Source organism: Dipteris shenzhenensis, chromosome 12 (genome assembly GCF_047967505.1).
Source record: "Dipteris shenzhenensis isolate YYH24624 ecotype China chromosome 12, Dip_SZ_1.0, whole genome shotgun sequence".
NCBI classification, from domain to species: Eukaryota; Viridiplantae; Streptophyta; class Polypodiopsida; order Gleicheniales; family Dipteridaceae; genus Dipteris; species Dipteris shenzhenensis.
Window position 1 is genome coordinate 14,079,862 of NC_141607.1, and position 72,089 is coordinate 14,151,950.

General features: G+C 41.0%; 3 protein-coding genes across 5 annotated transcripts; 1 reads left to right on the forward strand and 2 right to left on the reverse strand.

Annotated features, from left to right (window-relative positions):
* Positions 1-2,572: 2,572 nt before the first annotated feature.
* On the forward strand, positions 2,573-14,279 carry LOC147895851 (U-box domain-containing protein 44-like). 2 transcript variants are annotated; one of them, XM_087383076.1, is made up of 4 exons: positions 2,573-3,075; positions 3,214-3,635; positions 3,793-4,084; positions 12,727-14,279. In XM_087383076.1, the coding sequence occupies exons 1-4, from the start codon at positions 2,976-2,978 to the stop codon at positions 14,178-14,180; spliced, it is 2,268 nt and encodes a 755-aa protein (XP_087239202.1). In that variant the 5' UTR covers positions 2,573-2,975; the 3' UTR covers positions 14,181-14,279. The 2 variants fall into 2 exon arrangements, with proteins under 2 accessions (XP_087239202.1, XP_087239201.1); XM_087383075.1 differs by having other exon boundaries at positions 2,573-3,635.
* Positions 14,280-30,730: 16,451 nt separating this feature from the next.
* Positions 30,731-35,450, reverse strand: LOC147895852 (stromal 70 kDa heat shock-related protein, chloroplastic-like). Of its 2 annotated transcripts, XM_087382467.1 has the most exons (8): positions 34,825-35,450; positions 34,457-34,709; positions 34,256-34,335; positions 34,035-34,177; positions 33,674-33,772; positions 33,275-33,464; positions 32,637-33,035; positions 30,733-31,341 (listed from the first exon to the last, which is right to left on the reverse strand). In XM_087382467.1, exons 1-8 carry the CDS (start codon positions 35,356-35,358, stop codon positions 30,946-30,948), a joined length of 2,094 nt encoding a protein of 697 aa, XP_087238593.1. In that variant the 5' UTR covers positions 35,359-35,450; the 3' UTR covers positions 30,733-30,945. The 2 variants fall into 2 exon arrangements, with proteins under 2 accessions (XP_087238594.1, XP_087238593.1); XM_087382468.1 differs by lacking the exon at positions 33,674-33,772 and having other exon boundaries at positions 30,731-31,341.
* Positions 35,451-60,261: 24,811 nt separating this feature from the next.
* Positions 60,262-69,701, reverse strand: LOC147895853 (28 kDa ribonucleoprotein, chloroplastic-like). Its single transcript, XM_087382840.1, has 4 exons — positions 69,297-69,701; positions 62,397-62,495; positions 61,080-61,385; positions 60,262-60,623 (listed from the first exon to the last, which is right to left on the reverse strand). The coding sequence occupies exons 1-4, from the start codon at positions 69,663-69,665 to the stop codon at positions 60,561-60,563; spliced, it is 837 nt and encodes a 278-aa protein (XP_087238966.1). The 5' UTR covers positions 69,666-69,701; the 3' UTR covers positions 60,262-60,560.
* Positions 69,702-72,089: the final 2,388 nt, after the last annotated feature.

The window sequence follows — 72,089 nt, forward strand, 5'->3', positions numbered from 1 at the left end:
GACAATAGAGCCTATAAATTATATCCATCCATCAACACATATTATTATGCTTTTATTATTAGTGATATATGTATTTGACCTATAACTATTTGGATGCATCAATCCCTCCATAAATACTCGAAATTTTATGGTACATGTTTGATAATTGTTACTATTTTAACTTGACAATACCATCCCTATAGTTAGCTCTTTGATTTTAACTTGTCAATACCATCCCTATTTTAACTTGACAATAACATCCCTATAGTTAGCACTTTGATTTTCACTACTACGCATGTTCTTACCTGTTATCCTATTACAATGTAGAAGCTCTATTGTTTGATTTTCTTTGGTCAAAGTATTCTTATGCCATTTGTACTTGTTTCTTTGTCATTATCGTGGTGGGTAGTACTATAGTGATTATAAAGTATTTGATAGTTTATGAAGATGCCATTAATAATTCAATTGTTAATACTCTTCAACACTAGTATAGTATCACCAATACTATTATTACTATTCCTTTGCTAATCTCCCTAACTGTAATGAAAAAAAGAACAATTAATAATATTTTTATTAAATTTACCCTTGTCTTATAGCTCACATGCAATCGTTCAGTTACACTAATGTCATCAGAGTAACATTCATCTTGTCTGTAATGCTATGATTCTTATAAATGCCCACAAAATTAATATTGCTTCTTTTTTTGGGTACCATTTTGGCTTTTGTAGGTATAGCTTCTTACCACCAATGCTAACAACTAGCGTTATTGTAGTCATTGTTGTTACTACCTATATAGTACTTGCAAGATGGAGTATCTATGGAAATAATAGTGCATAAGAACTTATGGCACAAGTGTGATGATTTACTATTCTTTTTTTGGGTACCATATTTACTTTTGTAGGTATAGCTTCTTAACACTAATGCTAAAAATTAGCATTATTGTAGTCATTGTTGTTACTACCTATATAGTATTTGCAATATGGAGTATCTATGGAAATAGATACTCCATATTAGCATTATTGTTACTATATATATAGTACTTGCAATATGGAGTATCTATGGAAATAATAGTGCATAAGAACTTATGGCACAAGTGTGATGATTAACTATTCTTTTTTTGGGTACCATTTTGGCTTTTGTAGGTATAGCTTGTTAACACTAATGCTAACAATTAGCATTATTGTAGTCATTGTTGTTGGAGAATCTATGGAAATAGCAATGCATAAAAACTAATGGTACAATTGTGATGATTATGATTCTTTGTTTGTCAATAATTTTGCAATTTTAAAACTTGAATTTTACTACTAATAATGTTGTTAATACTTCTCCTTTACATTTGTATTATTATGGCCAACATACTATTGTCTAGTGGGTGTTTGTGTCCACACAGAAAGGTAGTCTATCTATTACATACACTTGTTCTTTTTCTTTTATAGTTCAAACAATTTGTTACTTGCACTTGCTCTTTTTCTATTATTATAGTTAAAGCTAGTAAGTAAAAACATAAAGAGTTCAAAACTTTACTATTAGTCCCTTATTTTTTTTCTCTATTATTTTTATATTATTTTTCTCTGAAACCTATGTATATTTTTCAATTTGCTATTGATCTATACATAGTAAATTAGTTTTTAAAAAATACGAATAGTTTTTTGTGTGTAAAGACTTATGCACTATTGTTGATACTTTATTCTTATTATCAATACAGTTAGGTATAATGTATTTTTGAAAATATTATGTTGTCATGATCTCTAACTTTACTAGATAAGTATATATCTTATGATTTAGAAGTATTATTTTTCACTTCTTAAATTTGAGGAGTACTTTTTCCTTTGTGAAGTCCTATGTTTAATCAAATCCTTGATGTAGAGTCTATTTTGAGATGCAAGCTACCACCATTCTAGGTATTTTGAGGAGTACTTTATCCTCTTTGAAGTACCATGTGCAATCAAATTATTGATGTAGAGTTCTATTCCCCGATGCAAGCTACCACCATGCCAAGGATGCATGAGTTGCCTACATCATGTAACACTAGCTAGTGCCAGATATTTAGGTTATTGGAGACCTTCTTTGAGAGGCTTTATCATATCACATTCCCCCCCAAGAAATTGTGAGCATGGACTTTCGATTTGATAACTGCAAAGGACTTTCGAGATGCACGTATGTAATTCAATTTATTGTCAACATAGAGTGTGAGATGGAGAGACTCCAAAGAGTAGACTTTATGCGCAATAAAATAGCACAATAAATATCTTCAAATTGCAATGCGAATTTTCGGACCCTAGATCATGGCAGATGCAATTCTCGTAAGGACTTGAGCGATGGCGTGCTCAACATGAGGGTGTGTGGTAAACGATGAGGCCAACGGAACACTAGGTCAAGGGAGGTGCATGCATATTCTAGTGTGTGTGTGTGGCAAACCATTGAGCGAAAAGCCAAGACGGGAGGGTCCCCTAGACAATGATGGATGAGACTTTAAAGGTAACAAATTGATGAGTAAATGAAGACCAAACGTCAACCATTAGAGGTTTGACTAATTTGTATCGTTCCTAATTTATCAGATTTCGCCTTCCTTTCTTCCTTAACCTCTTATCCTTCCAATTTTATCACATGTCTCACCTTTCGTCGCTCATAAGCCATCCACTTCCCGACTGCGAATCAGCCTCTCTTCTCCCCTTCTTCATTTCATCGATCTCCTCTTCCCTCAAGCTCCTCCATTTCATCGGTCGTCAGGCTTTTTCGATCTCCGCAAACCCTCCACGAGCTGACGCTCTCCCCCTTCTTACAGAATTCTCCCGATTTTGGAGCTCGCGTGAGTGGCCGCTTCTCTTGATATCTCTTTCAAAGCTCCTTCTTCAACTTTAGTGCACCTTTGGCGGTGGACACCTCTAGCTTCAGAAGCTCGGAGGCGCATGTTAGTACTGTGAGCCGGTCAGTCCCCTGTTGATACAGGGGACCCCGGCCACACCAGGAGAACATCTCGGAACTGCCGAGCAAAAATGGAATTCAAAGTTTATTCGCTACCTGACGAGATGACTAAAGAGACAGGAAATTTAGATCAGCTTCGTTCCGAGACCAGACAGACAGCTAAGTTCCAGGGTGAGTTCCGTATGGAACAGCCTGTATGTGACGGCACAAATCCAGGCTATTTTGCGTATCAAAAGTTAAGGAAAGTCCTCGTTTCTCCTGGTATGGCTTCGGATGAGCCTTTCAGTACCTTTTATTGTCCACTGACAGGAGATATTATGAAGGATCCAGTAATGACTTCTAGCAATCACACTTATGATCGGCACGCCATTCAGCATTGGTTCGATGAGGGGCACTTTGCCGATCCTTGTACCAACCAGACACTCGTTGATTTATCGCTGACATCAAATAGGTATCTTCAACAGACTATCAATGAATGGAGAGAGAGAAAATGTTTAGGCCAGATTTTGAAGGCAAAAGACAGAATCCAGTGTCCAGATGAGGCAGAACGACTTCAAGTCCTTCAAGAGCTTTCAAACACGTGTGAGAAGATGCCTTGTGCCAAGGATTGGATAAGCTTTGAAGGTCTAGTGCCTCAGATCATACAATGTTTGAAGTTTCGAAGCTATGATGTCAAGGAAAAAACATTTGCGTTGTTGAGAGTACTGGTCACTGATCATGAGGATAACAAGGTGAATTTTAATGCAGTTATTCTCTCACCCATCCGTCAATTTATTGATCGTTTCCACGACCTTGATAAACTAGTCTCTCCATAAGTGTTTATACAAGGTTCATTCAGGTCGTACAGGCTTTAAAAAGAAAATGTTGTTTCGTTGTCTCATGCTTCAGAAAGCTGTGACTGTGGGGGGATGCCTGGAATTGGCTACTGGCAGCTTGCTGCGTGAGCCACCTCTTCTTCAAGCAGCAGAGCTTTTGAGAGAATTAGTAAAGAGCCAGGCCGTTCGCATACAGCTAGCCCAGCAACTAGTGGCACTTGTAGCATGTGTTTTGACTGTGAAAGATGCTGCTATTAAGCAGATCGTCAAATTTATTCTTGAGCAGCTTTCAGATACTGATGAAACTGTGAAGAAGATTGCACAGGCGAATTGGTACCCTCCACTTATTGAACGCCTCTGTAAAGGTGAAGTCCTTCTTCTCAGCTGAGCCAGTTTGTTTGCTAGTGTGCGTAGTCCTACCTGCCAATCGATTTTTGCAATGCATGTTGCTCCCCCTCTGAATGCCGTGCCTTGTTTGTGCGACCGGGAAAAGTAGAAAACCAAGAGATGACGGGTGTTTCCATAATTTGATCCCAGTTAATCCTCTACTTACTCTAGTGGTCTAGCTTTTGCTTGACTAAGTATGCAATCTCAATGGTAGCTCTATATGTGAAGCCGTACAGAATAATGCCACGCTTCTATTTGTAAGCAATACTTGAAAAAAGTTGAGGTTTCTGTAATAGGACCCCTATTTGGTGCCTCGTGTAATTTTTCTTTCTTGTGTTCAACAGCAAGACTGTAGCTCTATAGAAACTTTAATCTGCTCCCTCGTGGCAGAAATAGCTAGAAAGTAACAAGCGATTGGCTGGTACCTGTGTTCAGTTTCGACAAAGCTCTTGGCAAGTGCTTGACAGCATATTGAATAGTTATCAAGAACAACATACAATTGGGTCCCGTAGTTTTTTGTTCTATATGTTAGAAGACGTATAGCTTACTCTCCATTTAAAACTACATTTTCTTAAGTTGACTTAAAATTCCATTTTGTCTCGTTCTAGACAATTCCTAATTGTCGTTCATCATGTATCCTGGATTCTTTGTTAACTTTGCTCCCCTGGTCTTTGTCTCTGGAATTTATGGAGCAGAGGTCTTTTGTGTTTATGTTCTATATCACTTCTGGCATTTATGCTTGGGCACTGATGACGACGTAAGTGTTTTTTATAAAAGTTTTTGTTTACCTCTTTTTTCATAAAAGTTTTTGTTTACCTCTTTTTCCTTCTCTTTTGTTTTCTCTTTTATTTTCTGTGTAGATTTTTGTTTCCAGATCTGGATGTGAAGTTTATACATGCTTGTGTGCATACTCTTCAGCAGGATCCAATATCAGTATGTGATCTTGTGGGCTAATATATACAATCTGCTGTGCATACTGGTTTGGGCTTGGCCTAGAAGCAAGTCCCATTTACTGTTAATCTCTAACTTGGCATGAGTCAAGGAGGTCATAACTTGGTTTCGAAGCCTAGTAGAGGGTCTACTGGTGGGTCTATATCAATGGCTACATGTAGTGCCCAGAAACGGCGTTTCTGGGCACCCGAAATGGTTCACCGTTTCCGCGCCGTTTCCGAAACCAGAAATGGCATTTCGGACAGACCTTTTTTTTTTTTGGTTTTGTTTGGGGGGGGGGGTTGCTTTTGCGGTGCCCTCTGGAATTTATCCAAGGAAACGTATATATAGAACAGCAATGTCAGAGCTTGTAGACACCAATGCTCAGCTATAGAAGCAAAAGTACCAGCGCACACACACACCTGCCTCAACCACCGAGTAAGAAGTTAGAACCCCATCTGCGGGTAGGGCAGTTTTTGCTCTCCCTCTCCAGCCTCTCCTCTTGCTCTCGTCTCATCCTACAACCCCCCTCTCAGCCCGCTGCCCCTCCTCCTTGCTCTCCTCTCTAGCATATCCTCCTTGCTCTCCTTAGCCCTTGCCCTCTCCTCTCCTCTCCTCCTTGCTCTCCTCAGCCGTTGCCCTCTTCTCCTTGCTCTCCTCAGCTCTCGCCCTCTCCTCTCCTTCTTGTTGTCCTCTCAGGCCTTGTTGTACGACATATGTATTAATAATAAGTACATATATAATATATATTTTATTAACCTTAAAAACCAAAACTCTGTTTCCACCGTTTCTTCTGGTGCCTGAAACTCCGAAACACCGTTTCCCGACTGTTTCCGTTTCCCCGTTTCCGAAAATCCTAGGAACTGGGTTCAAGAGGGAAGTGACTTCAATTCACTCTAGTGACTGTGATGGGCGTGTTTGCAGTCTGTTAAGACAGAATCTAAACTTCTGGATCATCTACACTCTGCCATCGCATTGAGCTCAACCATACCGAAAGTTCGTGATGCTGGAAAGTTGAGTCCTAGGATGTAGCACCAGTGGAGCAGCATTATGCTGTCCACATGATGTAGGCTGGAGTTCACTTTGGTTTCAATCTTGGTCCTATTTTTGGACATATCTGTCTATGTTTTGGTTGCAATACGTTCATGACTATTTCCAGATCCGTGCATGAAGTTTTGAATAGGCTTGCATGTATACTTCGAGTAAGATCCAATATCAATAATTTGTTGGCTAATATACATGTTCCACTGCACATAGTGGTCTAGACTTGGTTTGTTAACCTCTAACAAGCTGTTCTAAAGGTTTTCACGAAGGTGCCCTTTGAAATTGCCTATCTTGTTCTGTATTGAGTGAGCTGAAGGGGTATTGCTTCGAGCAAGCATTGACCCTCCTCTGAATTCTTTGGCCTCAGAATGAGCTTTTGAGGGATAACTCTGTTGATCTCAGCCCTATGCGGTGCTACATCTCTAGAGAAGGCAATCCTTGCAGGCTCCTACACTGAAGCCTCCCTGGAAAATCTTCTTGTTATTGTTGCCCAGTGCCTTAATTAGCCCACAAATGTGAGATGGTGATGGCCACCTGGTTAAACTGCCATGTTTTTTGAAAGAAAGGTGGTATGGGTCTTGCAAAAGGATGTTTGTTTGAATTCTTCTGTCAGAAAGTAAAGACAAGGGCACATAGCTAATTAATTGTCTCTCATATATGCCCTTGTCCTTATTCTTGTATATGCCCTTGTCCTTATTCTTGTATATGCCCTTGTATGAAAAGAACGCAGACCAAAACAAGAATGAAAAGAAGGCAGACTAATAAGGACAAGGGCATGTATGAGAAAGACGGGTGAAGTGTTGGACAGGCTAGGAATAGAGACATAAATGCAGATCTGTAGCAAACAAAATGATATTATAATCCAAGGAGAGGATCATTTATTATCCATGTCCCCTCTAGTGCGCCCCCCCCGCCCCCCTCCCCCCCCTTCTCTCTCTCTCTTTCATACAAAGGGCGCAGCAAAATGAAAATGGCAGAAGTAAATTTGCATGCGCTTTTTTGATGTCGCTCTCAGTTCTTAGTGTGGTTTCCCTTTGTTCTCTTCGATAACAGAGCAAGTTGCAATGGAGGATAAGACAGTATAAGGTAGATTCAAACATTGGAGGGTGAAAGATTAGGACATGGAACAGAGTGGAGAGTAATATGAATTTGTTTGATTGGATATATTCTAGTCTTACAAAGGTATATGTGTGTGTGTGTGTGTGTATACGTGTGTATATGTGTGTGTGTGTGTGTGTGTACATACATAGCTACATACACGCTACACGCGCACACACACACACACACACACACACACACACACACACACACACACACACACATAGTAAAGCAGATGACAGCATATACAAAGAGTACATTAGAAAGTGCCTTCTTCTCTCCTGAGTTGGTGGCAAAGGGATACTTTTGATGCCCTTGATGGGACATGTCCTATCGTCTTCCACTGTAGCTTTTGTGTTTGGATGTACTGGTTCCATTGCCTTAAACCGGCTCTTTTTTTGACACATGAGTAGGAATGATGAGGGACCGTTGAGGGAGTGAGGGAAGGAGGGGGGCTTAGCAAGAGTGGTAAAAGGATTGAGGCAAAAAGGGGGAGAGGGATTTGGGGAGGGGATCTTGGAAAGGGGTGGAAGAGGTAGTGAGAGGGGAGGTTGCAGAGGTGGCTGGGGGAAATAGGATGGACAGGCTGAGGTTGTTGAGGGACTGAGGGTGTCATCATGTAGGGTGGGGAAAAGAGGATGTTGCATGTTCATTCATTTAATGCGCAAAGCAGTGCTCAATGACCAGAACTCTCTCTTGTCGTCATGTTGACTGAATCAGGTTTTGACTCTTGGGTTTACTTTCATTCTTTCTTCTTTTGGTCTGCCTTCTTTTCTTGCAATTTTTTGCAAGTGACTAGGTTTCTTGTAGTAGAAACACTTCATTTTTCTTCTCATCTTGATTGTCATCATACTTTTCACCCTTGAAATCTTCTTTAGGCTTACCCTTGCTAGGATTGCCCTTGCCCTTTCCTTTTGCTAGAAAGGCCTTGTCACCACTGGTGTCATTTGGTTTTCTCCAAATATAACTAAATTGCCTAAAGTTTGGCAGCTTTTACAAAGTTGAGAAAACCTTTTTTACAGATGGAATAGCTAGGGCTGATTACTGGTGCACAGGTGCTCCTTTTTTCTGAATACTCTTCTGCAGAGGACTCCCTCTTGGTTTTGTTTGTGTTGTTCAATTGACACGTGTACACACCACACTCACAAACAATGAATCACATACACAATGGCAAAGCTGAGCTAAAAAGAGTAATCTCAATGGAAAATTAAAATTGGATATTACTTATGTGACATCAAGGCCAGAGTCATGCAGGGCTTAAAATGTTGCAAAGGTAGCTGCATTGGGGTGCTGCAAGATGGTGTGTAGCCAGTTGTCACTGCCACTTGTGCCTGGCACTGGTGCATGTGACGGCTGGGACTTCTGCTTCTGTAAGACCTGACTCCATGGGCCTCTTCTGCTGCTCTGGATGTAGTCTGTTCTGAGCTTTCTGGAGCACCAAGATCCCCAACACTGGGACTTTCATATGGGGGCTGGATGCCTTCCAAGCAGGCGGACCCTGCTGCAGACTGGCTGGCCAGTTTGTCAGCCAACCACAGACTGGGCCAACCCACTTAGCCTGCTGCGCAACCAACTTGGATCTGGGTGCCTTTTCTTGGCTTCTACCCCAGCCCTTTTGCAATCTCCAAGCCTTGCACCAAACACTGAAGTACACACATGTTGATGAAGCTTGATTTCATAGTGACACTTCCATGTGTATGGGCCCATCTATCAGTCTTCCATTGCTGGATACCCTCTGTAGGGAATTTCATTTTATAACATGGTATCAGAGCCTTGACTGAAGCTCTTGGGAACTGGAGCTTGAAGGCAAGGACCTTGTTGAAGGGCGACCTTGATTCATGTGATTGGAGGAATTAGCTTCGGTGTCTGAAGGATTGTACCCAGGCGGGAGGCTCAGGTTCAGGCAAGCATTTGAAGGATTGTACCCATGTGGGAGGCTTAGGTTCAGACGTGTACGATGCTCTAAACCCTTTTCCGCTTTCCTTGTTCATTATTATGGCCAATAGATGCCAGATCCCAAATTTTGGTGAGACAGGCAAAGCTTGAGGGGACTAATTACTCGTTGTGGAAAGTGAAGGTTCAGAGCTTGGTGTTGTGGGAGGCATAGGGGATTGCACGACGGGGATAGAGCTGATGCCTTAGCCCACCGTGACTACCTCAGCCACGGCAACTTTGGATGGAGTGAGGTCATGAGAGATTAGGGATGCAGAGACCTTGGCGATCATTGTGGGTACGACGGTGGATATGGTGCTTCGCACATACAGATGGCAAACTCTTCTTTTGAGGCCTGGACGACATTGAGGGATATGTGAGCTTGACAATAGGTGAGAATCTTGGACCTCGAGATAGAGTTGTACAGCATGAGGATGGATGAAGGGGGATCAGTCTAGGAACTCATAACGAAGATGAAGGTGGTGTGAGATCAGTTGGCAGCAATTGGTCAAAGGACGAGCTCGACCAAGATGGCAAGGCTATTGCTGGGAATGCTCCCCCATAGCTATGGCATCTTTATGACTATTGTGATTGCATGGCAGAGGACGGCGCTGGTGACTTTCGAGGAGCTGGTTCCATTGCTACTGCGAGAGGAAGCTCAGGAGAAGAAGTACAATGGTATGGATAAGGATGACAAGGCCCTGATAGCTCAAGATAGGAGTAAAGGCAAGGGCCTGGCAAAGGCAAGCCCAAATCTGACGACAGAGCGGACTCTTCAGATAAAGACAACAAGACGAAGAGAAAGAAAGAGAAGAAGTGCTTGTACTGCAATGAGCTAGGACATTTTGTGAAGGATTGCAAAAAGAAGGCGGCTGATCAAAAGAAGGGGGGTGCCAGCTCAGAGTTAGAGAATTCAGCTCCACTGGTGGTGATAGAGGAACTTTTCTTGGTGGCAACTCCAAGCGCTGCTGAGATTAGGTACATGGACCCCAGTGTTACTGTCAGAACGTCAGATATTGAGGATTGTTTAGAAGAGGAGTCAGGATCCTTTGTGAAGGATGGACAATGATGATTGCTTGGAGTCATCTGGGCACTTGGCTGGTGTTGTTGAAGCATAGGGGGATTCTTCGACAGGACCTGAGGACTTAGGGTCAGACGGAGGCGTGACTTGGAGGGGGGCTACAGTTGGAGCTTCAAGTTGTTCCTGGAATTCATTTACTCTTGGCACATCTCTCTCTCTCTCTCTCTCTCTCTCTATACACTAGTACACATTAAGGAAAGAAGTTTGGATTTGAATTTAGCACTGCGTGATTCCTGGGCATACTCTTTGTTTAACTTCCGCTTTGGGGAGTGTAAGCAGACCCCGAAAACATCATTGGGATTTGAGCCATCTCAGATAAATGCTCCTTTGTAAATTTTACTCGTGAATTCTGCACGGTGCACCACCAACAAAATTCAATGCTTGGCCAAAGTTTGCACAGTTTGTCTGAAATCTGACTTGTACCTACAAATAAAAATCCCCTTGGCATGAGGGCCAGCAAATGCACGCTAAGATTTTGATGGCAAAAGACACACCAAGATGCAAGAAAAAATGAGGCAAAGCTGAGGAGGAAGTTTCAGCCTGTGTAGCATCCAAAACCAGCAGATTTCTCCTCCAAAACAGTTCAAAACTGTTCAAGACAGCAGCAGATGTTACTTCCAGATTATGTTTGCTTTAGGAACTCCAAAACAGGAGCAGCCTGCATGAAACCCTGAAAAGAATGTCTGAAACCATAAAAACGGGTCCAAAAACACTTTAGAACAGATCTCCCTCACTAAGAACAGTTTCTCAAAAACAGCAAATGCTCCTGCAGAAATAGCTTGAACTGGTCCACAACAGCCAGAAATGACTGCAGCAGGTGGTGACTGCACCGAAAATGGCCTTATAGCTGCTGTACGGCAGTGGCTGAGGATTCGCGACTGTTCAAAACAGTTAAGGGAGCTGTAAACGAGACAAACAGCAGCAGAAACACTAGTAAATCAGCAAACATGTAGGCGATTTTCACTGATTCAGTGGCAGCCTGATGCAGAGCAGCTGTAGGAGCTCTTGCAATGCCAAAACTGAAGGCAACTGACTGAAAACGAGATCTTCAGCAGGGTTTCTTGCAACCAAATTGAGTTTTTTTGCGATAGAGGTGCTTCTTGAGGGTGAGAGAGGCACACAGGAGTGAGAGACCACTTGCTCTCATACCAATTTGTGAGAAATGGAAGCAACGAGCACAACAATGGAGGAGAAAAACTCACTGAACTGCTGTATTGAGAATGAGAGGCTGAAATGAAGTACAAGGCAACCTGCTCTGATACCAATTTGTGAGAATCTTGATGAGGTCATCCAAAGTCTCTTCATGTTTTGGATTTGGGTCTTCATGAGGCACAGGGTAGCGAGGACCACCTGATGTCATACTAATTTGTGAGAAATGGAAACAAGGAGCAAAACGCTGGTGGAGGAAAACTTGCTGAAGTACTGTATTGAGCGTGAGAGGCTGAAATGAAGTACGAGGCAACCTGCTTTATGAGAATCTTGGTGAACTCATCCAAAGCCTCTTTCATGTTTTTGTGTTGGGTCTGAACTTCTTTAGTGAGTAAATTAAGTTATTAAGTAGTTATGTTTTTATGAGTAGAACCTCACATAGTTATAGTTTTTTGGCATTTTATATCATTTAGGTGATTTCGTATTTGTATGTACACAAACTGCAACGTTCACATCCTTGGTTCAATTTCACATGGATGGTGCTAGGTTGGGTACATGTGAGTGTGGTTTGGAAATTGGTAGAACTAGGCCCCATGGGCAGACAGACGTGTCGCTTTAGGTTCGAATCCTTGCTCAGACAGTGTGAGTAATTTGGAGGCCACTTTAGTCTACACTATGGAGGCCTACTTCATGCTGTAGACTTAGTCTCTCTTGGATGCCACACAGAGTCTCATGTCATGACGTTGAAGGAATCCAACTGTAATGGCAAAACAATTTCAATCTTTGAAAATTGTATCTCTTTTTTATTGCAAGAAAAGAAGGCAATATGAATACCTGGTGACAACTTACCTAGTGCTAACTTATGACATAATAGTGTCAGCTTGCTCTCTCAAGCAAGGCAGTGACGAGCTGTGATACAAAGCTGTTTCTCACCACTGCAATATGAGAAGTGGATTCTGCAAGAAGAGTACTTGACAACTGAAAAATCTGCGATCCAGTAGATCATTGCAAGTATCATTGTCGCCCATATAAAAGCAGCAGCAGCTTATTTAATTTTGACACAGTTAATTTTCTTTCTGAATGCCACTAAAGGAGGGAGAGAACTTCAGAATGCTTTTTATTATATTATATAATCACCACTTTGGCTAATGAGCCCTCTACAAGTCTCTGTGCACAAAATTAGATAACCGCACTAATTCCAACACAAAAAGTTTCTTTTAAAAGCAATAGATAAGATTCTAACAGAAATCATTTTGATTTCGGTTTGCTGTACAACTGAATTTCTTCTGGCCCAAGTTTCTAGCAGACTTTGAAAGCTATAGCGGTGCTTTCCTCAAGTTGCATCCTATTTCTTTTAAATGATTTCTTTTTTCTTTTTGAAAGCAGGATCTGAGGAATCAAAAGTGGCGATGATGGTTGCTTTGGCAGATATGACACTGAGCAAGGAAAGTGTAGAATATCTGGTCGGCCATGGTCTGATTTCTGTTTTAGCTGGAATGGTGCAATCTGGGAACAAGAAAGTAGGTGATCCAGCCATGCGAGCACTTGAGAACCTTTCGTTGCATGAGATTGCTTTGTCTGGTATGGTTGAAGAAGGGCTGTTCCCATTTATATTAGAAAGCTTTTCTGCCAAATCATCAGATTCTTCTAAAGCTGCTGCTGCTGCAATACTTGAAAATGTCACTTTGAATCTCGGGAAGCAGTATCTTTTGCAGTTATGTGTACAGACTGGACTTTCAAAACTAGTGTATGACCTTTTCCAGCTTCTAGGAGATTTGACCTTGCGGGTAAGCACCGTGTCACTGCATGCTCCTCTGCTCAGAGTACTATATGAAATGGTCTCAGCACCAGATGCTCTTGAACTCGGGCAGTTGATCAGAGATGAACAAGGCTGCATGGAGGTCCTTCTTACACTTCTTAAGCCAAAAGTTCCTGAAGTATGTATCCGAGCTTTGAAGCTTCTTTCTGTTTTATGTGGTGGCAAAGGAGGTTCTCCAATGGCTTCTTTACTCGTCAAAAATTTAAGGCCTCTTATAGAGCTGTTGGAAGATGACATGCTAAGTTCAGAGATACATTATGCTGCTGCTGAAATTCTGGCAAAGCTTCCTGACAGTGACAGCAGAGAGAGAGATTCAGTTGTAAGTTTAAATGCCCTGTCCAATTTGGTCAAGATGGCTAGTCTTCCTAGTGAAGAGGGGAAAGCACATGCTGTGGGTGCTTTGCTAAGATACACAGAAGCAGAAGCAAAGCTTCAACAATTTCTGGTGGATCTGGACTTCCTTGCTAGCCTGGTGGATATGCTCAGTCTGTCATCTTCAGTGCTTAGAAGCAGAGCAGCGTTGGCTTTAAAGAACTTCTCTTTCACTAGTCCTCGAGTAATTAATGGCCAAAAAAGGCAATTTTGGGGTGTTCAAAATCTTAGGAAAGTTTGCCCTGTGCATAATGTGCGATGCACAGTTAAAAAAAACTTCTGTATTCTAGAAGCAGGTGCAGTTCCAAAGCTTGTGGCAATGCTGGATGATCCAAGTAGTGAAGTTGCAGAAGCTGCGCTGGATGCACTGTCAACATTTTTTCAGACACACAACATGATTGCTAGTGGAGCCTGGCTCATGCATGATTTCAAAGCTGTTGGTAAGTTGTTGCAGCTGGCTTCGGGAAGTTCGGTCATGTGTTCAGAGAAGTCCCTGGAGTTACTGAGAAAGATTTTCAGGGTGCCAGAAATAAAAATTAGATTTGCATCTGAAGCAAGGGTTGTCTTACTATCACTGACAGGGTGTCAACAAAGTCAGTCTCTTTCTCGTAAAGCTGTAGAATTATTGTCAGAGCTAGATTTGTGTTGACAGTATTTATCTATGCTTTCATTGATGTCGCAGGTGATTTTGGGTCACAATGCAAATCATCTGTATGTAGACGTAATGATCACCTTGTAAGATTATGTTCATTCTCTTTTCTCCCATTTGAATATTGGAGCGGTTTGACTTTTTTTCTGGTTGCTAGTTTTTGTTACAGGCTTATCTGAGAAGTTAATGATGCTCGTTTTTTTCAATGAAATCGAATTGAAATGTTTGTTTTTTGTAAATGTTTGCTTGATATCCAAAATATAGATTGCAGAAGGGCTAAAATGTGGAAATGCCACAAAACTCAAGGTTTTGTATGGATTTTTAAGAACTTCAATTTTATGTTCTGACGTTCCCAAATAAAAAATCATCAAAATCTCTTACTAAATTGCTTGCTAATTGAGATCTTGGAATGTGTCACCTTTGTCTAGTCCATATTTTACATGCATCTTGAAAAAATCTTTAGCAAGTAGTGTAGCTCACCAGTCCTCCTTTGATTGAACTTCTCTAGCTAGTGCACAACTATTTCAAGCTCTAGTCCATAGTGGCACGGAACAGCATTTCGCGGATGTGAAACGCAAACGGTCCAAATGCCTTTTCTGTATCCCTGTTTTTGGGGGAAACTCTAGATCGGGTTTTTGTGCCACCTATTGCCTTGTTTCGCCCCCTTATGCCTGCTACCTCTACCCGCCTGCTGCAGCCTGCTCCTCCCTCCACTACCCTCCTCTATCCTACTCTCCACTCTCCTACTCTCCTTTAGCCTCCACTCTCCTACCTCTCCTCTACCCTCTCATACTCTCCTCTACCCTCTCACTCTCCTCTACCCCCTCTTTGAGTCCTACTCATATTCTCCCCACTCCTTTCCCTATTACCTACTCCTCTCCACAATGCCCAAAGATCTGAATTAGAGCCATGCCACCTACATTGATAGTTATGCGGGAGGTGGCGGCTCCAAGAAGTGGAAATAACTATTGTGGCATAAGCAAAACGAGGTTTGTCACACTGTTGAAAAACCATTTGGCGGGTGTTCCCAATAAGGATATAGAACCTTGTAAGTTTGTGCCTCTTGATGTGCAGGATGGCCTTAAGAATGGAAGTGTAAGCGCATGGTTGGAGCCATTGCATGATGCTTCTGCTAGCACATTGGGTTCAAAGAGAAGTAGAGGGGCATCTGCAACATCGAGCATGGGTCCTAATGCTTGCCACATGGAGCAGGTAGTGTTGATGCTAGTGTGGGAAAAAGAGGCTCATTACAAAGGTCTAGCATCCAAGCATACATGCAAAAGTAGGTGGTAAAGGAAGCCACTAGTGAGCTCACAAAGCTCTTTATACAATGTGCAATACCCTTTAATGTGGTGAAGACTTGCAATGGAAGAAGGCCATGAGAGCTATAAGCCGCATTGGGTATGAATCGGAAGGGCTTACATGCGAAGCCTTGAGGACACGAAAGCTAAGAAGAGAGTGGACACGAATGGAAGCACAAATGCAGCCCTTGAAAGAGGCTTGGGTAAAGTATGGATGCACACTCCGATGTGATGGATGGTTAGATGTATGCAAGAGGAGTGTGTACAACATTCTGGTGTCTTCTTGCAAGGGGACCATGTTCTTGAGAGCCATAGATGCCTCTGTCGTAGGTACATTGATTACAAGATTGTACATTTGGAACCACATGTGTGCAGTCATCTTGGAGAAAGGTGCAGCGAATGTGGTGGAAGTAGTGACAAATAATGGCAGCAATTGTGTGGCTATAGGTGAAATGTTGGAAGATGAGTTTCCAAGGATTGCGTGGACACCATGTGCCTCACATTGCCTTGATCTTTTGATTGAGGACCTAGGAAAGATAGCTTGAATTGGTGCCATTTTCTCCATTGCCCGTAGTATCGTGAAGTTTGTCATGAAGAGACCCAAAATCCTTAGCATCTATGGGGCCTACATTTACCTCGAGCTATTGAAACCTTCAACCACGAGGTTTGCTTACATGTTCATAGTGGGAGAGGCTCGTGCGAGTGCGCCAGGGCTTGCTCCGCACGGTTGTGTCTCAGGAGTGGAATGATTGGGATGAGAAAGGCCATGCAAAAGTCCATCAAATTTGCACGCATGATCATCGATGGCATTAGTCAAAGCTGTTAATCCTATCTATAGGATGCTTCACATCATGGACACGGAGGGAACCACATAAGGGCTCTTGTACGAGTTTATGAACAAGGTTGGAGAGACCCTCAACAGAAACACTTCCCTATCACCTGACAAGTAAGACTACAATTTATAGTTTACTAAATTACTATTAAAGGCTAAAGCTCATTGCTACAATTCTTAATTTATGTGTGATTTTTGTATATTGTGTCTAATTTAGGAACCAGGACATCCGTGGAGTATGGAATTATAGGTGGAATTGGTTTTCATTCAGCTATATATTGTATGTGATGATTCGAAAAGCAATGTTCCAACTCAAATAGCGTGTTCATATAGTTCGATTACATGCATGGATTATATTACAAGAAATGAGTTTTTTCATACTTTCTACCAAATGACAAGGTCTCTGCCATCCTGTTTACAATATTTCATAGCTAAAATCCATGACGTTAATACTGGTCATACTTGTCTTCAATCACCAGCACACACTTAAAATGCTTCATGTGATTGTAGACAAAAGAAAAGAAAAGAAAATTAACACACACACTTTTTTTTTTTGGTGAAACCAGTGACTATAAAATTAACATAAAATCAATGTACATGACATTAGACTCCAAAAGAGAGCCTAATGGAAGCACTCAAAAACAGTGAGAAAACACTTCAAGGCTAGCAGCATCCAAATCCCTCACAGCATAACTATCATATAAAGATTACTTGAGGGACATATATAAAAATATAAGAGAGAGAGAGAGAGAGAGAGATTAACATCTGTAGAAGATCTCACGGGTTCATGAGACAAACGACCTAAAAGTGTACATATGTACATATATATACATACACAAATGGGTACACGTTTGTCTGTCTATTTATGTACGTATGTCTGTCTGTCTATTTATGTATGAATGTTTGTGGCAATGCAGATCTTCAGACTGCAAAGAAAGCAGTCAGAAAGTCTGAAGAGGGTCTCACACTAGTTGCCAGAAACTCAAAGGTTGCAATGTCAAAACCATGCTAACATGTAGCTCATCCAACAACTATAAAATGAGATTAAAGGGCTAGAAAACAACAAAATTGCTACATCCCCTTGGTCTCAGTATTTGATTTTGACATTTCCTCATACTAGATTTCTACTCCTTTCTGCAATTCTTCATTTTGTTCCAGTAACTTTGGTAGCTCTCCTTGTCCATCACCTACCTTGCATCTAAAGCATTGCATTCCTATAAACCAGCTCCCTCAAATTGCCTTTCCCATCCTGCTCAACTTTGCTAACAAGGTTATGCTGGAGCAAAATCTATCTCTAGTTTTGCAGATTCTCTGCCATTTCAGTTCTAAAAATTATTGCTATCTGGTCTAACAGTGTTAGTCAGTCTGTGAACCTTATAGCAGTGTTCGTCAATTCAAGCTGAATATAGGAATACACCTTGGCAGTCTGAGTGTAGGGAAGTATCAAATAGTTATGTGGATGGCTTCATGATAGAGAGTACACTCCGAGAATCGATGGAACTTGCAGTTTAAATGTCATTTTGTCAGTAGAACTGCCTTCTCTTGCACTTCGAATTGACGTAGGAGTATTGAGTATTCACCCCAAAACAATCAAGCAAAAACAATAACGAGCATCTATTAGTGGAAGAGAATGCACATGTTTTAGCCTGAGTGGTCCTATCTTCATCGTTGCCTGTTAAAATCTGTCTTCATCTTTGTATATTTGTGTGAGAGAAGGAGGAAATGGCAAAATGGAAAACTAGCTTCACGAAATCATCAACAATGATCAATGGAAGGGGTTGGTTGCAGATCTTCCAGGGTATTGTAGCTCTCTCGTAGAGCAAGATGTGTTCGCGGTTTACAACGTAATCTTGTAGAGCAGCAAGAATTCAGCGCGGTTACACACCACTCGACGTTGCCCAATTTTCACCCAGCTTCTGGGTACTCCAAAATTGTGTGGCATGGGTGCTCTCGTTACACACCAAGGGCACTTTTCCACAAAATTTGGTCCCCTCCATTGATACACTATGAAATTCCACCTATGAAATTCCACGCTCGAAACCATGAACACTTGAGAGAGAGCTGCAATGCATTGGAAGAGATGCAACCATCCCCTTACATTAATCATCGTTGATGATTTCATGAAGTTAGTTTTCCATTTGTGATTTCCTCTTTCTCTCCTACAAATACACAAAGATGAAGACCTTGGAGAAGTACAGCCATTGAGTAAAAAATACTTGCCTAAGTTGTCTCATTCCCACCTTTGGCCTAGATCACTATGCTGTAAAATATTCCCCAATTGTGCATAGAACCTACCGAACCAATATCATAATCCAACACTCAAGAAATTGTCATCTACAAAATTATAAAATGAAAGTCCTTCTGGTTAAAGTAGTCCTCCTGATGCTTACGAGGGGCAATAATTTCAAAAGAAGGCCATTTACCATAGAGATTGTGGAGTCTTAATGTGGACATTGCACAGAAAAGTCCATAACAATCTTATGGCATGAAAATGCAGAAGCGAAGAGAAGTGGCTGCAATATTTTGTGTTTGAGTGCCTGGAAGGTGGTTGGTGCATTAGTTAACCCAGAATGGGGAAAGCTGTATGAGAGGACAAAACAAGAAAATATGTTATCACAATGTTTGTATCTTTTAATATTTGGAATAAAGGTTTAAAAGTATTCATTGTTCTCTTTAAAAGTTTTCTCACATGTTGATACCTTGAGCAACAAATTACAGTCATGCTCTCTTTTAAACTATCTTGATTCATATTCCTGAATCTAGGTGACAGAAATAAAAAATGTATTCAATGCATCCTCCAAGAAGGATTCCATCTCAGATAGTTGGTCTTGAAACTCAAAGGAGAAGAAGAAGAGTTTAACATCTGCTACTATCACGGCTAGATAACACCCAATTCTTACATCGTGAGCGTGCCAGAAGAAGAACAAGTTTGAAAAGTCATAAAGGTATGCTTGCTTCGGAAATGTGTAGTTCAATGCAAGGAGAAATCGAACCTCAATATACAATCCATTCATTTATGACATTGGGTGATAAGTTGAGGGACACTAGAAGATATTGACGTTTCCATGCTAGGAAAAGAGTTGTGGCTAAAGCAAAGGCTCTTCAAACACAAAATACAACAACAAGGAATGTCTATTCCAATACATATGTTGATCAAACTTATATACATGTTGAGGTTGATCACACTGTGCATATAGAAATGCAAGATAATCAATATGGTCGTCAAGTCGGTATGAGTTTTGATGTCAGAATCGTTTCACATTATGTTTTCGATCACAATAAAGGAGGCTTATTATCAATTCTACACAAACTACCTCCTTTGGAAGGCATACATCCTTCAATGTGGCCTCTCATATATTCCAATGTCTCCATACATCTTTTGGGTTCTATGTCTTATCAGAGTCACTTTTGCCATGCTTACATTTGGAAGTGTGAGAAAAAAGATGGAACTCATGGCCAAGATATTGGAAAATTTTGTTGTAAATCAAGATGAATTTTTCTTCCTCCTTTACCTCCACCTAATGAACCATTGAGTTCCCTTTTGATAGGGGAAAATAACATCAGCAAAAAATTCCGTAGCCATATCCGTGCCTATAACATTGCCTTGGCTTTTGCATCATTGGGTGCAAAGATTGATCATTCCTTTGTTGAAAATAGGGGAGTTTACACTTTCAAAGTTCATGGCTCTATGTATCATAGGATTGGATCCTTACTACCAGATGCAGCACACAATCATAGGCCTCAATTTGCTCAGCTATATGTATATGACTCTGAGCATGAGTTACAAAATCATTTGTCCATAATTAATGACTTGGATCCAGTGATACTTGAATCTCTACAACATATGATGCACGAATTCAATCCATTTGCACAAGGTTTAAATTGTGTCAGTCAAATGGTCAATGAGAATGGAGGTGTCAAGTTGAAAATAACAATATGTTAGAGAAAGATACCATCCAAGCAGTACTCGGCTCCCTTAGCAATTGAGATTGCAGGAATCATGATTGGCCAGGGTGATGAACAAAACATTGGTTGTCGTGATATTTTACTATGTATTACACAAGGGAGTTACAAAAGAATATCCAATTTGCATAGATCTTACATGCCTGTGCTATATGTTCTTCTATTTCCAACAGGCTATGATGGATGGCATTTGAGGATTCCCTATACAAATGTTTTCCGAATGATATTCTTGAATCATCATTGATAAATAGTTAATGCATCAATCAAAGAGAGTATTATGCATATCAATTACAGATCCAACTTGACATAAACATTTGCTTGCTACGTGGAGGACGGCTACTTCAACAATACATGGTTGATGTGTATTACATTATAGAAGAATCTCGATTGCATTGGATTCGGAACAACCAAAAGGTTCTGTGTAGTGAACTTTATTCCAACTAAGTAGACATGGTCTGTGATGAGGCAAGAAATGATAACATTATGGGAAGAAGTGTAGGTAGTAGAATAGTATTACCTTCAAGTTTTACTGGGGGTCCACAACAAATGTACCAGCTTTATCAAGATGCTATGGCCATTGTTCGCTCAAAAGGTAAACTAGATCTATTTATTACCTTCACATGCAACCACAGATAGAAAGAAGTAACTGATCACTTACTCCCTGAACAAAGTGCAAATGACATACCAGACTTAACATGTAGAGTTTTCCATCATAAGCAGAGAAACATGATGAAAGAAATAATTCAAGGGAAACTTTCTGGTACAGTGATTGGCTATGTTTCAGTGATAGAGTTTCAAAAGAGAGGATTGCCCCATTGTCATACATTGCTTATATTGGATGGTCCTCACAGACCCCAAACAGTGGGCCAATATGATAGATTAGTTTTCTGCAGAATTGCCCCATGTTTCCATCTTTACATCATATCATGTCTCAATGCAATATCCATGGGCCATGTGGGGCATTCAACCTGAAGGCCATTTGCATGCAAGAAGGACAATGTACAAAGAAGTACCCACGTAAGTTTGCAAAAGATTATCGTGTATACATGAGACAAGATGATGGAAAGACTATAATTGTAAAGAACAACAAAGTTGACAATAGATGGATTGTACCCTACAATTCGTATTTATCAGTTACATACAATGCTCACATTAATGTTGAAATATGTTCCACCATTTCAGTTGTCAAATATCTACAAAGGTCATGATCGGGCAACAATAAGAATCTCAGATGTACGTAACAATGGTATTGAAACAACTAAGCAGGCTATTGATGAGATTGATTTAGATGCATGCTATGTCTTTGCCTCAGAGGCGTGTTGGAGAATCTATGAATTTGATCTGCATGATGAGAAGCCTAATGTACAAAGGTTGCAAGTGCACGTGGAAGATGGGCAAACAATTGTGTTCAGAGATCATGACAATGTTGTTGATATTGTACATGCAAAAATTTCAAAGAAAACAACTCTAACAGAATGGTTCACATGTAACAAAAATTATCTAGAAGCAAATGATACATTATATTGTGATTTACCACTAAGATGGGTATGGAATCAAGGAAAAATATGGACCAAAAGAAAAAGAGGAAACACTATAGACCGAATGTATTTTGTAGCTCCATCTACTGTTGTGGTGAAAGATTTTATCTTCGTCTGCTACTCATAATTTGCAAAGGATGCAAGTCGTTTGGTGATCTATGCATGTACAATGGTACAATATATCCTACATTCAAAGTCACTTGCATCGCTAGAGGTATATTGGAAGATGATTCAGAATGCATTTCTTGCTTAGAAGATGCTTCTCTTATATAAAATCCATTCCAAATGAGGTGCCTTTTTGTGATCTTATTACTCTTTTGTGAGCCTTCCAACCCAAGGTTTCTAAGGGATACATTTAGGGAACAAATGATAGAGGATTTTATTTATTTTTTAACAAGGATTATAGGAACATCATATACTCAAAGCATGGCAGAAACACAGGCTTTACTACACATAGAAGGGCTTTTTCATGAGAAGGGTAAAAATTTGAGTGATTTCAATGGAATGACTCAGCTTCATGAAAGAGATCTCCAAGCTATACAAGCAAATAAACTACTTTTAGAAGAGAAGGCTTTTGATCCAGTGCAACAAGCAATCATATCAAAATCCATGAAATCATCATTAATAGATAGTCAAAGAATCGCTTTTCAAACAATAATGCAAGCAGTCACGCATGATAAAGGTGGGGTTTTCTTCTTAGATGGTCCTGGTGGATCTAGAAAGACCTACTTATATAATTGCTTGCTTGCTCATATACAATATAAAGGATTTGTTGCGCTTGCCATGGCATCATCTTTGGGAATTGCTTCCTTACTACTTAGCAAATGGACGTACTGCTCATGGTAGATTTAAAATACCATTAAATCTAAACAATATTTCAACATGCAACGTTCTAGTGCATAGTCATCTCATAGAAGTATTAAGACATTGCAAGCTAATCATTTGGGATGAGGCTTCGATGTGTCATCGCCATGCCTTCAAAGCTTTAGATAGAACTTTGCAAGATGCTCAATAAACCATTTGGAGGAAAAGTGATTCTATTGGGAGGTGATTTCACACAAATTCTACCAGTTGATGTAGAGGGAAGGCATGAGGATATTATTGACTCTACGCTATGTAGATCTTCCATATGGCAAATTTTCGAGGTCTTAACATTGGTTGGCAATGTATCGATCACAACAGATCATTCAAATGACTTCACAAAATTGCTAATGAGCATTGGCAACAGAATTAGTTGTACTCAGTATAACCCAATGCAAATATTACCGACAGAGATGGTGATGCAAAACTCTACCTTGGTTGATTTGGTTCATTGGGTTTATTCTGATTTAACTATCACTCATATCGTATTCGACCTACTTCTCTAATCAAGCTATTCTTGCTCCAAGAAATAGTGAGGTTGATGATGTCAATCAATGTGCCTTGGAAACAATTCCTGGGGAGCTAAAAGAATATTTCATTGCAAATTCAGTCCTAGAGACGAAACAAAATTCATTTCTTTACTCAACTGAATTCCTTAATTCTTTGAAATGAGGAGTCGCAGTTCCACCACATCACTTGCTCTTAAAGCTTGGTGCCCCTATAATCACGCTTTGTAACATAGATCCAAAGCGTGGGCTTTGTAATGGGACAAGATTGATATGCAAAGAGTTTCACTCAAAAGTCTTAGAAGAAGAAATTATCAAAGGCAACAAGATTGGTGAAAGGGTTTTAATTCCAAGGATAAACTTCATCATCACCAACATTGAACTCCCATTTACCATGAGGAGGTGACAATTTCCAATAAGACTTGCTTTTGGAATGACAATAAATAAGGCACAAGGGCAATCTTTGGAGGTCTTGGGTTTGTACTTGATCACACCAATATCTACTCATGGTCAATTGTATGTAGCAATGTCTCACACTCGATCTCCTAATACTATAAAAGTGCTCCTACAACAAACAAAATAGAGAAGCAATGTCATCAACAATTCTTGATGGCGACATTTATACAACATCAAACATTGTATATAAAGAAAGCTTAAGGGCTTAAAGGTTAGTGATTTTCTTAAAACATTTTTTTAAACTTAAATATAAGTTTCTAAGCTACAATAGAATATATTTATGTTTATTTATCATTTAAGATTACTACATATAATGATAATAATATTAGATTTTCTTATCTAAAAACTATGATTTTTCAAGGGTAAAGAAAGCCCTTTCTTTTTGAACAACAATAGAAAGGTCTCTATCTTACAAGTGGTTTTTATCTGAATTTAGGAATAATGTTTGAAGCAACATTCTTTATGGGGGAATGCCGGTGAAAGAGATCACAGAGATTCTAGGTATATATCATTGTCATTAGTTTTTTTATATTTCTTTATTCTTATTTATATGAAATGACATAACTTCATTATTTTACAGCACCACCTTTATGGTCATCACCTAATCTGCCTTTTTTCTCGGTGCCTATAGACATGGGTAAAATTCTCCTACTTTTGACATTATTTACTCTCATAATATTTAATATCAAGATACTAAATCAAACATATTTTCCTCAATCATGTTGCAAATACATGTTTATATTTAATCTTCTCTGATTTATCGAATTCGGGCTTTTATTGCAATAAGATATGTTTATATCACATCTCTTTGAAGATTCCATAGAGATCATAGATGTATGGGATCTCTGTCCCTATCGTAGAGCGAGGTGTATATATTTTTAAAAAAGATACCACTTCATCCAGCACCGATACAGACTTAACGATGTGGATAGTTCCATATTTGGGACTATGTGTTCTAGATGGTGGAAACTGCATGATAAGACAATGTCATTTTGCACCTGGTATTGCGTTGATATATTCAAACTAGTGTCAGAAGCAACATTCACTATGGGAATGCCAAAGAGATACATCACAAACATTCTAGGTATATTAACTTTCTTATGATTTTTTAAATGTCTTTTTTATTATTTAAATAATATTGTTGGTTCATAGAGAAAGCAATGAGGCACAATGAACTAATCTTTATTCATGAGTGGTTACATATATAGGCAATTGCCTCCATGTTGGTAGATCCCAGATCCACAATCATCTCCATGATTATCTCAATCAGTCACCTCCTATGATCACTCACACATCACACCAACCTGACATACCTCTAACTGCCAAGTCACTAGAACCTTTTAGCACACCTACACTCACACACTCCTTGCACATAGGACTCCAAGCCCATAGGCACACACACACACACACATCAATTTGCCCCTTCAAATATGACTTACCTTCATGATTTACAGCACCACCTTTATGGTCATCACCTGATCAGCCTTATTTCCCTATCTTTAGGGCAGTAGATGCCTATAAATCTGGGTAAAAATTCTTTGCTTTTAAAATTATCAAATCTCATAGGCAACTCACTTCTTTTCTTTTCAATTATAATTGGTAATATCAAACAAAAAATTAAACACGTATTTATAATTTCATTAATCAAATTGCAAAAAATTGTTCTTATTTAATATTGGATTTGTTTAATTCAGGAATTTACCACAATCAAATATGTTCATTATATGTCTCTATGACGATTCGATAGAGATGTATGGGATATTTGTCCCGATTATAGAACAAGGTGTATGTATATGTATTTTGGAAAGATACAACCTTATTCCACACTAATGCGGACTTGACTACTTGGAATGTATCATATGTGGGACTATGTGTTCCAGATGGATGGATCCTACATAGTAAAACTTTCGATTGGTGTTGCTTTGATATCTTCACACTGCCCATTGAGACAACTTCTTAGACTACAAATTTCAAAATTACTATCTTGAAAATAATACATTTTTTTGAAATTATTATTGTTCCTTTAAATTAATTCAATTGAAATGTGCTATTCTAGACAAGAACTTAACATTGTACATGCTTCTTTCTAAAACTATCTCCATAGGAATATAGAAATTATGAGCAATATTTCTCCCTTTATATATACCCAAATGTTCTAAATATAAAAAATAAAATAAACTCTATTTACAATCAATGGTATTTTCGACACACGTGTCTAAATTTTACATCCATAGCAATACATGTAGTGAATACCCTTTTCTATAATGAATAGTGTTTTATATACCAATGTGTTTTACATAGCAACAACACATGTATCATGTATCATGTTTTGCCACCTCAGCAATGCGCGGGTAGCACACTAGTAAAAATAACTCCTCCTCCCTATCAACTAACGGAGTACGGGAGATGAAATCGGAAGGTGGACTTAGCAGAATCCATAATAGTTTGGTAGCTTGGAGAACTATGGCTATGATAGTGAAACTTTGAAACTAAAGTAACTTTACAACCTATATATACCCAAATGTTCTAAATATAAATAATAAAATAAACTCTATTTTTTGGGGGAAATTTGATATGAAACCAAACCATTTAAAACATCAAAATAAATTGCACCACTATGAATTGGAAGATGTCAAAATCCACAATTGTTCCATCCACATTGTTTACCATCTTCAATATTGTAGGATGGATAAAACTGGCACTATGCAGCATGGTTGCCTACCTTTCACCATTTAAGCTAAAATGGAAGATTCAGACATCATCCACCATGACCATTAGCTATTCCCGCGCATCCCTAAGAGTCCATTTTGACGTGATGGTCACATTCTTGACATCTCCTATATGAGAATCAATACATAAACTTACCCCTGTATTATCATCATTATTAGAGTCAAGGGGGAGCCAATTGCCACCTATTTTCTTCCAACGCCTATATTGGAAAGCTAAATATAACATTTGGTAGGAGATGTGGTACTTGACAACCACGTTGTTCTTACATGCATGGCATTGAAACAGATCACCCTTTTGTTCACATGACCTGCTTCCCCAATTCACCCCAACCAATTCCTAAAGGGAATTCTCATGTAGGCGTACATGGTTTTTGTTTTGTGCATCTGAATATTCTGAAAACAAGAAACAAAAATGTGCAGAGGCATAAACCGAGACAACCTTACCCATTTAGAGCCAAATGTAAACTTCATGGCCATGCCCACATCCTCTTCAATCTTATCCTTATATAATTGCACTGTTCTTGTGTCCACCATGCTTCAATCCATGTTTTCAAGTTGTGGTGGTGATGGATTGAAGATGGCCATAGCTTGATGCCGTCCTTGGAGTAATGTAATTGGCATTATACCAATAGATATTTCTCTGTTTAAAAGTAGAGGACTTCTCTCCAGCATGCATTTGCCTTCCTAAATCCTCATGAATGGCTGTAAACTTACCTAAGAAGCACTCAACTGGTTCACACTCCTCAAAGTCTGCTATGCACAAGTGCTATTCCAAAATTCAATTTCAAACTAACTCATAACACATAGAAAACTAAGGAAATTCATCTACTATGCACAAGTGCTATTTCAAATACAATTTCAAACTAATTCATTACACTTTGAAAACTTACACAAAATGCAGACTTACAATGTGATGGTATTATCGATTGATTGCTTAACGGAGCCAGCGCATGTCCTTCCCCATGTAGATGTGTTGCACCTTTGCAAGCCATCCTTTCTTCCCACGCTTGAACTTCATGATGCAGCCCTTCCACTCATGCAAAATATCACCTATCTTGCTCTTGGGAGGCTTATGTGGACCCTTGGCAAATCCTCTCATGACTATCCAATCATTCAAGCTGTAGGTGCAAGGCACCAATTCACCCAATGCATTTTGCTCTTGTGGGACATAGACAACGTGTATGTTCTCCTCACCATGCTTGTAGAGAGGTCACAATAGCCAAGAATGGACCTAAAAGTGCATCTTGGAGGGAGAGAGAGGGAGAGGGGGGTGGGTATAGAGGGTGCAACTAAAGGTGGACAGTAGCTTGAGGAGTGCTATAGCTAGGAATGGAGGGAGAAAGAGCAGAGGTGGATGAGCAGCTGTACAGGAGGTGTTGTAGCTAGGAATGGAGAGAGAAAGAATAGAGGGGGATGATCAACTGTGCTGCTGCTAGAGCAGACATTGTAGCTAGGAATGAAGGGAGAGAGAGAAGAGGGGGATGAGCTACTGCTGCAGGAGGTGTTGTAGCTAGGAATGGAGAGAGAAAGAGTTGGACTAGAGCAGAGGGGGAGGAGTAGTTGCTGCTATAAGAGGTGTTGGAGAGGGAGAAAGGCAATGAACCAGAGCAAGAGGGGGTAGAGCAGTTGCCAAATGAGTTCCCATGTTTGAAAAATGGAGGGAGAATCGAGCTGGATCAGAGAAGAGGAGGGGGTAGCCTGTAACAAATTGAGAGAGGGGGAAAATTCAACCAAAAGGGCCCACAGCCTCTTGAATGCATTTCGGAATTGTCCTGGGGGAGGTGCGCATGGGAGGAGGGGGGTTGAGGGTTGGGGGTTGGAGGGGGGGGGGGGGCAGGGGGATGGTTTGAGTGGTCCCCATTGTAAGAGGGGTAGCCAATAGGGGTTTTTTGCAAGTATGCCCACCCTCCACCTCGACATGGCATTGCCTCACAAGAATGAGCACTCTCATTGGTACACCTCAAATCCCTCACTAACCCCTTGAATTTAGGAGACACTAATTGGGGGCCCTTTGGAGACCCCAATTCTCCCCTAATGACCCACAGCTTGAAGGTTGGAGGGAAAGTGCTCCAGGAGCATTTTCTTGGGAGGGAAGCCGTGTGAAAGTGCTGGTATGCCACAAGCCACATTTTCGGACGGTTTTCTGATCAGGATGGATGGGGTGGTGGCACAGTATAGTCGTCGTGTCAACGTGGTAATTTTGGGGATGAGAAAATTTTTCTACGGGTAGCTCATGTCGCATAGGCCTCGTGCCAACACGCTGAACCTTATACCACGTCATCCATCTAAGACTAATCAACAGTGTGTGACACCATGTGACAATGCTTGGCTCGGTGTGAGTGTCGTGCCACAGGTGACTGGATCGGATGTGTCCATGTTCTTGAGTCTGTCTAGTTTGTGGTACTCACCACATGGCAAGATGAGGGACAAACTATGCAGATATATGTCACAAGGTGAGTAATGATGTGTTTGTTAGATGTGTAGTGGTAATTTAGTCGCATGTGGTTTTCAAGATGGTGGAATGCATGTGTCAAGTCTCAATGCACGTACTCTCTCCTTTTAACTATTTTGGTTGGCTTTTTACCTTCTTTTGGATCTAGAATGCGCTGTAATCCGACAGTAGAGATTTAATTTCCACAGACTGAGGCCCTTGAAGTATTTATGTAGACCCATCAACAAACAACGCTTAATTGTTGATTTAGTGCCTAGCTAAATTGCCATGTCCTTGTTGGAATACCTTTATAAGTAGTTAGCATAGAGAAAAGACAACCTTATGAAGTACTCTGCGTCGATGATGACTCATGGAAGGCTTATGATGGAAGAGTTCCTCTGGCCGACCCATGTCCTCTACCTTTCGTCAAGCTTGATGGGACAAAGGACACGTGAGCATTTCAAAAAATGATGTTGACTGGCCAATTTCAAGGTTTTTGACACCTCAGTCTTTAGGTTATGATGTGATGGGTGGTTTGGGCTATGCATGACATGTCATCCAAGATCAATTACCCACCATTTCTGGCTATGAGAGCCACTTGATCCAAAAATCTAGATCGAAAGTCTAACTTTGATGACTCATGGAAGGCATATGATGGAAGAGTTCCTTTGGCCCTTCTGTCCATTTCTGCAAGTAAGTGTCTACCTAGGCATAACTATTTTTGTACAATCAGCTTCATCGTGACTTCCGTGTGACTTTGAACCGCATACATGCCCATTGTAAAGAAAGCCTACAAATAAATAAGCTTGCACCGAATAAATAAGGTGGGGGGAAAGAGTTCTCCATGAGATGTCTGGTGGGTGTAACTGTCTCACACAACAAAGCCGGCTCTCCAAGTTATCTTTTCCTCTAGATATTGAGAGATGAAGACTAGATAGTTGATAGACCAATGAGATCGAAAACTATAGAAAGTACCTTTCCAAGTGAACTTAGATTGTCCCTCCAACGATCTGTGTGTGTGTGGACATTGGCACCAATCATGTCCCAACTAGCTACCAAAATCTAAATCACCGTTGGAGAGTCCCTCAAGATGGCACTTTCAGGATTGATGTAGCTTCTAGTAAGAAGATATATCAATAGGCCTATGCTTCGAGCCATCGAAATAAGAATCACAAGACCATCCTCATAAATCGCAAGTCTAATGTACTCCACACAAAATATCATTATAACTTTTTTAATATTGACACTCAAGCAAAAAATTAACATACCAGATTGTTGCAAGGAGTGGGAATCCCTTCATAAAAAACAAGTTACATGCACAATTTATCAGGTAGCCATGACAATATCAAAGAATTGGAAGCCAAAAGTTTTGAGGTCAATTTCCAAGGTGGCGTCATCATTGAAGTACCCTTGGGATGCAATAAATTGTTAAAGAGTCTTTCATAAAACCATCTTTTAGACAAATCCATAGAAGACCTTTTAATTTCTGTGAAATTACATATTTTATGAGCAATAACCTCGATGTTCAATACATTGCAAAGCCACAAATAAAAGGTTCACGGGAAAGGATAAGCCCCGTTGATATGATGAACCTCCTGCACAGTGGGAGCAAGCTTTCTATGCAAACGATACCACTACAATCTCAAGATGATAATCCCTATAAGGCCTTATGACATGGTGGGAGTTTTGTGGGAGAGGGAAACTTTAATGCCAAGGTGGCATGTGGTCCCCCACCTTTTTTCCCACAGAACCAGGGAGCTCTTGAGCTCAAAGTATTTGTGGGAAAAGAAAATTAGTTAGCTTTTAAAGGTTGAAAATGACATCTACTCCACATTTCCACCAAACAATACGATATTCAGCATGGGGAATTAACTTTTCCCACTAAAACCTTTTTCCCACCATGTCATAAGGGCTTAAGTAAACACTTCTTCAGAGAAAGGAACAAATACATGCTTTATTTCGTTTGATAAAATTTATAGAATTGGTGCATATTCAAATTGAAAGAACTGTCTGCTACATTACCGTGACTCTTTGTATAAAAGTAAATATTCCAAAAGCTAGCTGCAATCAGTGAAATCTGCATCAATCCCTTCAGCTCCACCCTTTGCTGTTGGACTTGGTCCTCTAGATGAACTGGATGTAGATTGCCTACTTGCTATCAGTGAAATCTGCATCAATGACTTCATCACCACTAGCTCCCGTGGAGGCAGCACCAACGTTAGGTCCTCCAGGACCCTCTCTTGCTGCAGTGGATCCTCCAGGTGAACTGTACATAGCCTGCCCTACCTGCATCATTTCCTGATTGAGTGCAGCCATACTGTCTTTGATAGCTTGTGTAGAACCTTGCACAACCGTATCTTTCAAATTCTTCAGCCTAGCCTCCACCTTTTCTTTCACGGAAGCAGGAATTTTATCCCCCAGTTCTTTCAACTGTTTTTCAGTTTGATAAATCACAGAGTCTGCTTGGTTCTTGGTATCTACAGCTTCCCGCTTTTCCTTATCTTCCTTACTAAATCTTTCTGCTTCATGTACCATTTTCTCCACCTGCACAATATGAAAACTCAGTACATCTAAAAGATCATATCCTCTCATCTGAGAAAAAGGTGACTCAACAAAACTCTACGCCATGCCTCTTATTTAAGGACATTTAAGTCAACCCACTGTAACTGTCTTTAAGACAAAATCATGCTGAGTACGAGCAGTCATTGCTCAAAAAATGATGCATGATTATTAATAAAATTAGTCAAATTCGATTTTAAAGTGTGAAGCATGTGAGGTCGCCCACTTGTCTGTTTTAAGGGAGGTGTGCATGTTTCTTTTGTACTCATCAGATATAAATGATAACCCTATACAGAAGATAAAGTAGAGCCACGTGTCAAAATCAATTTGAAGATGATAAAAATCTTTGGTGACAAGCTTCCATGCACTCGTCCTCTTTTAAAATCTTTTTCTGATCCTTCGAGATATCTGGAAACATTCACAAAAAGATAGTGAGCAGAGGCACATGACAAGAATGGGGAGGGGAAGGAGGATAAGAATTGGAGGTGACAACAGGCAGCTGAGGTAGATCAGGGAAGGAGAAGCAGAATGAAGAGGAGAAGAGGAGAGCTGGCCAGAAGCCACGTGAGCAACGGCAAAGGAGAAGAGAGGAAAGTGTTTTGGGGTTGTGTGTTTGTTCAAGTGGAGGGGAAAGCGGCAAGGGCAACGGGATAGGTAAAGAAAGTTACTAAGGAGCTGGAGCTGGCTCCAGAAGAAGAAGATTTGCGGTAAGAACTCCTCTCTATAATAGTGGCCTAAATTTTCTAGTGCTGTGTGAACCCCAATGGCGGGGAAGAAAGGAGAAAGGGAAAGGGGGTAGAGAAGAAGAGAAAGAGGGGGATAAGAACGGAGTGCTTGGAGAGACTTGAGGGGCGGGTTGCCTTCATGCTACTCTTCAGACAACGTGAGAAAGCTCCTGTTACTCCACTAGATTATTTTTTTAACCTGATGGATTAAACAACTTGCAAAAGATGTTTCTATGACGAGTCTAAGCCCAAAAATTAAAACCCTTCTAATCACACTTGAATCCTAATCTGAATTTTAATGGGACGAGATATGAAACAACCCGTTCCATGTTCAGAAAAAGGCTTGCCAGGGACTCTACAAAAAATGACTGGAGCCACTATGCATGACGTCTGGAACTTTTAATATGTGATGGAAATGAAAGACATTTTATCATCTTAAACAAAAACGATAACATTCTTTGCTGAAAATAATCTGTGAGGAAGTAGAGATATTCCTAACATGACAGACTTCATGACACTCAAAATCTCAATAGCAAATTTAGTGAAATCTCTTACCTCATCTTTTGGCAGCGTACTTGCACCAGTTATGGTAATATCTTGTTTCTTTCCAGTACCTTTGTCAATTGCAGCTACAGAAAGTATTCCATTGGCATCTATGTCAAACTTGACCTCAATTTGTGGCATACCTCGTGGTGCAGGTGGGATGCCGTCCAACCTAAAACTGCCAAGTGATTTATTATCCTTCACAAATTCACGTTCACCTTGCAAAACATTGATCTCCACACTGGTCTGCCCATCAGCAGCAGTAGAGAATACTTCTGATTTTGAGGTTGGCAAGGTCGTGTTTCTAGGAATAATTTTTGTCATCACCCCGCCCAGGGTTTCCAATCCTAATGACAATGGCGTGACATCAAGTAGCACAATATCACTTACTTCGCCTGCTAAGACCCCAGCCTGGAATCCAGATTAGACCCAATAAGTAGATTCAAACTGACCATAATGAACAAGAAACTTGCTTGCAGCCAACAAGGCCATTCAATTATTTTCAAGGAAAATTTTAAGTACTAAAGGATATTTACTATGGACGCTGCTCTATAGCTACAGTGCAATGAAACCATGCAATCAGGGAGTTTTTTTGTGGATATTGCACCGCAATGCAATAATGCAACAATGGAAGCCTATAGCATTCGCACCTGCACTGCAGCTCCCAAGGCAACAACCTCATCTGGATTGACCGTCATATTGGGCTCCTTACGAGTCAATTTCCTAACGAGTTCTTGCACAGCTGGAATCCTCGTAGACCCACCAACAAGTATGACTTCTTTTAAGTCCTTGTAGTCAAGCTTCGCATCGCTTAAGGCAACCTCTACAGGCGTACGGCAGCTGCATGTAACCCATACAATTGTGATTCGCTTGAGCCTAGTATCCAAAGCCTGTGGTCAAAGTGAGCTGAATTCAACTTCGTCATCCAAGCCATGTACAAGCAGACGGTAACTTGAAATGTCATCACATTGCACACCTCTCTTCAAATCGGTGATACTACCCTTCACTTCAAAAAGCTCAAATTATTTTACTTAGACCAAAATATATACCGGTCCAACAAATCAGAGCAGAGCTCTTCAAATTTTGCTCGAGTAAGGGAAGTATCAATATGTTTTGGCCCATCTGCAGTAGCAGTGATGAATGGCAAACTGTGCAGCACCAAAATTATACAGTTATTCACACGTAGAGGTTGCTTCGTACTAAGAAAGTGACCAAAGAAGCAAGCTACATATCCTTTTAGAGAATTCTAGAAAACGCCTGTAGAAACATGCAAATGTCTATCTTGCCAAACTGCTCATTGGGAATTCCTATGAACTCAATTACTTCTTTTCATGCATCAAGTAGTTTGCTGTGATGTGAGGTGACATTCCATGACAAGTTAGTGACCACTTTACAAAACCAGAGACCAACCTGATAGATGTCTGTGTAAGAGAAGATAGCTCTATCTTTGCCTTTTCTGCAGTTTCGGTGAGCCTTTGAAGGGCCTGCTTGTCCTTCAGCAGGTCTATTCCTTCTTCTTTTTTGAAATTAGAGGCCAGCCAATCCACAATACGCTTCAATGTCAAAAGGAAACACAGTCAGTTGTAACTTTCCCACTTTCTTACCAGCGGATAATGCTTCTCGCTCCATACCTTGTCAAAGTCATCTCCACCAAGATGGGTATCTCCCGATGTAGAAAGGACTTCAAAAACACCATCTCCAACCTCCAGGACTGCACAATCAATTTCAGCATCAAATGCATTGCTCATGAGCACACTGCGTACAATGTCAACGTGATACTGTCGTCAAATGCAAGCTCTAAAGCTCTCGTGTAGTGGGTTGCTCATGACTACCTGAAACATCGAAAGTCCCTCCACCAAGGTCAAATACGAGAATGGTTTCGTTATGTTTTTTATCGAATCCATATGCTAATGAAGCAGCCGTCGGTTCATTGATGATACGTAGAACTTCTAAACCAGCGATTCGACCAGCGTCTTTTGTCGCCGTTCGTTGCGAATCATTAAAATATGCCGGTACGGTAATCACAGTTCTATTTACTTTGTCATTAAGGAATTTCGAGGCGTCCTCCACCAATTTCCTTAGGACCTGAATGAAAGTTTCAGGGAATGTACAGTTAGCGGCAGGAAGAGCTCTAAGATGGATCTGTTGATGCGCAATTTCGTTTTTGATTGAATACATTAACTGGACGGGGGCGACACACCTGAGCTGAAATTTCCTCCGCTGCAAACATCTTACCAATAGCCGGGCAGACAAGCTTCACATTACCATTCTCATCCTTCACGACTTTGTAAGAAACTTGTTTTGCTTCCTCATTTACTTCCTCCATCTTCCTACCAATGAACCGTTTTACAGAGAAAAACGTGTTTTCAGGATTGACCACAGCCTGACGCTTTGCGATCTGCCCAACCAATCTATCGCCGGATTTGGTATAAGCAACGACTGAAGGGGTAGTTCTGTGACCTTCTGCATTGGTAATAATGGTAGGCTTACCCCCCTCCATAGCCGCAACTGCAGAATTTGTGGTTCCAAGATCAATTCCTACCACCTTTTCGTTGAACACCCTGAGTGGACCTCGGGCCTTGAAGACCTTGACCTTGTTCTTACACTGAAGGTGCAAAAGGTTTGAAGAAGAAGAGCCACGGAAGAACTCATGCTTCTGGGAGCTCAAGGGATCGTGGGCGCTGCAGCTGCAGCTGCAACGCTGTGGGAGGGGGGATGGTGCGGCAAAAAACATGTTTGTTGAAGGTGATGAAGGCAAGGATTGAGGTGCGAAATCGATTGAATCGATTGATAGATCGAACACCACTTCGATGGAGAAGATGAAGAATTTTGAAATTGATGAAGATGAAGAAGATGAACATGGAAGAGAGTTCCAGAGAAAGTGTGAGCCAAGGCGACAATGCTGACTTGGCACCATCCCATCCATCTTGTCCTTAATTTGCCTACGTGGACACGGCTGACTTGTCTCGTCCAGTCCTTTGCCTACGTGGACTCACGCATGAGGTCCATAGAAAGTGAGAGCCAAGTGGACGACCCTGACTTGGCATCACCATCCCATCGAACTGGTCCTTTTCCTAGGTGGACAAGGTTGACTCGGTCCTTTGTCTATGTGGACTCAAAGGAGGAGTCCTTCGCTTGGAAGTCCAAGTGGGCAAAGGACTCGCAAGAGTTCCAAAGAACTAGCGTTGTGAGTCCACATAGGCAAAGGACTAGATGAGACAAGTAGTTCTTTAGTAAAGTCCACCTGAGTTCTGTATTTAGTGTACTTTTCCTGATTGAAATTTTTTCGCTTGGGGTCACACATTGCCTTAAAATTTAAGGGATAAACTCTATGTGATTGTCCTTAATATTAAGGGCTTTAAAAAAAGTATTTTTGAGCACTTATTTTATAAGTTTTTTGAGAAATTGTAAGGTCCAATCCCCTTAATTTTAGAGGCCTTAAAAAACTTGAAAATCTCAAATTTTGGGAAATTTTAAGATTCAAGGGCTTTAAAAAACATATTCATTTATCTCCTTCCCTTCTTCGCTCCCTCCGCTTCCTCCTTCCTCCTTACCTCCTCTGCTCCCTCCTCCCACTCTCTCCTTCCTCCCCTCTTCCGCTCTCTCCTTCCTCCTCCCTCCTTCCTCCCTTTGCTCCCACTCTCCCCTCGTGCTCCCTCCTCCCCTTCGCCCTTCCTTCTTCCCACTCCTCTCCCCCTTCTCTTCCTCCTTGCATTGGAGAGGCCTCCACATGCCACCTTGCCTGTAGTCTATGAGCCCCCCTCTTCCTTTTATACCCACAGCAGGAACCTTTTGGAGTCAGAGACTTCTCGAAGAAGCCACGAGCGTCCTACGATTAATTGACCATCACGAGCTTACCTTAATCTACCACTAGGGGCCCCCAAACATACACAAATTAATTAATACAACAACTTTTCCTCATTGGGGGGCCCTATTTGCCCTTAATATTAAGGGCTTTAAAAAAATTTCGAGCACCCGTCCCCTTTTTCAAAGAATCACCGACACGCACACACTTAAGCCCTAATGACATGGTGGGAAAAGGGTTTTTATGGGAAATACTCATTTCCCATGTTAACATGCGCACATATGCTTCACAAAGTCTTTTACCATTGACCTCAAGAGTTCATTGGTTTTGGGGGAAAATTATTGGAAAAAATGTGAGCCACCTTGGCCTGTAACTTTGCATTTCCAACAAAACTACCACAATAGCTTGCAAGCGCCTAATGGCTCGCTCGAATTCAAAAATCTGCAACTAACAAACTATTTACATTTTTCATTTGGAATCAATTGGATCGGATTCATACATTTTTCAAGAAAATTCGTGTATCAATGGATTGCTCTGGGAGGTATCAAGAGCTTTGGGTCAAAGGCTGATCATTGAGAGGTAGACATCTCTCTCTCTCTCTCTCTCTTCTCTCTCTCTCTCTCTCTCTCTCTCTCTCTCTCTCTCTCTCTCTCTCTCTCTCTCTCTCTCTCTCTCTCTCTTGGGCGGGGTGGATCAAATCAAAGGTGGACGCAAGGCTTTATAGCATTCGAAGGGGATTTGCTCGCGAGCTATGAGGAGGCTCTATAGCATTCAAAGGTGATTCGCTCGCGAGCTATGAGGATACTTTATAGCATTCGAAGGCAGTTTGGAAGCTTTTGACGCCTCTGCATACTAAGGCAGGTTGGAAGCTTCTAGTGCCTCTATAGCCTATCTTCATTTTGCCTCTCACCTTACCTTAATTCACCTCTCAACCATCTTGCTTAATGAATAGTAATAGGTATTTTCCAACATCATGGACACCTATTAGGTGTATTATAATTTGCACTTTGTATTTTATTGCCTTGTCATTTTTCTCTGTTTTATTTCCTTATTTGCCCTTTTAAGTTACATAGTCTTGTATATATGTCCTTGGATTACATCAACACATAATACAAATATACCCCTCAAAGATCAGTCACAATGCAAATGGTTTATTCACTGTTTTTTTGTACTATTTTGGGTTTTATTGGATATCCATATCCCCATGATTTTAAGGAATGACCACTCAATACACCTAGATGTAATGAACTTGTTATAGATGATTGGGGCCAATAGCACGATAGGTGCATGGTGATTTTTTATCCTCATTAATGGATACGATTTTAAAAATTGTCAAAGAGCCTTACCACTAAATGATGCTTTACTTTTTTTTCTTGAAGTTTTGCTAGCAAAATTTCAAGATTATGTGTGATATTCTCATGTAGCATTGATGGTAGTGTGCATTAATCGCTCTTTGGCTAGGGGAAATCCCATATTTGAAGCACATAATGATATTAAGTGGAAAACTTCTCGCTAAGGTATTGAAAATGTTTGCTATGACAATAGTTGGAGTGGAGGATTCAATCTATCGTTCTTTAATAAAAATAATAAAGAAAATGCTCACCTAACCATACTATAAAGCAGAGATAGCAAAATTAATACTCTAGGTCTTGTGATCCATATTTTGAGATAATGGCATCCTCTTTGACATATTGTTGATGTGCTATTTGGCATGCAAAGCTATGCATGTACTATGGCCATGAAGAATTTTTAGCTCCTTCCAATACAATGACTAAATCGGCACCTAACTAATTTAAATTGGGATCCCATAATTTTGTGGCAAGTTTTTGTAAGGTGTCAAAAATAGGTTTGCAAGGCAGCGAACTAAGTAGCATAGTTTATGTGACACCTTCTGTGGCCTAAAAGGATATGATGATGTGGCAATTAAATACCTCAATCGAGGTATGCCTTGAACTATGTGCCCAAGTCCCATCCTAGGTGGCAAGCAAGGTGGAAATGTCTAGGTGGCATGCACACATGGACTAACTCAAGGTACCCATGTAGCAATTAGGTGTGATGTGGCATGCACATGTGTCCAATACCTAGATTAAGGTCTCTAGGTGGCAATTGATTATAATGTGGCATGCACATGTGGAGCACAATACCTAGATCAAGGTATTTAGGTGGCATACACACGTGGACTATCTCAAGGTACCCATGTGGCACTTGAGTGTGATGTGGCATGCACATGTGGCCAATACCTAGATCAAGGTCTCTAGGTGGTACTTGATTATGATGTGGCATGCACATGTGGAGCCCAATACCTAGATCAAGGTATCTAGGTGGCATGCACAAGTGGACTAGCTCAAGGTACCCATGTGGCACTTGAGTATTACATGTCATGCACATGAGGACACCTAGCCGTTTGGAGCATGGTTGAAGGCCTTAAAAGAGGGGGCAAGCATGTCATTACCACATGAGAATGGGGATGTCATGTGCATATAATGCATGGGTCATGAGGCAATGAGGTATGGATATCCTACCATGGCTCATTGTACCCATAAATAAAGAGTATTATAGAGGGCCCTAATCCCTTAAGGTTTCATTTTTAGAGTTTGAAACTTTTTCTAACCCCACGCTGTTGTTGTGAAGCCCTTGTACCTTTCCCACCCCCAACATTAATTGGTTGCCTTGTGAGCCCCTCCTAATCTTTCGCACTTTATGCTTTCTTCCTCCCCACCCCTGTAGCATTTCTCCTAGCCTCATGGACTTTATTCTTTCCTCCCCCCATGCCCTAGAATTTCCTCCTTGCCTTCGCCTAGCATTTCCTCCTTGGCTTGTGCATTTTATGCTTGCCTCCCCCCGCCCACCTCGCCTTAGCATTTCCTCTTAGTCTCCTAGTTAGCAAGTCTTAAGCATGTTGCTAGATCAATAGGGGATTCCAGTTGGTAGAAAATCGTATTAGAGTTGAGGAAGGAGGGGAAGGGTGGTATGGAGGGAGGCGATGCATGTGATGCGTGGCCATGCAGGGAGGCCATGCATGCGATGCCATGTGTCATGTGCTTATAACACAGTGAGGCTGTGAACATGGTTGGAGAGCCGCATGATGATTTGTCTAGATTTTTCCATCATGCACATTAACACACTGAGCACTGCAAGGAGGAGGCAGGATGAGGAGGGAATGATCACCATGCACAGCAGATGATGGTGCAAAGGGGAGGTTTTGTGTGTGGAGTTTAACGCCGCGATCCGTGAAGTTGGCAATGTAGAGGATGACGAGTGTCCACGAAGCACTGCATATAAGAGATGAGGAGGAAGAAGATGTAGACAGAGACCGTGTAGGAGTAGGAGAGGTGGATGTAGATACGAGGAAGTGGGACAGTATGTAGGGGATTTTGTTTGTTGTTTGCAATTATTTGGTGTTCTTTGATGCTCTTTGTGAGTTGCAGGATGAAGAAGAAGTGGGGGAAGCCTCCAAAGAATGGAGCCAAGAAGAGCCAAAGTCCAAAAGGTGTTGGAGCTAAGTGTGACTATAGAAGTGGGAGGTGGGGATGTAGACGTGGAGTCAATGCTTCCTAAAATGCATAAGCTCTTGGAGGAGGCACGCACGTATGGTTTCTGCGCTATAGAAAGGGGAAGTGCACTATACCACTTGCACTTTCAAATGGTGGTACGGACTACTGATCGTAACATACACACTATGAACATATTGATACAAAAATACATTGGATGGGCTATGAACCCCAGCCACTCAATGGCGTGATAATTTGCCGTGCTCTCAAGCAAAGGAATATGCTGAGAGTAGAGGAATATGCATACTTACCAAGCTATGTTGGGGTACTATATGAAGGATTTTGGGTAGCCACATTTCAAGAGCATCTCCAAAACCATGACAAAATATGGCTTGCAAGCTAGAATCGAGCAGTATGTGTGTTATGGTGCAGACAAAATGAAGAACCATGTGTGTTTGACGAGTGCAAATGTATATGATCACTCATTCATGTTCTGGAAATTCAAGTTGGGGTGCAGATATGCCACCACGCTCAACAAATTTCTTCAGCAAATGTCTTCTGAAAATGTTCCATGGTGGAAGCTACTATCCCTTAGCATCTGGGTTATTCTGTACCAAGGCAAATAAGTGGATGGTACAGTAGTGGAATGCTTATGGAAGGCCATGGTTTTGCCATATGCAGTGATTCCAAATGATGTTAGTAATATATCTTTTTGCTGTGATGCAAGAACGACCTTACTGAAAGCTGATGAGCATATAAAAGGTAAGATAGATTTTGGTTCATATTTTTCCATAAATCAAAGTGTCCTCTCCTTTCACATATATGCTTCAATTTGTATAATTCACCACAACATTGAAATCATATTTATTTTGTAGTGTGGTGCAATCCTACATAAACCTTATATGAATATGGTGACTTTTTTGCTTAAACCAGATCTCATCCTTGCATATTTAAGAAGATTCTTTGGTATGTGTTTTTATTTTTCTTCTATAGCTTAAGCTTGGACTAATTATGGCATTTTCTTCGTAACCATTGAACCATGCATTGAGTATTAAAGAGCATTTGACAATGTAGATTGAGTAACCCCTATGGTAGCACGTAGTTTACACCTCATCAATGTGGATTCTCTTTTAGGGATCACTCTCAACTCAATAATTCTCCTAATGGTATGCTATCAATGTTGAATTCCTAGTGATAACCTTTGAATATCAAGTTGGGTAGAAGGGGGCTTTATCATGTAGCACTTGGTGAAGGAAAATAATATGATAGACCAAATAGTGGTCACAACCAAGTCAATGGATTAGTATTCTTTCATAGTGAGTCTTCCTAACACACACCCCAAGAATTGATCATTGTTTCACTTGACACAATTTTGTCCCTAGTAAGTAGTCAAGATTGCATGTCTAAGTATGGAATTGGAACAAAAATGGATCTTATATCTGGTCATTTTCATGTGACTATAAAGTTTCATGTGCATTGGATGCCAATTGGAATAGTGGGCAATCAACATGGTCCATTTTTTTACACGTGGTGTCTCTATGTATACAAGATAAACATAGGTGAATCATAGCTGCATGTCTAAGTATGGTATTAGAATCACACTTTGCACAGCTCTCATTTATTGCATATTTGAATGTATTTGTAAGGTCTCATGCACATCATACACTGATTCGAAGGGTGGGCAATCAAAGTCACCCGTGCCTGTACATGGTAAACAACACAAAAATACGCATCTATTACAACACAAATGAAATCGGAATAGCACCAAAGTTTGCAAGCATATGGGTCTTGGTTATTCCAAGACCTGTAAAAGTATTGTAGCCATCGAGCACATGCAAGTGATGGTAGAAGCACAACAATATATATTTTTTGGAGCACTTATGCATGGTACATGGTAAAGACATAGAAATACGCATGCTTATGTCATAAACAATATCAAAATCTCACCAAAATTTTTTATCTCATGGGTCTTAGTTATTCCAAGACTTGTGCAAAGTATCGTAGCCATTAGACATGTGTATGATGGCAGAGGCACAACAATGTATATTTTTTGGAGCACTTATGCATGGATTTTGGAGCCCAAAATAAATTTCAACCTACATTGAGATGCATTAATGAATTTTAACTATATATTCTTCAAGTTAAGATTGTAATATAAAATGAGAAAATCAATACATTGATAGGAACTCAATATAACATTTGACAAAGTCTTCAAACGACGCATCCTCAATATAATGATAGGAACTAAATACAATGATAATATCTAAATAACCTTCATAAATCGTGAATACAATGATCTAGGAACTCAATATAATGTCCATATAAATAAACATAATCTTCAATACAATCATAATATGACCATCTACTAATGAGAATCTATTCTCATGCCACCTGTCTCGCTTGTATGCTCTCATGGTCCTCCACACCAAGTCACCAACGTGGAGTCCCCTTGCTACTACACACTGATTGCAATAACAAGATGGGAATACATATATGTCGCACGGTCAGCTTGATACTAGCAAAACTTGATGAACCTGGCATGCCTCTATACCTGTTGAAAATAGGTATCATTCACGACCATGCTATGGGCATCAATGGCATCCCATTATCATCCATACTATCCCACACTCTTCATCATAGAGAATCTCAATAAATAGATGGTGAGGTCATGATGAGTAGTGCTCATGATGGAATGTAAATCCAAAGTCCTGTGCACTCTACACTTCGCTAAGTTAGGATGATCAATCAAGGAGGTCAGAAGAGCTGAAGGCATGCAATCTTGAAAGAATGAGTGAAAGATCTTATTGCCACAATAACGTATGCCTGACTTGTGTAAGTCATGTCTCAATCCATCTCTCTCAATAGTAGCAAAGGCCTCCAAATGAGTAGGAGGGGAAAGGGGAGTAGCAAAATCATGGGGAGTCTCTAAGATAGGCACTTGATGAGGAGGGGGAAGAGGAGGAGGAGAAGAAAGGGGAGGAGGCAGCGGGGCCATGCCACCGAAGTCCCTATAGGAGAAGGGGGTGGAGGAGAGAGGAAGGAGGTGGAGAAGGGGGAGGATCAACAACATCATTAGCAGAAGCTTGATATTGTGCTTTTCAAGCTCTCTTTCACCCACGAGCTTTCCTCTTGCTGTCTTGCTCAAGGACTTGATGGGCAGGGGGTTCCTATTCTTATCAGATTTCTTGTTTGTATAGCTTTGATAACCCATTCCCTATGTTCAAAGCTAAAATGAGAGAAAGATGATGGAGAGGCAAAGAGGACTAGGCTTCAAACTAAAAAGGGATGAAATCAGCATAAGGAGTCTACTCTTTTGTAGGAAACTTAGACATTCCCTTTCCCTTGGATCTTATGTGATTTGTTAGAATTTGATTGAATTGTGGTTCTTATGCTTTGACTCAATTGAGTGATTCTTAAAATTTCACCCAATTGAGTGCTCCTTTAAATCAAGATATATAACTTACCATGTGATTTAGATGTAAGTTTAGTCAAAACATATAATATACCATATGATTTAATCAAATGCTTTTCAGGGAAATCTATATAACCATACTATAACTATAGTTGTAGGTAATTTTAATTAAGCCCTATAACTATAGTTGGAGGTGATTTTAATCAAGCTATATAACCATAGTATATGATCGATTGGAGATAATTTCAACCAAGCTATATAGCCATACTATACGATTTAATCACATGTTTTAGATGTTATCTATATACGTAATGTTTTTTCATCTTAGCATAGCTTGCATGAAACACTTTTAATTGATTTATAATTAGAAAAAAAGAAAAAATAAATTTAAGAAATGGGGTTAAGCTCTACACTATGTGAGGTGCCTTCTTATAAATTGATATCATCATATGATGTATAATGAGGGAGATATGATTGAGTTAATATCACACTATCTAGTTACTCAAATGTGGGACATGCATTATACACCCATATTGTCCACACGGAAATGAGAACATATATATCTCCAATATTTGATTAGATTTTATTTTTATGTGCACAATAATGTTTCATTAGAAGACCCCAAAATGATGCTCCTTAGGGAACCAACCAGGTTAGATTAACATTTATTGTGCAAAAACACCTATTTCCCCCCTTAAAATATGGGTAGGACACCCTTAGCTTGCAACCACTAACCATAAAGGTGTGTCGCTAAGAAGCATAGGGTCCTTACATTGGTTACCCCATGGCACGACTGCCTAGGACCCATTAAGATTTATCTTCTCCTCTTGGCTATTTCTTTCTTGTTATCTTGTCGTAATGCTTATTACAACTTACTCCATATAAGAACTTTTCTTTCCTCACTCCCTCTTGAGATATTTTTTCATTGCAATCATATGGTTTTCATTGATAGCAGATGGGAGGTCTTCCTATGACATGAGGGAAAGCAATGAGGTTATACTTGCAAGCTATACTTACACTAGCTTGGTTATAGATTGCATTTCCTTTAGCTCTCACATTCTACATTGACGTTAGTGTATCATATGTGCTATCAGGGTGATAATGATTTTTTTGGTCAAAGCCAGCAGACATATACCATTGGTTTGAGTTTGTACAAGGTTGCTTTGACATGAGTTCTAGTAGCTCCTAGCCCTTACGATGCTTGTTGCCTGATCTTTCAGTTAATCACCTTCCCAAGGGCATTAGTATCTCTTTAGTTTTCCTCATGATATTGTGCTATACAAGTTAATTTTTTATGACTATTGCCAACTACATGGTTAAGGGCTTACTCTACAATGAGCTACCATCTGTCACTCTGATCATCTCTCTTCACACCTCAATGGCTTCCCGATTCTCCCAATTTCTATTCTTTGTATTCCTAAGGGCATCATGTCTCTTTGGTTTTCTATATTATATTTTTCTTTAGACGTTAGTTTTTAGTGAGTACTGCCCACTTCATTGTTAAGTACTTACTCTAGAATGAACTAACACCTATCACTTTGTTCACCTCTTCTCACACCACTCTGGTCAAGGCCTTACTCTAGAATCAACTAACCTGTGTCACTCTGGCCACCTCTCCTCACATCAATGGTTTCCCTATTCTCCTAGTTTCTATTTGACATTGAACTTTTCATCGATGATGTTACTGTTTAGTAATAATTCCCTTCACCCTATGATATGAGGAACTACTAGTTTGGGCCATAGACCTTACTTTAAATCCTAATGCTTGGAATTAACTATAAATTAGAGCTATCCCTTAGTATGGGTATGACTCTCTCTCTCTCTCTCTCTCTCTCTCTCTCTCTCTCTCTCTCTCTCTCTCTCTCTCTCTCTCTCTCTCTCTCTCTCTTTCTTCTTCCAAGGTCCTAGTCACTTAGGATGACTCCAACCTCCACATGGAGGAGTTAATTTGACAGGAAAACAAGGAGAGGCACCTTAGTTAAAGTTTGGTGTTTCTTTAAACTAGTGCCAAGGGCCCCACTTCTAGGAAGGGTCCTCATCCATCACAAAGTGCTTGTCTACCTCACAAACCATTTTTTTAAACCCAAAAAATGGAAATTTGGTCCTTGGACCCACTCATTGGCCTTGGAGAGGTGAACATGTTCCTCCATGATGTAGAGATGCTTTTTGGTTGAGGGCAAGCTCTATGTGGTTTTGATGTTGATACCAATGTCAAAAATCATTCATATGTAGGATTGAAGGAGCACGACATATAACAATTTCTTGCCATGAAACTAGAAACATTCAAGGATGTAGGACCCTCGACCTACAAGATGTACTACCTCATGAAGAAGCTTCAACCTCTCACATAGGTCAGGATCTAAATGAGAGGTCTATCTACATTAGGGAGAGAAAATCATAGAATAAGGCACCAATATGCTAGCCTACACATCCCCTCTTTTTTTTTAAAAATTGTCTTTGAAGTGATCTTGCAATGAAATGCTTGAATTGTTGCAATATGACTTTTAGCAGATGAATTCTTTTCTTAGAGGATCCTATGTTTGTAGCTACTTGCTTAGGACCGACCTCTAGCACACTAGGTCAGTTGTATACCCATAAACATTCTCGTAGTATTTCATAAAAAATTATTCTCACCCAAGATTAAGGACTTGTCAGTGGTCATCAAGGATTTTTACATTCCTTAGAATGCCAAAAAAGTTATTTTCCACACAAAGAAATTTACAAATGTTAAAATATGGCTCTCTCTTTTATCATATTCTTATTGTTGCAATAGTGTTTTTCATTGATTCGTTGTTTGCTAGTGAAAATTTATGCTTATACAATGTAGAATCTTGTCTCAACACTCATGTTAATTATGGGGTTCGCCCAATGCTTGGTTCATCCATCTCTTCATTACCAATTGTTGTTCTAGCATGGGCATGTACTAGGCCACAATCTCAAAACCCTTTGGCTAGGCTTCAACTATTGGGATGCCACCACAAACTATTGCTATAATGGTGGAATTGCAAGCCATTTCCCTAACATCAAAGAGGAGGACATTTCTCTTTAGATTTTCAATGTCTCTCAACCCAACAAAGGGGAGGACACCTCTCTTTTGGTTGTCAATGTCTTCCAACCCAACAAAAGTCGTTTCCATAAACATCATTGCTTGCTCTGCAATTAGGTTGAGCTCAATGCTTACCCTCATCCTAGTGCTCAAATGAGGAGATTGCCTCGGAGTTTCAAGAGCTTTGTTACGGCTGTGACAGCAGGACAGATGACCAAACCTCTGACTCTAACATTATGTGCTAGGATCCTAAAACTTGGCCACATCTTAGCACTCAAATTGATCTCACCACTTGGATTGGCCTTAAATTGTGGCTTGGATTGGTGGTTTAGGGATACAAACATGAAATGCTAGTTTTGCTTTCATGGGGCTAACTAATGTCCAAGAGATTTTTAGTATGAGGGGAATTAGTATGGGGTCTACTAAGTGAATGTGAGGGGATGGCTCCATGGGTTTCTGAATGAATTTTGGGGATCTAGTATGTGGTCTGCCAGGGAATGTGAGGGTACAGCTCAAGGGGTTTGTGAATGTGAGGGGATGGCTCAAGGGTTTTGTGAATGAATTTTCACAAATTACCCAATTGTTTCTTTCTACCACACCATGGGATGGGTGGGGGAATTGGAAGGAGAAGCCTATGTAATGGTGCACTAAGAGTATGATATAGTGCTAGAGGAAAGTCCTTAGCTCATGATGCTATCTTGGAAGGGGTTGGATCTAGGAGTGTTTTTCATGCTTGTCATAGAAAGTGAGACTCAAATGTGAGTCTAACTTAAAAAGTGCTTCTTTAGAATTCTCAGAGAGGCCCTTTACTCCCTCTTTTTTTCAGTGCTTGCCATTCTCAATTAGAGCTTGACATGTGTACACATGTGTACTTCTATGTTGCAACCAAAATGTGACTCGCTCCTTTGTTGAGAGTTCACGCTCAACACCATCTCATCACGTGTGCATAGCACCATCATGTGATAGCACTAACCCAATAGAGTGCTATAAAGGAAAGTGTTAGATTCCCTAACCCTAACCCTAAATGGGTTTGTATATATTCTATCTTTTCAACTAAATCTACTGTACAGTTAGTCATTTGTGGTGTGCTCTCTAGCTGTGCCCTCTCTCCTCATCTCCACTCTTCTCCTCTCCCCTCTTCATATTTTGTCATGGTATCAGAGCGCCCTTGCCTTCCGCTGAGGCATTGCGATTCGTGAGAGCATGAGAGAGATTGAGAGATTGAGTGCTTCCATTCTTTCATTCCATTGATGAAAGATTTTTGTCCATTCATTCTTGAAAAATTCCATTCATGTGAGGAATTTCCGTCCATTGAGTGAGAGACAAAGATTTCCTTGAGATCTCTTGTTCATTTCGAGAGAGAAAGAGAGATTTCTGTTGAGAGGAAGAAGAGATTTCCGTTCATTTCTTGAGATTTCCTTATGAGGATTTCAATTCATTCCTTGGGACATTCTTATTGTCAGAGAGAGTATTCTAGTTCTCTAAGAGGTTTCTAAGCTCTTGGTAGTGGATCTCAAGAAAGCTTTGAAGCTGCTTTGAGAAATTCCTTGTGTATCTTCAAGCTAGGCATTATGAAGGTCAACAAGATTCTCAAATTGTCTCAAGAAAAGATTGCATGCTCCGCATACTCAAATGGTAAGCAGGAGCTTACCAAGGGAGCTCAAGGGAGCCCAACAACTACAACTTAAGCCTTCCAAAGCTCCTCACAATCGGCAGCACCTCTAAGCCACATCCAAAGTCCTCGACTATAACTGAGCGGCCAAAGCCTTCCCTTCTACTATAGTGCTCACGGATGCAAGGACCTTCAACCATTCAACAAGGGCCACACAACGCACCTCCATGTGCAGCTCCAACAGGCGATTCTACATATCCTAGATGATGTCCAGCCTACAACACCGATGGCTCCTTCAATCGGCTCCCCAACACAGCTAGCACCAATGACTTGACGGGCTCCATAGCTCTCGGTGCCAGTCGCCATAGCTCCAACTACAGCAAGCCCGTGAATAGGAAAGCCTTCCAAACCTTCAACGAGGACCGCTCTGCTGCCCACAGCTTCCACAATGCCCGCTCTGACGACGCTCTAGTGATGGCTCCAAAGCTCATTGACGAACTTCAACTTTGCAAGCATACCCAAGGGCCGCTACCATTTGCTACTCCATACGCAATCTTGGCAGTGTGGTTCCCTCCTCCATCGACAAAACGAGCACCATCGCCCATGCTATAGGCTCCAAAATCTCCAACACGAGCTACAGGTAGCGCTCCCCACAGTGTCGATGGAATCCTAAGATTTTTTGTCAGAATCTTCAAAAGATTTCATCCTCCTTATCTCTGACACATGCCACATCATCGCCTCAACCAGTTGCCACATCAACATCCTCATGAGACTGCCATGTCATCACCTTATCCATAGTGCCACATCACTTGGACATGTTAGCAAGGTCCACATCATCAGCCATGTCATCAATGACACATCAGCTACCATGTCACCCTTGCCAACTCAGCTACCACATCATGTGCCATGTCATTAGGGACACATCACCTACCACATCATCAGGGATACATTACTTACCACATCATCAATGACACGTCACTTGCCACATCATCTGCTAACATCATCATCTATGCCACCTCAGCTATCCAGTCAGGACTAAACCCCTGCAGGCACAGTTACCTCTTCATAGTCACTACATGTGACCACACCTGCCACCTCAGCATAGGGCTGCATAAGCATACCTCTTGCTAGTCATAGTGCCACATCATCATTGCATGTGACCCATAGTGACACATCATCATCGAAGCACCATTTGCACTCCTTTTGCCCCTCCACCTAGATCAAGTCATATCTCTTGATCCAAGAAGAATTTTGAGGATGCTCCAAAAAGAAAAGTCGCTCGATTTTTTACACTCTACGCACTCATCACATCATGTGCACATTTTGGCACAAGTTACACTCACATTTGAGCCTCGTTGTGACAAATCTACTTCCTACATACACATCAGCCTCTACATCGATGCATCTGACCCAGCACTTAAAAAGAACAAAAGAAAATGAATAATTTGCTGTTCTTTCTTTTGCCATGCCCAAAATTCCCGACTAGTACCTACTCGAAGTCAGTCCATACACTCACATATGGTTTCACATCATTACATCACCTGAAAACTGATGTTCATCAGTTCAATGAGCAAACTTTAGAGTTCAGAGGCATTGCAGATTGTTTCAGTGGGCAGATAGCATTTTATTTCACACATGCATGCCACCATTGTAAAGCTTACACAACTATTTCACGGCATTGTGCACATCATTTCAACCTTGTAAAGCCTCTTGGCTATTCCCGGCATCATTTGCCACAAGCCTTGTGACACAAATCAGATTTTATATATTGCAGTTCTATTTTCACCGGATAGTAGAGTCTTGCAATTGATTCATACAAAGATTTTCACGACACTTTTGAGTACATTTCTTGCACCATGTCTACGACTAGCAACCTGAGGCATCTGCTAAGCTAGACAACTCCAATTACGGTACATGGAAATACCGAATGGAGACCATTCTTGTACTTCAGGATAAATGGGAGTATGTCGATGGATCTATACCTAGACCATTGGACGATCCAGACAGCTCTACTCCACCTATTGTCACAGTACCAGCAACGGGATCTAAAGCTACACAAACAGTTTCTACACCACTAGCAGATCCTACCATTGCCCTAGCTTAGGCAGAATGAAATAAGAAAGACAAGTATGCCTATCATCTGATCAAGCAGAATGTGCAAGATGTCATGCTAGGACAGCTCAACACAGTCAAGACATCGAAAGAAGCATGGGATATGTTCACAGCTCTCTACGAGTCAAAGAACACTTCCAAGATTCTCACACTAAGAAACCAAACCAACCAGAGTTTTCGCAACAACACTGAAACCGGTCATCCTTATGTACTCCGGATAAAAGACTACAACAATAAACTCGCAGCAGCAGGAGAGACTATGAACCTCGCAGAAATGGTTCAAGTAATCCGTAATGGACTAGGAGAGGGATATGAGAATCTAGTCCAAAGTATTGCCATCCAACGGCAAATTCTGACATTAGAAGAACTTCAGTCAGTTCTACTTGGTGAAGAACTCAGGACTCAAGCCATCCAAGCACGTAAATTTCATTCTAATGATCAAGCATTCACAGCTTCAAACAGAAGCAAAGGTAGAAGCAGAGGCAGAGGTAGATCATACCAGAGAAGTGGTCATCATCAGCAAAGTTAGAATCAGAATCAGCATCAGCATCATCCTCAGCAACATTAGAATTAGCAAACAGGAAATCATTCCAACTGAGGAAAGTTCCAAGGACGAGGGAATGCATCCACCAATGTGTCAAACATCTACTGCAACTACTATCACAAGTTTGGACACTATGAAAGAGATTGCCGCAAGAAGTAGTACAACCAAGGCGGTCAGTCCAGCAACAATCGAGGTAATTTCTACAGCAGAGGAAATCATCATGGTGGACATTCTAGTCACAATCATTTTGCAAATGAACATGGGAATATGTTTCTTGCAAGCGAGGAAATGCAATAGACTGATACAATGTATCTAGACTCTTATTTCAATCCCAAAGAGGATTATAGCTATCAAGTCGACCAAGTGGAATAGGATCCTTGGTATATTGACAGTGGTGCATCATCTCACATAACAAATCATCAGGAATGGTTCACAGAGATGAAACCATTAGAAGGTCAAAAAAATGTTCGAAGCTCAGCAAGAACCTCTTATCAGTAGGTCAAATAACAGAACACAACTATCAAGTCATCTTCGATGGAGATGAATGCACTATCAGAGATAAATCCAAAAGATGTCAGCTAGTAGCAAAAGGTGTCAAGGAAGGATGCTTATACAGAATGCTAGCTACAGTACTAGATAAGCATGCTATGTTAGCTCAACTGCAACAGTGCCACTATCTACAAAATGGCGCAAAAGATATGGTCATGTCAACTTCAAGTACTTGTTAGATCTCAGGAATTAGAATATGGCAATTGGGATTCCGAAGCTACAGTTTCTTGGAAAAGTTTGCGAAGCATACTGCTTCGTCAAACAAAAGCGAACCAACTTTGTCAAAAGTACCTCTCATGCAAGAGGTATTCTTGATTTGATACATACAGATGTATGGGGTTATGCCTAGACCCGCAACATTAATGGTTCACTTTACTACTTGACTTTCATTGATGACTACAACAGATATTGTTGGGTCTACTTTCTGAAAGAGAAATCTGAAGTGTTTTCCAGATTTTAAGAATTCAAAGCCATGGTAGAAAACCAGACAAGCAAAAAGATCAAAGTCATGAGATCAGATAGAAGAGGTGAATACATGTCTTCAGCATTCATGAACTTTTGCAAAAATCACGGCATTCAAAGACAATTCACATGTGCAGATACTCCTCAGCAGAATGCAAGAGCTGAAAGGAAGAATGGGACTTTAGGAGATAGTGCTAGAGCAATGCTTAGTGAGAAGCATCTTTCGAATCATTATTGGACAAAAGCAATAGCTACAACAAACTACTTGCTTAATCGAATTCCTACTGAACTGATACAGGGTATGACTCCTTATGAAGCATCCACTGGACATAAGCCACACATTGGGCATCTCCGCATATTTGGTTGCATAGCATATGCCCACATACATGATGATCATTGCAAGAAATTAGATGCGAAGTCATGCAAATGCATCATGGTTGGCTATAGTAAAGAAAGCAAAGCATACAAATTGTATGATCCCATCAACCGCAAGGTCATTATCTCTAGAGATGTAATCTTTGATGAGGAATCAGAATGGAAAACCTCACCTACACAGGAGATAGAAGCATCGACTTCACAGTCATCTACAGAACAGGTTAATGAAGAAGAGTAAGAATTGCCAGCAACACCCCAATCTAGATGGAAGTATCCAAAGATACAAGGCCAGACTAGTTACAAAAGGATTTGCACAGCAATATGGTCAGGATTATGATGATACTTATGCTCCAATTGCAAAGATAGATTCCATAAAGTTCTTGATATCATTAGCGACACTCAGCAGATGGAATGTGTATCAGCTCGATGTCAAAAATGCATTTCTCAATGGTGATCTATATGAGGAAGTCTACATGCAACAACCAGTAGGTTATGTTGAACCAGGAAAGGAGAATAAGGTTTGCCATCTCAAAAAGAGTCTCTACAGCTTAAAGCAAGCACCTAGAAGTTGGTACAGCAAAATCGACATGTATTTTGCAGATCTACGATACATGAAATCTAATGCAGATCATACTCTCTACTACAAAGTTCAAGGGGAAGACATTACTATTGCACTTTTGTACGTAGATGATCTGATTGTGACCAGAAGCAAGGATAGCTTCATCAAAAAGCTAAAACAAGACTTATTTGCAGAGTTCGACATGAAAGATCTTGGACTTATGCACTATTGTCTTGGAATGGTAGAGTTCTGGAGAGATTCAAATAGCACATTTATGAGTCAGCTCAAGTATGTTGACAGTCTCCTGAAGAAGTTTCATATGGCAAATTGCAAGATTGCAGCCACTCCCATGGAACAAAGTTTGAAACTTACTAAAGAATCAGAAAAGCCTACAGTCAATGACAGATACTACAAGCAGCTCATTGGATCTCTTATATATCTGCTGACTATGACATGGTCAGATATTTGTTATGCAGTAAGCTCACTAGCACAATTTATGGCAAATCCAAAATAGTCTCATTAGAATGCAGCCAAAAGAGTCTTGAGATACATTAGAGGTACAAGATAGTTTGTGATAGAATACAGAGGAAGTCATCCATGGTTGCGTGGATACTGTGACAATGACTATGTCGGAGATCATGAAACCAAGAGATCGATATAGGGATATGCATTTTTCCTTTGTCAAGGTGCTATATCATGGTTGTCAAACAAACAACCAACTGTTTCTTTGTCTTCGACTAAAGCAAAATATAGGGCACTCACTACAGGTGCATGTGAGGCTATATGGCTCAAAAGACTATTGTCAGAAACAGATTACTTTGATGAGTCAAAGCCAATAACAATATACTATGATAATCAACCGGCTCAAGCATTAGCCAAGAATCTAATATATCACTCCAGGACAAAGCACATTGATGTAAGAGAGCACTTCATCAGATAAAGAGCGTTACTTGGTGATATCACACTACAGCATTATGATAGCAAAGAAAATGTTGTAGACATCTTTACCAAACCACTCGGTAAAGAGCTATTCGAGAAACACCAATTATGGTTTGATGCAGAGGAAGGACATTCCCATTAAAGGGGTGTGATGGAATGTAATGCTCAGTCCTTCTTTGATTCCCCACAATCATCATCTTGAGGGAAGGCCTACTTCATGATGTTGATCTTGAGGGAAGGTGTTGAGAGTTCACGCTCAACATCATGTGATCACGTGTGCATAGCACCATCATGTGATCATATGTGCATAGCACTAACCCAATAGAGTGCTATAAAGGAAAGGGTTCGATCCCCTGACCCTAACCCTAAATGGGTTTGTATATATTCTATCTTTCCAACTAAATCTAGTGTACAGTAGTCATTTGTGGTGTGCTCTCTAGCTGTGCCCTCTCTCCTCATCTCCACTCTTCTCCTCTCCCCTCTTCATATTTTGACATCCTTATGGATGACTTCCAAGAACTTTGTATTTGTCATGAGATGAACTACTTTTGCAAATTTTTATGACCTCCATTCTCACTGGATATTTTACCCGAGAGACATCTATGAAACCAATCAAACATCTCATGTAAGACATCAGTCCAGGTGATACTACCACTAATGCTCAAAGTAGGCTACCTTTTCTCCAAAATGAAATGTCTTCATGCCTTTAGTTTTCCATATGAACGGGGGCCCCAATCTCTCCACAAACCATAGTGCATGCCATAAAGAATATGCTGCAATAATCCATATGAGTAATCCTAGTAGCATAAACTGAAATGAATCCAATGTACACAATTGTAATGGTGGGAGGATTACGATGTAATACATAATATGTGAATCCATCCATACTTGTACCATTAACTTTATGAATTATTTTAATGTCTTCCTAAATCTCTCGTAATACATATTGTCAATTTGACCCTATTGAAGTAACTTTGCTAATGCATTGAAGATTCTACCTCATCCTTTCTCTCAAAGTGGCCATTTGAGTATGTGAAGCTTGATTTGTAGTGTACTTGCAGAAATCTTTCCAAACAATACCAACTAGGAAGCCATGAGACAATGTGTGTTTTGTTTTCTAGTATTGTGGATGGATAAGAATATTATTGCCTTTCTTTTACCCTTAAACACATTGGTAGGAAGGATTATCCATGAAGTTTTATTGTCCTCCCTTAAGCCTCACTTAGCCTCCATGAAATCTTATCCTAATATCTCTATTTCAAATTTTTCAATTTAGCAATGTGCACGTAGTTCTCTTAGCCTCAAATTCTAAGCACAAGATATGGTAGATTGTTGAGGATGCACAATTCAACATACAAAGTACATGTGTGCTCTCTTGATTAGGATAGGGAAAATGAAATCCCACTTACGCTCCCTACCCTTCTTGTAATGATTAAGGTCTACCCTTTGGGTACAATAGCGAATGCCATTTTTCATTGTATGCTTCCTTTTTGCATCCATTGAGAGCAGTTGTACTAGCGCATGTGCATTTTGTGTTCTCAAGCAAGCATAGTCTTTTTCATAGTAAATCAATTACTTGCTTCTTCTCAACAGCCTTGTAAGTGGTAATTGTGTCCAAGGACTAGACAGTGTCATCCATTTTGTAAGTTGGTAAGACCTTCTCATTATGAAAAAGAAATTGATAAGTTCAATGGGGATGAATTTCATAATTGACAAGTTTCCACATCTGATATGTGCTCATGTGACAAGGCATCTAGTCCTTGGTGAAAGGTATGATCCAGTAGTCACAATGGGTGGATGGTGATAAGAAAGCACAATTAGTTATAGCATTTCATGTGTTGAAGGATCTCATACACCATGTCTTTGAATTGACCACCACTAAAGCTATGTGGGATGAGCTTGATAAGCTCTGTGAAGAAAAAGATAAAAATTAAAAGCTTGTGCTAAAGATCAAGTTTTACAATTTGAACTTGTAGAAAGGTGAAAGACTCGGACCCCGTATCAACACTAAGAGCATCATGTCTCAGATCGCATCCTTAGTTACCACCTTAAGAATCTACCATCTCCCACTTTAAAAGGGTATATTTTAGTGCTCCTTGGACAAGAACACAAGGTCTAGGATCGTGCATCTACCTCTTCAGACCTTTTTATGGTGGCAAAAAATTAATTGCAGTGCACTCTTGCTAAAAACAAGGGTGGCATAGAATCATGCTTGAGAGCACAAAGCAAAGTGTGGCAATCACTAGGAGGATAGTATACAAATGTTGAAGAGTTAGGAGTTAGCAACTCTAACATAGCTTGGGGTACTATCAAAGTCGCTTTGCCTCATGAGAGTTACAAGAGGGTGTGGGTTGCAGAAGATTAGCGGTGCCATCAATCTAGCCAACTATTATCATTTGGGTTTCCCAATGGATTGTTGCTTATGTTTCTCATAAGTTTGTAGAGTGAGAATTCATGCTTTCACATGATCAAGTTTTCCTTACTTTTGAATCAAACTCTCCTGTACAAAGGTGGCCAGAGGAAATCCCAAACGCCCATGAAAATCTGGATCATGCATCAAGCAAAAGCAAGGTGATTGAGAGGCAAATGAGAAATGGAAAGCACAAGCAAAAAAGGTGATAGCAAGTACAAAACAAAGCACAAACTAACACGAACTAGTCATGACTCTATAAGACATCGTTATATGTGCTTGTAAATCCAAATTCCTCCCTCAAGCAAGACAAACAATAGTGACTCAAACCAAATAGGTAGCAAACGAAGAATTTACCAACAACATTTGATGACAAGCAAGGCAAAGCAAACATGAGAAGTAGATAAAAGAAGCCACATTGCTTGCAATATCAGCAAAGAATAAACAACGACCAAGTAGTAGTGCAAGCAATCAACAATGCAACAAAGTACAAATTTTAAGAGAGAACTTCAAAAACAACCTCCACAAAGATCCAAGATAAGCCACATGTCATATGACACGTGGAAGATAAGGAGTTTAAAATAGAACATGTGGCAAACAAGAGAAGCCACTCTGTTTTGACGTGTGTCAAAATACACCTAGTAGGATAAAATCACCAGCAAGTGACACATGGCAAAAGGCCATATCATTAAGACCACATCAGCAAAATGCTGACTTAGCACTAACACATGGCGAGCCACATTGTCATAACCACATGATAGTCAATAGTACCGCATGGCATACCTACCACATCAACAAAATGCCAACTCAATAGTAACACGTGGCAAGCCACATTGTCACTACTACGTGATAGTCAATAGTACCACCTAACATACCTACCACATAAGAACACACAATGCCTACTAAGCACACTTTGTAAGCAACATGCAAGCACACAGTGCCACATCATCAATTCGACCCTTCTTTATCAAAACTTTGACAAGCCATAACTTTTGATCTAGGAAGAATTTGCATATGATCCAAACAGGCAAAATGATTGGCTTTTTGAGCTCTAGATACCTGTTGCATCAAAAGTATTTATGTGATTAGATACTACTGATATATTGAAGGAATTCAATTGGTAAGACCTTTGGAACAAATGAAAAAGCACATCAAAAGCATGAATGCAGAGCACTATCCTTAGCATGCCTAAAGCACGAGTGCATGAGATGACTACATTTAAAAGTTCAGCATCCATGAAAGGAACATAAGGAATTAAAAAACAAAGCATTATGCAACAAGGAGCATCAAAATCACATCAAAGGAGCTACCAAAGAGCCAAGATTTAAGCCAAAGAGCACTAAGAGCCAAGTAGCAATCCACAAGAAGATGGAAGCGATGAAGAGCTATGACAATAACCTCAACAAACCAGAAAGAAGAATCATGAAGCCAACTTCATCGAGCAAGGAAAATAATTGCAACAACTCACTTCTATAGAGGAAAGAAGAAACCAACAAAAGCTACCACCTTAGCCTATGATTGTAAAAGGTCCCCGTATGAATAGACCTAGTTTTCTTTTATCAAACTTGATCACCTAAGAGTAGCTACTCAAGCACCCAGGGGACTTATTAACATGTAGTAATATCACATGTGACCATCTTAAGTAGCATGTATACTTTAAGGGGAGGTGATGAATTTTCTCTTGTAACTCTCACCTTACACCTTGCAGTAGCCAATACATCATGCCACCAAATGGAAGTTTTGAGCCATGAACATAAGAATAGAGGCAAGGTATGAAGGCAAGAGCATGCTACTATATGGCATAGAGGGATTATCCCACATGTGAGCAAGCAATGCAAGTACGCATCCACTCCTATACAAGGATGTAATAAACTATGCAAGCTCTCAAGTATCTTTATGAGCACAAGACTAAATCTTGTAACTTAATTGAACTTGAGTCTATGTTTAAATAGCTTAGCCTTCCATCATCATATGTGCACTTAGGTTGCATCCACCTTAAATTAGTATTGTCATTAGTATAGGATTAGTATCTCATTAGGAGAGCCCAACATACTAATGTCTCATTAGTTTAAGATTAGTGTCTCATTAGAATGTTGCTAGTAAAAGAGCCCAATCTTGTCATACATATATACATACGTATGTATGTATGTATGTATACGTACATGCATTAATGACGTACATGTATCATGTACATGCATACATACGTGTATGTGTGTATGTACGTACATGCGTGTGCGTGCGTGTGCGTGCGTGCGTGTGTGTGTGTTTGGGGGGGGGCGAGGGATAGAAGCACCCTTGTACAAGGATTTATCAAATGATCTATCAAATTTTGGATAAATAAGGATTAATGAAGGTTGATGAATGGTCAATTAGATGGGTTTTTAATCTCCCATAAGGCACGATTCCCATTGTGTTTTTCCTTCTTCTAGATGTTAATATTGCAACCTTGTGTTCAGAAGAATACTAGGGATAACCCCTCCTTTTCCTCTTATGTAGACCTCAAGAGCCTAAGAGAGGTCTAATAACATGGGGCGGAAGGAAAAGGATGAGAAAACATGGGCCGAGGAATTCCAAGCTATAAAGAACACATTGCCATGAAGGGGAATGCTCCATTGCCAAGTGTGAAGGCTCTTATATCCTAGCATTCCCATGAGTTTGTGCAAATATTTACACTAGGTTGAGGACCTCAAATGACATGCATGAAAAGAAAATGTGGGCGGTGTAAAGGGTATAAATAAGAGCCATTTTCTCAATCAATTGTAGAGGCTTTTGTTCCTTTAGATTCTTGCAAATCCCATGTGTAGATTGTTGTAAATCCAACCTTTTCAATTGGCCACCTTCAACATAAAAAAGATCAGCATTTTCATGCCTACTCCTTATTTTATGGCAAAACCCTATATGATGATGTGACCAAGCATAGTAATAAATGCATCTAAGGAATAGAGGCCTTAAAAAGTGACTATCAACTTTTTAAAAGGCTTCCTTACCGTGGTTGTGTACTCTCCACTATGATTAATATTCTTTTGAGCAACTTGGTAGGCTGATGGATTCTTATGCTAGCTACCTCATGTGTGGGACCTCTCATAGGTATCAAAACCAACCTTAAAAGTGACTCTTGAATCATGGAAGTTCTTTTTGTCTCTTAACATAACCTTGTGTGGGCCCATCCAACTCTCAATCATTTGCAATCATCTAGTAAGATAAGGGTATGAAACCTATGATGGTTGAAGCATGTGTTTTTGGATTGAAAGCATGAGGTATACGTGACCGAACGTCAAGGATGAGAAGTTTCAATCCGAAAAAAACAATGAGAAATTTTGGAACCCAAAAACTTGTGATGGACACTACCACTACTTGGAAACCTAAAACAAGATCTACAAGAAGACCCATGAGCTCGAGCCTAGGCAAATTTGATTTTAGACTCATACGCTACCTAGCTAGTAAGAGTTAGTTATCTCCTAGACAATACATCGCACTCTGGCTATTGCAATGCTAAACATAGAAAGGGCTATGCACTCACACCATAAGAGTTGCCAACTCAAATTGCAGCCATACACTAATGAACTAATAAGGCAAAAGGAATGGGCCTACAAAATGTAGTCACAAATTAGAGCATAGGACAATTTTTATATTTTTGAAAACTATCTATAGAGTACTCTTGCAATGATGAACGAGAAATCTTTGTGGAAGGTAAAGCTCTATGGCGAATCGAAGAATATAACTTTGTATAGGTATTAAAAAAATGACTCGTAGAAACTTCACAAGCTAGATTATTGTTATCATGTCTTCTTTCTTGTATTCAATAGGTCGATGGATCCCTACTCATGGCAATTACCCAAGCTTTGGGCCTATAATCTCCACTCACCACATGGCTATTATTTTAATCTCCATAAAATTTCAATTTTAGAGAAAATACTTATGGCCGACTCTCACGAGGCTTATACATGGGGGGTTCTTTATTAACCATCTTCCCAACTCCGATACATTCCTAGTTTCATTCTATGTGGCGCAAAAGAGTTGTTAATACCATTTGTAAATCAATGAGCATATTTAACCCTAAAGTTCATCCTACTAGCCAAATTCTTTACCATCTATGCCCAAACATACACTGCCCCCCACCCACTAAGGATAAAATAGTACTTTGGGCTCATCTCATCAGGGAACTTTAAGCCCTTGCCATTAGCAAATGCCCTCAAAGGGTTTTAATTTCATGGAAACAACAATGTCAAAATAACAGAATTTGTGAGTTTAATAATCGATTATCTTACAATAGACTATCTCAACAATTAAGTATGGACGGTCAAAAATCAAACTCCAAGGAGAAAGAATAAATAACCCATAAGCTTTAGATATGTATCCTTGAAATCAAATTTTAGAATTACAAATTTTGATGCTCCTTTGTTCCATAAGAAGTTACCTTGGAGTGTAGCACCTTTGAACATAAATTGACACGTAATTGTAAAACACAAATGTTAGTACCATACAGCCCACAGTGAATTCCTACGGTAGTGACGTCAGCCTACAAAGACAGTGATGCATAGCCCAAAATTATCTGGTGAAGAACCCTTACAGCTCCTTCCAAATTAAAATAGATTTGAGGTATTCTTTCAACCCTCACTCTCAAAAACGTGGTGCATCCCGTGAAGCAGCTGCATTGACTCTTAACGCTCGGCCCTCTATCTCCTGCAAAGACCAAGGTACAAGCCAGTTAAAAATGTGATACACGTGAACCCACACTGAGTTTACAGTCAGCCATCTTGCTACCACACTGTTTTTTGTAGTGACCAGCAAAGAAAGAGAGAGCGAGGAGGAAGAAGAGGGAAGGGGGGGGTAATGTGGGGGCGGAACAAGATTGAATCTCACTACTGGAAAGGAGAAAATAATTTATCAACTATGGATTCGGAAGGAAGCAAGAGCCGAGAAGAGGGGGAAAAGGTGAAAGATTAATGGGATCAAACAGACATCTCGCCAATTGGGTATGTGATAAGAGATCACAAGGCTACTCGAAAAGAAACAAAATAAAAGCCATGTGCAGCTATTTTAAGACTGCGCCTCCTTTGCTTAAGAAAAGACTTGACATGAAGAAAAGCTTTTTGGTGAACAAAGTTTAACTTCAAAAGAAACAGGAACTGCACTCACACTTCCATCCAATGCTGCCATGGCTTTCTCCATTTCAGCAGCTGTAGACATCACTACAAATCCAAAGCCACGAGACCTTCCACTATCACGATCCCGCATAACTCGAGCCTCCTGCACTATGCCATGTGCACTAAAGAGTTGCTCGAGGCTAGAATCATCGACTCTCCATGGCAAATTGCCTATATAGATCCTATTTTCACTCATTGACGGCGTCGGTCTGCTCCTTGCACGAGACCTGCTGTTTTGATTTGTCTCATGTGGCCGTCTCTCAACAAAATCCATCCTAACGCATTTGCCTTGAAATCTCTGCAAAATGTTAAAATTAACATTTAGAATAAACACACAACCAGGGGAAAGCAAAATAAGAATAATGGCATGAAGTTGAAAAATCCTTGCATTCCATCACACCAAATGCATAATAACATTAATGCCTTGAAAACTGCCACCAAAAGCATGCAAACTGGGGAAAACCTACGTGGGCTCTGAAAACATCATCAGGACCAAATCCCTATTATCATAATGTCACACATGTGCCAACTGTGTGCCACAGCTATGACGGAATCATCGTAGAAGCTCTAGAAATATTGAGAAGCATAGCAAACCTAGCCGTGTTGTTTCATGTAAACTGTAAAGGAAGCTTACAAGGCTCCCCATTCACCATTACAAAGTACTTGTCTTATGGTGCACATGTGCAGGATCGGAATAGAGTTTAAGCCAAACTACAGCTGCAAGGGAACCAGAACAGCAATGGAAACATTTCTTGCCACACGATCATGGCATTACCACATCACATTTTTCCTTCAATGTACACACCTACCCACTGCACAATGTACAAACAAACAAAGGTAGCTGGTGGAGGGGATAGGGGGTAGATAAACATCCTAAACGGTATATTTGATGGGTTTGGATATTTCCCAGGTACATTTAGAAACATACAGCACAAGTAGAAGGGCATGTAAACCCAACTGCCCAAGAACCTGGAAATGCAATAATAGATGATTTAACCTACATAGGCAAAACAAACAGCGCGATCTTAACATCATGAAGTCATCCACAAGATCAATCCCTAAACTCCGCTGTTAGGGACTCGCTACTATCATGACCACCTATGTCATCAGCACCAAATCATATGTAGACCACTGTACAACGGCATGCTCTCGCTGTTAGAGATCACTGACCCGCATGTAAGCCCCGACTTGAGGAGCGCAAAGGGTTAGTATATCAAGAATTAAAGTTATCAGACATGAACAGTTGTATTAAGAAAGGAGGGAACATAAGTAAAATGCGCCTACAACTCTAATGAAAGATAGAATTTACCGCTCCATCCAATTGTGCAACAGCAGCACAAGCTTGGTCTAAGGATTCAAGAACAATAGAACCAGAGGCATTTCCTTCCTCCTCTGTGTTGTTTGTAATCTGTACAAAACCAAAAAACATTGATAAGAGCTCCACTCATCAAAAGCAATCACGAGTCTCCAAAGTAGAGAGTCATTGAACCTCTATTATGTATTGAGAGTGAATGATCATATCATAATTCAAAGAACAAAAACGTGGTGCTAGACCTCTAACAAAAGTATGAAGCCATAACTATCTACGGACTTGGAAAGTTGACGCCACCCACAATCATGACCACTGTGCATTAGTGGGAGCAGAATAGAAAAGGACAGACCATTACATTAATAATAAAGTTCCTCTATTTTCAAAAAGATACAAAAAACGAATAAAAAGAAGAATGTAGTTCATTTCAACATACAACCCCAACCTTCGCATCTTAGTGTTTTGTTGATAATTTGCCACTATAGAGTGGTGGTAAACACGCTCATCATACTGACTACCCGTATCCCAAGAAGAGCTAATGCAAGGGCTTCAACCTTGCTTAAGTACATGTTGAAGACTATTAAGCGTGATCACCAAATGAGATTTACAGGGCAGGGATTGTAAGCTCACTGGACATCTTTGGCAAGAATATGCGACACCTGTGGGATACAAAACCTTAGTTCTACCAGTGCTTTCCTCTTCAATGGCACACACTGAAAGGATCTATACCTAAGACCATGATTCTCCTGTCAACTCTATCGAAAATTCTTGCACTTTTTCTACCAAATCGCAAGACAAAGAAAATATATCCTGTAACCGGCCTTCAACAAACCAAAGGGCAGTAATCTTTGTCTACTCGATCATCAAGCCCATAAAGAGCCACAATTCAAGCTTCAGTCACTTCAATCACTTAACAATGCTTAGAAATAAACACTTAGAAATAAACTTCAACAACAATGTGAGGCTAGAATGCCCCTGCTCAGTGAAAACAGTACACAACACGCCCACTGGCCCAAATGCCTTGGCGCCCCTTTCGGTATTTATTTAATGCTTCTGAAGGGAAATGCTTTACACCAGGGGTTCACCCCTGCACTGCTCTTCTCTGCAAATCCTCTATCTGTCTTCTGTGCATCTAATCCAAGTGCACCACTAGAAAACCAGTAGCAAGGCAATCTAAGGCATCCACTTCTGACATGACCCAACTGAAAGGCATTAAGGCATCCAATCCACTTGCAAACTGTGCTCAAAGCAGCCTCAAGGCTATCACATGCATCCACACTGTCCTTAAGCCTTTTCCCCAGGAACACCCTTGCCTCTGCCTCTAGGTGCTTGCTAGAACCTGAGAGAGACCAGAAAGGTCTGCAAAACACCACATCTGCACTGCAAAATGCTTCAAAGCAAGAAATGTAAACAAATGGAAGTCTAAATCCAAATACTCGCTGTCCGTGGCAGAGGGTGTTAGAAATGACCCAACAGAGGATACGCACAGCGGAAGACTGATAGTATTGCCCAGGAACTCACACAGTGTGGTGTGGGGTGTGGAATCACAAACTTCTTAAACTTATGTGCATAGATGTGCAAGCCAGTAAATAGACAATGCTCAGAGACAAATATAGAAGCAACACTTTATATTTCCGTCCGTCCATAAAGTAGGATAGGATACAATACCAACTGGTTCTCCTACTAGATGTCAAGCACTTCTAGATCTCTGAGCCCACGTGCTCCACCTTGAGCAAGTGTAGACTCTCTGTCTAGAGTATCCTCTTGGCTGTCTGGAAACCAGCCTAGGTGGGCAGCCTCCTGTGAGCTAGGTCTGCAGCACAAGGTACTTCTTTCTCCTCCTGAATGTGGGCCCAAAGGTAGCCCTGCTGCTGCTCCTTCTGCTAGTCGATTGGCTGCTCCACATGATGTGAAATGAGGCCAAGGGGTCTCTCCTTTTATAGGGCACAAGGCCTGCCCCAAAAACCGACGAGCAGCCTCAATCTGGCCGACCCAAACAGGCCGACCAGGCTGCTGCAAAACAGCCCTATAACCAGGGCCCCTGGCCCGCAAAACTAGGGCTTTGGCCCTCACTTCAAGGGCTGATGCCCTCTTATATATGCAGGGTCCAGCCCCCTTCTGCCCTGCCATTTTCTAGGCATGGTAGGCTGGCTGGAACCAGACTAATACCTGGCTGACCAGGCTGCTGGTAACCCCGCCATGTTGCGCCTCTTCTCCAGCACCGTACAGATCCGTACACCCTGCTGATGTCATCACACCCTTCGCAGGGCCCTGTTGCAGGCTGCATGCCTGCTCATTAGTTCCGTCTTGCCAGGCCAGATCCCGGGCTTCATACCCCCGCCATCTTTCCTGCACAAGGTCTCCTTTGTGCTGCCCATGTAGCAGCCTAATCAAGCCTTGGTCTACCTCCCCCATGCTCTCCTCATTTGGGGGCTTACAGATGGGGAGGTGACCTTTCCAACAGAGGGGCGAGCTCTGTTCCTCGCGCCTATCCTCTAACAGGCTCCTAGCAGGGTGTAGGTGACTTCCAGCTTCAGGGAGATGAAAGAAGGAGCAAAAAGAAGGCGGAAGGAAGACTTGCAAAGAGCTGAAGAGGCTGTGCCATGTGGTCCACAGATCTGCCCCAAAGTGACTGCCTCAGGATCAGTGCCAGAAAAGTCACCTCAAGAAGTGTGCCAGCCCTCGGAAAATGTGCCAGACTCCTCCGAACACGAGCTAGGTGTCCATACCGCTGCTTGGGAAGCGTGCCACCAGTCTGTACAGTCTGTATGGATCTGTACGGCTGTACGGCCTGCAATAAAGGCTCCGTACAACCTGCTTTGGGATGCGCACGAACAGCTAGGCTGCTTCGGGTGAGTGCAGGAGCTGGGGAAGAAGACAGAGCAGCCTCAAATGCAGGTTCTGAGCAGCAAAAAACAGCTGGAAGAGCCAGAAAATGCAACGAAATCTACCTGCAAAGATTTTGCTAGGCTTGCAATGCCATAGGAGGGTGAGGTGGAAGAAGGGCATGCGCCTGTATGCATGGCACTTGGCCCTTCATTAAAGCTCTAACCAAACTGACCAAGGACAACGTTGGTTGTCCTTGGGCCCAACTTTTAGACCCCTCTCCAAAGCCTTTGCCTTGCCCCTAGGACCTAGTGGTGCACCTAGACTTTGCCCCTAGGAACTTCTTGGAAGTGGGCACTTCCTCTAGCCAGTCCCTCACGACCAAACTGTTACTAAACTTAACCCTGATTAACCTCGGGTTAAGCGTGGGTTGAGTTACAAAGCACTTTACATCACTTTTCACGTCCCTGTGATAGATCCTCTCTTCACAACAATGACTCCTTACATTCTATCTCCCTTTGCCTTTTTCTTCTCTACTCAATGCAATCATACTCTTTGATCTTTCCCTTGCTCTTCCACACCATGTTCGTTGCCTAAATAGCTCTGTGACAAATGTCTCCTCATTACTCCTATTCATACATAATCTGTAAAAAGATTGGCACCTATTGGACTAATTGCTTTGGTGGCTGCAAGGGCAACTAGACAAAATATGGATTCCTCACTCCATAAAAATTCTAGCTCAATATACAAGCCCACAAATTGATTTGGGAAACTTAATGTATGAAGCTTAAAACCCTAATGTAGAAATTCTACCAAGTACGATTAGAGAGCTATCTCCATCTATTAACTAGAACAAATGGTCATAATTTTGGATCAAAAGGGGACCTCGTTTGAATGTCTAGTTCAACTTGCTAGGGGATCCTCCTATCTAAGGGCTGCTATTATCTGAGGGTTCCTTTGATAGCTCAACGGTGTCTTCAGCGAGAGAGTGGACCCTCAAATGAGATTCGGCATCCATAAAGAGATTTGGGAGCAAGATCCCAACTTCCATTGGCTTGCAGATAGACACACGTGTGCTCATTTGACCTCTAGGAGACTAAGGGCACACAATGTCCGAAGGAAGATGGCCTCTCCCTACTGTTCTTCTGCACTTTCTCGGAGCATCTAAGCAGCCCCGCTACTGTTCTTCCGTACTTTCTGGGAGCATCTAAGCAGCCCCGCAGCGCTTGACCTTTCAGGAGACTTTTGAATCAAGGACCAAGGTAGTTGCAACAATCCCTTGCCTATTTGGATACCGCATACAATATCTTGGCCAAGGCCTTGACCTTGCAGTTGCACCCTGACAACCCCGACATTATCCACAACATGCAGCCAAGTTTTGTCTAGGAGAGCGGTACACATCTTTATTTTCTGAGAGGCCGCTTAGTGGGCACATCAAGAGTCTCATCCTCCTTGCAATCTGACTATTGATTTAGAGAACGCCTACAACAAGGTATACTCGGCCTTCTTGGAGGGGACCATAGGGGTATGCAAGATCTAAGATCCCTATGCGCGCAGCCCACCCTCTTGCTCTCTCTCAGTGAGGCAAGGCTGCCCCTTGGCCCCTTTCCTTTTCTTGCCGGTGGCTAAGGCCTTGAGCATTTCCTTAGATCGAAGGAGGCTGGCTTGGCTGGGATGCACTTACAAATCCGGTAAGAGGAGGAGCTCTTGGCCTCAAAGTTTGCAGTCGACATGGCCCTCTATGTGGAGGGCACAGCTGCTGGCCTAGAGTGGATGAGGCACCTATTAGAGGCCTATTGTTGGGCACGAATTCGCTTCCTCACTACATCAGAGGAAGCACTTGCACTTACAAAGGGGTCTGGCCTTCAAATGGGTACCTCAAGGGTAGACAACACGATACATGGGCTGCCAGGCAAGCCTGGATATTTTAACAAATCAACAGGTAGCTTTGGTGCTGGAGATGTGCATTAAAAGTTTCTTTACTGGAGCTCATCCAGGTTGTCTCTGGCCAACAGAGCCATTGTGGTGACCCACATGATTCTCTTGGCCATAATCGATTACATCGCAACATGTTGGTGCTTCCATAGAGCATGTATAAGACAACTCAAGGAGTTGCTTTGAAACTCTATTTCACCAAGCTTGATGGGAGACGGCAGTGATCCTCCACAAATGCACTTTTGGGCAAGCCATCATTACATAACTCACTTCAAACATAGAGCCCTTGCTTCAATAGGGGCTCCTAGAGAACACGCCTCGCATGGAAGGTCAATAGCAACAATTATACTTTTACAGAGCCCCCCCTAGTGGGAAAGGGTTCGCCTTTGATGCGGAGCTTAATTAGGGTATGGCAACACCTCTCTTCTGGCCTCATCCGGACCAGCCCACAAAGCAAAAAAAAGTTCAAGCACCAGCCCTTGATTTGGCATTCAAAGGTTTGTGATTAAGAGGGAGCACATGCTAGGCCAACTTGACCAGAATTTTCGGAGGACAAGACATTTATTGCACAAACCAAGGGTTGGAAAAAATTAAAACTAGCAAAAGGCAAGTCCACCAAAAAGAAGAATAACATCAATTCTGACAAGGACGAGGCTTCTTCTAGTGGGTTGCGACGAGCCTAAAAAGCATGCGAGAGACTCCTTGAAAAAGAACGCAGATCAAAGGGTGGAGGAGCCCAGCTTGAGTTAGAGGAGTCAAACGCATCAACTAATTTGGTAAAAAAAAGAACGTTCTTGGTGATGACTCTGAGCGTTGCTAAGATCAAGTATGGAGGAACTAGTAGTTTTTGTGAAGATGAAGGCCATTTGTTGCTCACACTGTTTTTGCACACCGATCTGAATTAAGCACCTTCCTTCTAACAAAGGTGCTTCTCCTTCAAATGTCAGAGCAAGGGCTCAAAATAAAACCAAGAATCAAGGTGGATGTTTCGTCTGCTGTTTACATGTCAGCAGTTCCACGCAGCCCTTGTTCTTGCACACAGTGTACAATAATTGAGACCGGTGCACTTCTAGCCAGCCTCATTTCCTTTCTGTGACATTTACCGAATATGTCCCAGAGTACTGAGAAGCCTTAGAATCCTCACTCACTAAGCCTACTTTTGACATTATTACAACAGTTGCCACCACAGTACACCTCTCTAAAGAACCGTCGAAGGTATACAATGAACCTGCCCAAGTGAAGAAGTAAAAGCAGGGCCAAAGGAGGAGAGGAGTAATAGAAGGGGGATGAATGTACAGAGGCGTAGTTTGGGCCCTCACCTCAGTAATGAACAGGTTACTGGAGCTAGAGCAGGATCATAGAGATTAGCAGGACAGAGGAAAGGGTAGTAAGTACATGGAGAGTACTGGGAGAGTGAGCAGGTGACTGTGTCGAGGCAAGGAGAATAAAACAGGAATAGAGGAGCATTTCCAATGATCGATTCAAATTATATAAACCCATTCACCCAATGTGAGTGGGGCTACATATGTAGTAGCTCAAACTCCCCTCCTCAGTCGTTACCCCTCCTCTGTCCTTAACCCTCTAAATCAAATAAAACTGCTTAAGCTGAACTTGCAAAGATTAATTTCTGTGCATGGCTCCGTGGGCTGCATGAAACTCCAGGAGCTGATTTTTTTAGTGTAGAATCCGACATGTTATTGATGGAAATAACACTTTTTTTTGGCAGGCACAAAGCATCGAAAAATTATCGGTATATCCGTCAGTAAATGCGTGTCGATATGTACCGATCGAAAAAGTGTCAGTATATACTGACTTTGGGAAAGCATCGATTATACTAACACTTTACAGAAGCTTTTTAAAAAAATTGTGGGGGTAGAATAGGCCTTGCTTGAGCTCCATTCTGCCCCACTATTGTATGTATTATATTAAAAGGTAATAGTTACAACAAGTTCATGCAAAATTGCCTAAAACTCTCCAATCATCACGTCTTATGCTCTCCCTTAGGGGAGATAAAATGGAAACATTGAAGAAGGTATACTAAATACAAAATGTCGCCGTTCAGTCGCCCAGAATTCGACCCTCACCCACCTTTAAAAATGCGATTGCGAGGACCAACTCAGACGGGGAAAAGCAACGTACCTCGAGACTCTCGACCACGGCTCCACAGGTCCCGAAATGATCAATGAGCGCCTGGCGATCGCAGTTATAGGGCAGATTGAAGAGATTCAACTTGCTTCCCACGGGAATGCCTTCTGTGTAAGGTATGTGAAAGAAGTCGGAGTTGAATGCTAAGACGGCACTTCTGCAAACCTTTTTACGAGATGACAAGCAAAGCAAGCTGATGTGCCTAGCCGAGCAAGGAGAGGTATGTGTGTGTGAGGACCCAGTTGAGGAGAGGGAAGAGCAAGGCAGAGCGACCTTGTCCAGTGAAGAAGCTCGGCTTAAGCTGCTTTGGGTGATGGAGAGGCGAGCGACATCCACAGACACACACAAGGAAGATCCAGCCATAGCTCTCTCCCTTTGAAAGAGGAACAACCTCACAAACTTAGAAGATAAAACTTTAGGCCACTTTCACACGGTGTGTTCACATAAAACATTTTTGTCAAAACTTGGGGTTTCTCAAGAATTTGAGCTTTTTTATAATGTATGGGGGGACGTAGACTAACTTTTTCATATTCCTATTTGTTTTGGACCATAGAGGTTAATTCACTTATGTCCATAGATTAATTGATTTATTAGCACTGCCCCCTAGGGGCAGATGATAGCAAGGAAAACCGTTACCCGTTTAAAGCGGGTGTGACCATCTCTCTCATCATTTGGTAAAGGAAACTTGATGTTTTCATCGTCTCTCTTCTCAACCTGTATCTTCTTCTCAGTCATCTCGTCTTTGAAGTTTCGTCCTTTTCACATTGTTGCTCATTCGTGCTTCTTGTCGTTTGGGTGTCGATTTCTCTGAAGAAAAGTCGACCTGTTGCTCGTTTGTTTGTTCTTCTTCTCGTTTGGCTGTGGATTGCTCTAAAGAAAAGTCGACTTGTTGGTCTCGTGTGTAAGGTGATTTTGATTTTCTTTGTCGTTTACTTATTCGTCTGTTTGCTCATGCTGATTTTTACGTCTACTTGGAGGTCATTCTTGACCTGGATGGGAAACTATTGCCAACCTCAATTCTCCTTCTTCAAAGCTTTGAGAGCTTCCGAGCTCCATAGCTATGACCTCCCAACTCAATTCTCCTTCTTTGGAGCTTTGAGAGCTTCCAAGCTCCATAGTTATGGATTCCCAGCTCATCCTTGGCCTGCTTGACCACCTTTCTATGCTTTGCCTCCCTCGCATCCCTTCTCCGTCGTCCATTGTCTCCGACTGCTCCTCTTGGCGTCGCCTTTTCCTCTCCCCCTCCCCCTCCTTGCGATCCCTCCACTCCTCCCTCGGCTTCCCTCCTCCTCCCTCCCTCTACACTCTCCTCCGCTCCCTCGCCTCTCATTCCTTCTCCTGGCATGTCGGCTCCGGCCTCTACACGCTAGACCCCAACTCCCATGCTAGCATCTTTGCCTATGGTTGTATGGAGCCGAATTCCTCACCTAGTGATACCACCTGTTTGAATTCTTTAAAATTAAATAGTGGTGGGAACTTGTTTAGACATGTGAGGTGGTAGTTCATGAAAAGATAGCAGGCAAATGTCTTTTCGAAAGGGAGCCGTTTTGTGACCATGTGAACGTCTCTGAGCTATGCCCTCTCCAAGCATCGAGGTCAGAGGGAGATTTTCGACATTGTGTAGAATTTTAGAGCAACGTGCTACTTGTTAATAGGTTGGTTGGAGGGATTTTTATGTGTTGCTCATGTTTGGAGGGCTTGCTAGACTGAGTGTTTCATGTGCTCTTCAAGGTTTTGTGGCTGTCAATTGACGGAGGATGTTCTTGATGGGCCGTTCTTTGCTCTGGGAGTCAAAATGATTTTGGTGGTTGCTTCTGTCTATGATGGCCTCTTGAAGGATGCTGCAATTTTCTACTGCTTTTTGAGGTGATTTTTGTGATTTTGAAGGTGCATCAGCAGGTATTTGTGTTGTTTTTCCTTAGATCATTGCTGTCGTAGTAGGTATATCGATAACAGTGGTTCTTATGTTCGCCAGATGTTTATTCCGCTTCTGTTTCCATTGGATCCACCTTGGGAGCCTGATTGGACCCACCTTGGGAGGCAAATGTTGCCTAATGATTTTATGGCTTTGGATCCATCTCAGGTGGATGTGAGGGGAAAGAATCTAAGAAGGGTTCGAATAGGAAAGGGTTCAATGGAGTGGAGGAAGTTTTCATGGTTTTGAATGTCTAACAGAGTAGGATGCATGCCGTGGGTTTATCTCTAGTTGTTGCAAAGAGTAGGAAGGCTTTGACTACTTTAATGAATAGGAGTGTTCATGACGAAGGTTAAAAGCCTCTTAATAAAATCTCATCAGGAATGGGAATTGTAGATGTCCAGGACACTATTGGATCAAGGAGGGATTGTGAGGAAACGGTCAAGGTGTCCACATGGCTTAGAATATAGTTGTCATGCCATGTGAACATGATTCATTTGGCATAGTTCTGTTAGAACTTAGAATCAGGAGGGTCAATCAAGATCTTTTCTATTTGTTCTTCTTAGTGTTACAGCCGTAAGGGGTAACAATGCATGTTTGTGCTTTTGTCTACTCTCTCATTGCATCATCTCTCGATTCACTTTAGCACCCTTGTCGCTAGCTTGCATCCAAGATTTCTATTGCGTTTTGACAATATTTAGCAAATGAACCGTAGAGTGTAGTTGCTAGTGCTTCCCACATATTGCATGTAATGCTCTATTTAAATGCACCAATGCAACTGGGTTAGACAAACGATGCACTCAAGTGAAAATGTGTCTTAAGGTAGGGAAGTTGAGGACTTATGGAGTGGCCTAACATAGGGATATAAGGTT

Excerpts from the sequence above, each read along its gene's own strand:
- LOC147895851 (XM_087383075.1), top strand. The coding sequence starts at position 2,976 with ATGGAATTCAAAGTTTATTCGCTACCTGACGAGATGACTAAAGAGACA. Across the intron at positions 3,636-3,792 it reads CTGATCATGAGGATAACAAG|AAAGCTGTGACTGTGGGGGG; the intron begins GTGAATTTTAAT and ends CTCATGCTTCAG. Across the intron at positions 4,085-12,726 it reads TATTGAACGCCTCTGTAAAG|GATCTGAGGAATCAAAAGTG; the intron begins GTGAAGTCCTTC and ends TTTTGAAAGCAG.
- LOC147895852 (XM_087382467.1), bottom strand. The coding sequence starts at position 35,358 with ATGTTTTTTGCCGCACCATCCCCCCTCCCACAGCGTTGCAGCTGCAGC. Across the intron at positions 34,710-34,824 it reads CGGAGGAAATTTCAGCTCAG|GTCCTAAGGAAATTGGTGGA; the intron begins GTGTGTCGCCCC and ends ACTTTCATTCAG. Across the intron at positions 34,178-34,255 it reads GTGGAGATGACTTTGACAAG|CGTATTGTGGATTGGCTGGC; the intron begins GTATGGAGCGAG and ends TTGACATTGAAG.
- LOC147895853 (XM_087382840.1), bottom strand. The coding sequence starts at position 69,665 with ATGGCTGGATCTTCCTTGTGTGTGTCTGTGGATGTCGCTCGCCTCTCC. Across the intron at positions 62,496-69,296 it reads CCGTGGTCGAGAGTCTCGAG|ATTACAAACAACACAGAGGA; the intron begins GTACGTTGCTTT and ends GGTTTTGTACAG. Across the intron at positions 61,386-62,396 it reads TTGCACAATTGGATGGAGCG|AGATTTCAAGGCAAATGCGT; the intron begins GTAAATTCTATC and ends AACATTTTGCAG.